This window comes from Lissotriton vulgaris, chromosome 2_1 (assembly GCF_964263255.1).
Source record: "Lissotriton vulgaris chromosome 2_1, aLisVul1.2, whole genome shotgun sequence".
Classification (NCBI taxonomy): domain Eukaryota; kingdom Metazoa; phylum Chordata; class Amphibia; order Caudata; family Salamandridae; genus Lissotriton; species Lissotriton vulgaris.
In genome coordinates this window covers 1,498,676,322-1,498,748,410 of record NC_141687.1, presented here as the reverse complement: position 1 = coordinate 1,498,748,410, position 72,089 = coordinate 1,498,676,322, and positions in this window count along the sequence as shown.

Here is a 72,089-nt window from a genome sequence, read left to right as displayed (position 1 = left end):
TTGTGACAGAAGCAGTCATTGGAGTGATTCAAATGGACACCTCTGAGCATGCTGGCACTTCACAAGGTAAGATTTTTATCTGTAATATATTTTACATTGTAAGTACATGAGGTTGCAGGATGCAATTACACATTTTATTACTACTCATGTTCAAACCCCTAAAGAATTGTACACTTTGCTTTGGCATATGGTGGTTTAAAAGGCATTTTCATGAAGGGAGCAGTGCATCATGGGATTTGTAGTTTTTCTAACATGATTAGTAAAATGTCTAAAATAATTCATTTTTTAATTTGAAAAATAACACATCACTAATGAGATAGTTCAAATACATGCATTTAGCATGTTTATTACCAAACAAATGTGCATTGTAGTGCTTTTGCTAACATGTCATTTCAATACATTTATATACTGAATGCACTTTATAATTTATAGATGTTGATACGGAAAAAGAAAAAAATGTTTTTTAAGACACCAACATGGATTTACAGAACACATTAGATCAAAACTCTGATACATCTTCACCAACTGTGCACACATTGCAAGGTAGAAAGAGAGTGAGTCAGCTTCAAAATTCAGACACTGAAGAAGAACATAATGTCCCAGAACTTGAACAGCAAAATGCAGGAATCACTGGCACTTCAAATAAACAGTCAAGTCGTCGCAGATAGCTCCAAAAGTTCTTCAGAAGAAGGCCAAGGTCTTCAAATCAAAGAAACTCCATAGAAGATAACGCCCATGCAAGTGATGTAGAATTAAAGTTATTGAAAGTGCAGCATCTGCAAGGGAAGGATATGAGGATTATGAAGGGCAAACTGAGTCATATCAGTGAAGACATCAGTGAAATGAGTAAAAGTTTGACTACATTAACAAAAGTGATTGAAGGTGCACATAAGGCGTCATGTGACAATTTTGACCGCATAGCAAATGCATTGGAGACTATTTGTCATGGCATGGAAGGAAAGAAGATTGCAAATTGCAATAGACACATGAGAACAATGATGAGCATGCACACATATGCCAGGGCTTTGAATAGAGTAACTACCAGCAATGCACGACTAATTAAACATACAATTTCCATTCAGAAGGACATTAGACAATGTTGTGGGGAGCTTTGTGAAGGTATGATGTCTATGAAAAGTGCTGCTATTGAGATGCAACCTATAGAAAACCTTAATAAATCTGTTGAAGGGGGTTTAAACATTGATTGTGATGGAAGCAGTGTCAAAATTAAAGCAAATGAAGTGTCTGAACGCCGTAGCGCAAGAGGCCAAGACATAAACACAGGAAAACCTATAATTTCAGAGAATGTGAAAACCAAAGCTTTAGGTTTGCGTGGAAGGCAGAAATTATTACCTGTAATAATTTGTTAGTATGTTCATGATTTCAAAAAATGCTTAAAAGTGGACCTTGACTGATTAAAGTTTGCTAAAAGTTTATGTTTTTTTTCAAATTACATGCAGTAATGTTTTTGAAGTACCAAGCTCTTCCTTTTATTTGAACAATAAATAAAAAAAAATAGAATAAAAATTACATTAATCTCACCTTTTTTTTAATAATGTTGAGTAATTTCTGCCCTTCTCCTCCCTTCCGCTGCGTCAGGTCCATGTAATCTTGCATGGGGTTGTTGAGGCTGGTTGTCATTATTTGGTAGCACATCCTCCATATCAAGTTCAAGGCCTCTCCTAGTAACTAGGTTGTGCAGGATAGCACATGTTGCAACTATTTTGCAGCAAACATCCGGATGAAATTGCAATGCTCCACCAGTCTTATGCAGTATGCGGAACCTAGACTTCATAACACCAAAAGTCCTCACTATGATACTGCAGGTTGAGATATGGGCATGGTTGTACTGCTGTTCTTTGTGGGTTGTTGGAGTCAGGAAAGGTGTGAGTATGTATGACCTCACACCATATGCACTATCTCCCATGTTTTAAGGTAAAAGTTGGAAATGAGTACCAGTTTAATGCCAAAGCACAATAGTAAAATACATTTCACATTGATTAATTACATTTACCTAGTAAATATCCATCACCAAATTCTCCAGAAAGCAGGCGAGCATGGATGGCACTATGTTTAAAAATGTACGAGTCATGGGCACTCCCTGGGTAACTGGCAACTAAGTCGGTGATGATTCCTTTTGCATTGCAGATTGCCTGAATATTTAAAGAATGGTAATTTTTCCTGTTTCTAAAAATATACTCATTTGCAGAAGTTGGATAAATGGGAACATGTGTTCCATCAACACATCTTATTACATGTGGGAAATATGCCATGTTGTAAAAGTCTAATTTTGTCTGAAGCAACTCCTGCTGAGTGGTAGGAAACATTATGTGATGGTTTATCCTATGGAGCATTGCATTGAGAAAGTCATTAAAAAATCTAGACAATGCACTCTGTGAACCCCACCCCCCACAACAGCAATGACACCTTGAAAGGAGCCAGAGGCTAGAAGATGAAGACAACATAACACCTGTACATGGGTGGGTATGGCTTGAGTCCTATGCAATATGGGGTCTAATTCTGCTATCAGCTGTAAAATTGAGTCTGCATTAAGCCTATACTTATCATATATGTCTGCCTGTGTCTACCCAAGCAAAGTGATGTGCAATCTAAATATTCTTTCATTGAGTATTCTTCTACTCCTTCCTGCTGCTCTCAAGCACCACCTACGGGCCAGCACAATGACTGCTGCCATCCTGGAAGACTTCCTGAGTGACTGTGGAACCCCTTCTATAGTTGCCCAATCATTTGCACATGTTTCGAAAGAAAAAATAAATATACCACCTGCTCACACTTCTTCTAGTTTTAGGAATTCTTAATTGCGATTTCTATGAAAATCGCAAAGAGCGAATTTTTATGCATTCCAGTTTTTGCAATTATTTTAAGGATTCTTTAAAATTGCGATTTTTTGAAAACTTGCAATGCCATTTGCACATTAATAAGGAATCGCAAAGCCAATTGCAATTCCTATTTTGGAAAAAAAATGATGCATTCCAAAATCAAAAATTGCATTCGCAAACGGGCAATTTTCGCGATTCGCATTGTTTGCGAATGCAATTTCTGATGATGCATGTGCCCCTAAATTCAAACTTTAGCAGCCCTCAGGGCAAGAGCAACTCACTAATACTTACTTGCCGCATTCAGCCGTAGGGGAGACAGCCACATTGTAGGAACGTATGAGAAACGAGGCGCCAAACCAGGGCTCAAAAGCCCCCACAAACCTTGTGATAAACCAACCCTCAATCAGGCACTATTTTAGGAACCTTGTGCCATCGGCAGCCCAGAAGAAAAACTCTAGTCCAAGGGCACTGCCCCAGGTTTCTCCTTTAACAAAATCAGTTGCAACCATGAACAAATTTTTTATCCAGGCCCTGATGCAGACGGCAGTTAACAAAGGTGAAATATATCCGCAGCCATTTTCCACGACAACTATGGAACAAAATAATTTGGACACGTCAGCAACTCCAGAAGGCAGTCGATCGCCTCAAGTCCCAGGACAGTCTCCCCCGGATCAACAGTTAGTTCAAACAGTACATGCTTCAACCCAAGTTCTCACTCTCAAAGATGTTAGTTCTTCAACTGTTCAGCCTGCACAGTCCCCAAGTCAGTCCTCCCCATTACCATCAAAACCCTCCATTGTATCCAACAACCAAAAAACAAAAGCTAGCGTAATGATTCCTCAAGTTGTGTCATTAGTCCCAACTTAAAAATCCAGAACTAAAAAAACAACCAGAAACGGCCACCCCAGGTGTTTACATGGGTAATCAAGAGGGGAAGGAGACAATTTTACTCTCACCCCTTTAGACCTCTCGTTTTTCTCTAACGATCAACAAAAACCACATGCCCATGAAGCCTCACCAGCTCTAGATCAAAACGATCTTTGGACTCAGTTACTTCAGACTCTTCAAACCTTGGCAGCCGCCTTAACTTACCACTCTGACAAAATGGACATGCAGCTGCACCTCTTGAATACGCTAGTGGTTTATACCGCTGGTATAGAACAGAAACTTGAGGCACTAAATCTGCTCATTACAAAAGCTCAATCCCAAGACAAATTGGTCCAATCAGTATGCTGCTGCTCCCTATCATCGATTTATTATCAACTCTTCCACAATTCCTTTCCTCCTTGATAACAGAAATTAAGAACATACCGCTGGTAGGGTCATCAGTCTCACTAACTCCATCCTGTAACATAGTCGAGGGACCAATTGCTGTGGAAGATCAGTCCCTATCCATTCCACCGCATTTTACAGAGTTAGAAGATAGCAAAGCAACCCCCACTATTTCAGTCGATGAACACCACAAACACAGGTTGTCCAAAAAGGAAAAAAAATACGGAAGAGTTGGAACAAATACACAATAGAAACCAAAACACAAAATCGGCCTATATCTCTTCAGACCAAGCACGAGAGCAGCAGCTGCCCTCAGGTGCAAACCTGAATCCGAATTTAGCACCACAAGTCCCAAACCCCCACAAAGATCGCTGACAACAAAATATCCATCAAGACGGTGGGTCTCAAGGACGTGTGTCACTTTTCGAGCACCCAACGCAAGTAGAATATGGACCTAGGACATCACCTATGCCTGCTCCTGCACCAGTAACATCACAATCGGGAACCGAAAACCCTTTGACACAGCTCTTAGACTCCACCCCCAATAGTTCACCATTAGTGGAGTATAACCCTCACGCCCTGCAATGCATTGTTATTCAGCCTGTCCATCAAAATCTTTTTAAAAGTTCAAGTAGCCATCCGCAAGTGTCTTCAAGCAGAAGATTCCTTGCTCAGTCATCAATCAATAACCAATATGAGCCGTCTTCATTATGCGCTGCCACACGCACAACCACACAGGTTTCCATTGAAAACTCAACAAAAATAAAGTCCCTAACGGATGATAAAGCTCTTAAGCAGCAAAATACCAATCCAGGTACCATACTACTGCTAACCCCAGAGTACGTCTCAAAAGGCCCCCACAACATTTTAAATCGCAGAAACATATTAAGACTCTTTAAATCTATTCCGGACTTGAGCACTCTGCAGTATAACGACATAATTGATATCCAGTTCATTCCATCATAGGAACCAATGCGGGCGAAATAACCCAACTAACACTGGCAACTCCAGCAATTCGAGAATTGGTTCAGTCAAATGCAGATCAATTTAAAAATTGGGGCATAATAATATCATCATTTAGTGCCCCTTGTTACCCACCAATTTTGGAGACCAATCAGTACCAGGTTTCTAGAGTAAGCCGAGTCCTCTTCTCAGTATTAAAAACAGCAAGGAGCTGTTCTCCAAAAGCAACCCCGAAGTATAAGCCAAGTCAGCAAAACTCGGCAACAGTAGATTGGTGTTGGCTCCCAGGGGCCCTAGTTAGAAGCCAGAACGATTAAAATACTTCCAATCCAGGCATATCAATATGTTCTTGGAACATTAACGGCCTAGGAGGAAAAATTCAATCAGCAGCTACTAGTGGCTTCTTAAAGGAGCACAATATCATTCTACTGCAGGAAACATGGGCAGTCAACAACATACCCATAGACGGCTAGCTCGAATTTGCGTTGTTTGCAACAAGACAGTCCAAGTTCGGCAGGCCAAGCGGTGGCCTAGTTATTTACTTGTCTGTCAACCAAACTATGTCTGCATACCAAGATGCTGAAATTCAAGGAAGATTGGCTCTGTGGAATTCTAATGGGAAGCAGACAGATCGAAAGCCAGCTGCTTCTTCTTAATGTTTACATATCCCTGCGTACCCCAGAGAAAAAGTCCAAATTGGAAAGCCTGACCAACATCGTATGTAATTTGCTTAGTGAGTACGGCAGCATACCAAGTATAATCTCAGGTGATTTTAACACCAACCTTTACTGTAATCTTTTTGAGGACCGAAAGACTACTCTGAAAATGGTTCCGTCACACCTAGTCACACAGTTAATTCCTATAGACACCAAACCATCTAAACTGGGGGAGTATGCAGTTACCCAGCTCGGTATCATTGCCTACACCGTACCGAATGGTCATTTTCCCATGGACACACCTCCAGCTTGGACACGATCCGAGGGCCAAACTTTCTCTTTTTTGGATTATTCTCTAGGGAGCATCGAAATCCTCCCACTGATTGAGAATCTTTACATCACACCGCAAGGCAAGAGCGATCGTTGGCCTCAAATAATAACACTTCTCGCGAAAATCCCACGCCACCAGGAGCTAGCCTATACCCACGTCGCCATCCACACAGAGAATTTAAAAAGATTGAAATGGTCTGCCGATAAGGCCCTCTCTCTGATGGAAAAATGCAGAGCACTGTTAACAACCAGACATTGATTCCACAGCTATTAGCAACTGGGCAAATTATACTAACCAATTGTTACACAGTGCCTCCAAAGAGGAAAACTGGGCAGCAGGTATTTCAACCAGACACTTCACCTGCAACAAAAAAACTAAAGCTTCACAGAAATCGAGCCCTTCAGCAATACAAGAAAGAGCCCAGACAACAAAACTAAATTTCTCAACTATAAGCAAGCTCAAGCAGCTTTCAAGTCTGCCGTACGCAGGAAAAAACAAGAGGCCTCTGATCAATTTTGGCTGAAGCTCTTCCGTGAAAGCAGGAAATCCAATTCCAAGCAATTCTGGTTCCTGGTGAATAGGAGCCAGCGAGGCGAAAACTGCCATGGCAGTACAAACATCGGTGCCGACGAATGGACCCACTTTTTATCCTACCACTTTAAGATCACTCATCATAAAGATAACTGCCCTACTTCACCAAGCATAAATAAAGCAATGACACTCTCACCCGAGGCCACAATTCAAACAGGGCAGCGCCCCAGCCCTTTACCCATTAGCACATTTGAAGAGCCTGTACACACAAGTAGGAGTAGCATCAACTCACTGACTGAAAAGATAATAGCGACACCTGAAGGAATAAAAAACACAGGATCTGACACTTAATAAAGAAAGCCAGGGATGATGGCGCACCCGGTCCAAACGGTCTCCCTCAGACAATGTTCACATCAGATGTTGAACTTTGGTTAGAGCATTTGACCCCCCTGTTTTTGGAATGTCGATTAAACAACAAAGTTCATGAGTCCTGGAGAAGTGCTATCATCCATCCCATTTACAAAAGTGAGAAGAGAAACAACCCCAGTTATTATCGAATGACAGCCCTCCTCGCTGTTGAGTTCAAATACTACGCCAGTACTCTATTGGAAGATCTCCTGACCTGGGCCAACGAAACAAAGTGCCTCCCATTCAACCAAACAGGTTTTGTGGTGAAATCTGGTATAAAAAACCAATCTACTAACATTATCGGTCTTAATAAAGAAAGCAATTGTGCAACAAACTCAGTTACACTGTTGCTTTGTGATTTCAAAGCGGCCTTCGACTGTGTGCCCCGGGCCCTATTGTGGCAAAAACTAAAGGGCTGGGGAGTTCCTCAATCCTTGCTACTAGCGATAGTTCAACTCCACTCCAAAACGTGGATAAGAACCAAGCTGGGTGAAGGTTACCATGTTTCCAGGAAGATCAAGATCAGCAGTGGAGTAAAATGGGAAACTTCCTTTACCACGCAACTTTTACCACGCAGTACCTTTACAACGCAGGTTTTTCAACACAAGTCATTACAACGACTTGTGCTGGGGGGCACTCTAGGATAGGTAATAGTTTAATTTACTATCCAACACCTTCCCTACTATCCACGGGGACTGGAGTTGGAATAGTAAATTAAACTATTCATTGTCCAGCACCCCCCAATGCAAGTTGTTGTAACAACTTGTGTTGAAAAACCTGCATTGTCAAGGCATGCGTGGTAAAAGCATGCATTGTAACAACGTACATCCGAGTAAAACAAGGTTGCCTGCTGGCTCGACTTCTTTTTAACTTGTTCATATCGGAGCTTGCACCAATCTTCAATAGCGTCAATTGTCATCCCCCTAAATTAAATGGAGTACGTTTCTACTACTTTTTATACGCTGACGACCTGGTGCTGCTCAGCCACACGAAGGTGGGCTTACAGAGGATTTTTGATGAACTGCTTTCCCTATAACAAAAATAACCTCTTAGAGTTGAACCTATCAAAAACAAAAACAATCACGTTTGGGAAACCTAAGAAGTTGCGTGGAGGGTGGTACTTTAATAATGTAGAAATGGATTCAACACCTCACTAGAAGTATCTGGAAATATTTTTAGACTCCGGAAGCTCATTTGCCAAGCAAAAAGAAGCACTAAGGACCAAAGCACTGGCTTTAGAGGCTGCAGCAACTAGATTGTCAAAAAAAACTATTAGGTCCCAGCTTTATTCCACTGTTAAAAGTGATGAAGGCAAAAACATCAAACTCTCTGACGTTACGGCCAAGAGATTATGAAGTGAAAGACAAACATTCTTGTAAATAAACTGACAACCAAAATCTTTAAACGAGCATTCCATCTGCCAAATTCAGCATCACCGGCAAAAGTCTGCCTCGAATTTGGCTTACTTGACCACCATGGCGTAGAGGCTGGGGCATTTATAAAGCTTTTCAACAGACTGTGTCAAGCCAGGGAAGACTCACTGGAGACAAGACTTTGGCAAGAAATTCAGAAAAGTCACGCCAGTCACAAATATCGGCTCCACTTGGATCAAAGTCTACAATTACTTGGTATTAAGGAATTTTGGGGAACAAACCCCCCCCCCAGTCGGCATTAAAGCTAGCTATCAAGAAGAGTGCGAGGTTGTGGTCCTTTCAGTCCGACAGGGCAATACTGTCAAAAGGAAAACACGCCTGGGTAGTAATCACTAACTTTAATCCAGGAGTTAAATCCCTTCATTTATCAAACACCTCAGCACTTTACTTGAAACGAAGGTTCCTGGTGCTGAGGCTGGCGGAATGGCCTTTTTTGAAAAATCTTCCTGAATGGCGCCGGAAATACAGTGCGAAAAAAACAAGGACCCCCTGGGTATCAATACAGACTTCTAGGGCAGGGTAATCACCTATGTGGATAAAAAATCCTAGGACATCAGCAAGGAAAAAGACCAATTTTTACATGACCAGTGGTGTGAAGAAGGAACGAAAAATGAACTGTATGTAAACATATATTTAATAAGTTCGAATAAAAATCATATAGAAACCACACTATATGATGGAATAAAAAATGCAATTCATAAAAAAGTAAACATACATATTACAAATCAATACATGTCTTATAAAGCATATACATTGCAAAAAACAAAACATTCATACAATAGTATAAAAAGTACTCAAATTTTTAATCAATAAAAACTCGACGCGCGTTTCGGCAGAAAACCGCCTTCTTCAGGAGTCTCTGCTGATATTCTGGAAATGCAAATACAGAAAACAAGAGACATATATCAGTTCATAACTCTTAGTCGGTGTAATAAGAAAAGGTAAAAACAACATTTGAACAGCCGGTACCTAAAAAGCATCAATCTATTGCCAACATCTATATGGCAGCCTTCGAAACTAAAGCCATCTACAACGAAATAGCACCATTTTTTGAGTCCATTTCCCATTGGTCCAGATATATTGATGACATCTTCTTTATCTGGACCAATGGGGAAAATTCACTTTGTGAATTTTTAGAATGGATCAACTTAGTAGATGGAAATCTTAAATTTACGGCCCAATATAACAATAGTCATGTTGAATTCTTAGATATAGTCATCAAACATCTGAATAATAAATTAGTAATTGACCTCTTTGTTAAATCTACTGCAAGGAATACCCTCCTTCACTTTAAAAGCTTTCACCCTCGATGTCAAAGAGAGAGTATACCCTTCTCCCAGTTCCTTCGGGTCAGAAGGAACTGTTCTAGTCTAGCTGACTTTGACACACAAGCAAATATTATGCGACAGAAATTCTTAAGCAGAGGCTACCCACATAGGTTAGTCAGGGACTCCTATAAGCGAGCAAGATTTTATGACAGAGACTCACTACTAAAATCCAAGGGACCTACAACAAACAAGCAATTAGTTTGCATCACGAAACACTCTACCATTGACAACAGGATTCGGCAGATTATAAATTCAAATTGGCACATTTTGAACTCTAACCCAACCAACTGCAAACTAGAAAAACCCATGTTTGCTCATAGGAGAAACAAAAACCTTAAAGACCTTATTGTACATTCTCGCTTTTCTGCCAATAAAGTCTGTTCAGAATTTGTTCAGAGATCACTAACTGATAACTTCCCAGTCAGAGGCACTGTTAGATGCTCATCCTGTAAATCCTGCAATAACATCATTACAGGTGAGTCCTTTGAACACAATGGTTGTCTAGCCAATGCCAGCGACATGTGGAACTGCAAAACGGCTAATTGCGTTTACTTCATCATGTGTCCATGCCAGTTGGGTTATGTGGGGGAAACCTCCAGACCTATACAGACCAGACTTACAGAACATCGGTCAGCCATCCGTACAAATAAGACCTTAGCACCTTTAGTCAAACATTTTACAGAAAAACACCATGGACCAGATGATTTTAAGTGGCGCATTCTGGAAAAGATCAGACTCCCAGATAGCAAAGGTGGCGACAAAGTCAGAAGAAAAAGGGAAGCCTTGGGAGAATGCCATAATTTAAATGTTCAAATCTCCACTGTAAGAGTTTACGTTCTTCCCTCAAGGACCGTTAGCTGGTATGATTTAATTAGGGTCGGTTAACATCAACACCGTCCTTACGTTTTCTATCTAATAATATTATATACTGCCTACTTGAGTTACTTATAACCAGTCAGATCTAAACTAACTCATTCATATATTGGCATTCCCTCCCCTCCTTTTCCCCTCCCTGTTTCCCTTTATCTTCTATATCTGACCTTGAGGTTAGTTTTCACGACTAGGTCTTATTCAGGACATGTGTATCAACATACCATGCTGAGAACCAATACCATGTCCCATTACCCTAGACATGTGCATTGGTATATATACCCCACTGTGGTCATTTGAATAGATTTATGTTATGTTATGTTAATTTCGATTTATATAGCGCCAAATCACCAACAGGTCTCTTAGCGCTTGCTTTGGGAACCCGTCCTGGCTTTCCCTGCGAGATAACCCCTACTGGGCATCCCCAAGGTATAGACCAGGCATCCCATCGCGGTGGGCCGTAGTGGAGATTAAGCAAGCTATTGCCCAGAGTTGCAGAGTGTGAACCCATGATTCAAATAGGCACCGAGGCGAGAATTATCGAGTCCGTGGACATTTTTGAGCTCAAGACCCTGCCGCGTCGGGAATTGAACCCTAGTCCCGGGTCTGACCTCTGCATCATGGTCTACCTCCTCTAACCAGTGAGCCACACTTCTCCACTTATCTCTATTCCATTATAGGTAGATATTGTATGTATATAGGCAGTTTTTAGCTACCTGTTCAATGTTGGTCTTCACACCATTCGGGCCACTATAGTTTCATTATTCACCATCGTAAATATCATTTTTTTAGCTGCCGGACGCAATATATTACCATCATATATTGCCCGTCGTCTTCATCTACAGACCCAATCTTTGAATGAGTGTTCTCACATTACGTGGTGTAGTTCTCCATCATCAACCTATAATATAATTACACAGTAGCTGCGAAGGGATTCCTGATAGATACTACTCGATTTAAGTTATCGTTTCTTAGTTTGCTTTATATAATAGCAAACCTTGTGAAAATAATCCATCAATATTCAATCTCCACGCGCCGTTTGTCAGAAATGAGCGCCATCTTGGATCAGGCGATTGTTATTTTGTAGATAGGTATGAGTCTGGCAACACTTTCTATTATTGCTGCACCGTAGCTCAGGTGTTTTGGCGCCGTTATCGGGGCTTTAAATATCGACCCTCGCACTGCACAGTCACTTTCCAGGCTGGCGGTTTCTAAGTGACACGGAGGTTAACCATTATTGGAGCAGCACCATCCTGCTGTCCTCAAGATTCCCTCATTTAAAAGGTAAATTCCAAGCGAAACGCTGTAGTTCGTGTATGTCATTGGACATACAACGCACTAACTGGGTCTTTTTATCTTTGCCAATATCGCTTCCCTGATCATTTATTTAGAACCCTTTTCTTCTGTTTTCCTTTGTCTCTTTGTAGTTTTGTTAAATCAGACATCGGAAGACGTTGTTTTGAATATATGTTACGGTGGTTTACCGATATTATCCTCATTAGCGTTTCCTTATTATACGTGTATACTCTAACCAGTTAAGATTCACCAGCAGTCTTAGCACTGATTGGAATCCCTTTTTTGTCTCTTTTTTCTCTTAACTGTAGTCACGATCCGTCTGGCCCTTTGCGGAGGTTGTTATTCCCTGCATGAATATATATACCTGTTGAAGAAGTTTGCAGGTAGTTTTCGCCTTATTTTCTGTAAAGTGACTCGCCATACATAGATACCTTTAGGCAATCCTGTTCTTTGTAACGGATCTATCCTAGCTATCTAAACATCAAGCAAGCTATATAGCCATGTATTAACGGTCCTGTTATGTGTCTTGTTTTTTTGTATACAGTAGCTTTGTCTACGCTGATCCATAAATATAAGTCTACATCCCCGGCCACCTCAGCCTTACAATTGTTAAAGATCATCGGTTAAGAAATCAAAACCATCTCAATACTTATCCAGGTATATATATTGACATTAAGCCGTTCTGATATTCATTGTGTAGTCATCTAGGAGTCAATTGTCTAAAACCACTAACATAGTCCAAATTTTAAACTAATGTCGAGGCCTTTTCTTGACTGTTCGACTACCAGTTATCAAGGGCCTCCTCTGGACTGTTTCACTGCCAGTTGCCTCACCAAGTTTATTACCGGTTTAAAGCAGAACTCTATCGCTTTTATAGGCTGTTATTCTATACTAAATAGCTTGTTGCAACTATATACCACTATCATGCTCCCTACATTCCTTTATCACCGAGTAGTTGGTAATATCTACCTTCAAGAATATTATAGGAAAACGCCAGACCCACCATCTATGTGGTGCCTTGTGTTCAAAGTGACCCTGTAGTTTTGTTTACTACTCTGTTCTCATAATCACTTTACTTCTGCATCTTTTTCATTTTATATGTATTTTTTTGATCAGGTATTAGCCTTTATCAAGTGGCTCTGACTATTCATATATATGAAGATATCATCAACCTCGATAAAATAGATCAATGTAAGTGCGTTATATATATCAATTGAAATAGCTATGTAGATTAAGAGATATATATTATTGCTTTGAATATCTTCATGTCATTAGGGTTTGTTTTGTATACCTCACAATGAGGAAGAAAAAACATGGTGCAATATATGTTCGATAAGGAATTATGAAACTCTTTATTAACTAAGTACTGTACAATATTGTTGAAGATATCTGTCTATCAGATGACTAGAAATGACCAAATTTAATGCTCTAACTTTGTAGGTGTTGAAGATTGATGCTTTTTAGGTACCGGCTGTTCAAATGTTGTTTTTACCTTTTCTTATTACACCGACTAAGAGTTATGAACTGATATATGTCTCTTGTTTTCTGTATATGTATTTCCAGAATATCAGCAGAGACTCCTGAAGAAGGCGGTTTTCTGCCGAAACGCGCGTCGAGTTTTTATTGATTAAAAATTTGAGTACTTTTTATACTATTGTATGAATGTTTTGTTTTTTGCAATGTATATGCTTTATAAGACATGTATTGATTTGTAATATGTATGTTTACTTTTTTATGAATTGCATTTTTTATTCCATCATATAGTGTGGTTTCTATATGATTTTTATTCGAACGTATTAAATATATGTTTACATACAGTTCATTTTTCGTTCCTTCTTCACACCACTGGTTATGTAAAAATTGGTCTTTTTCCTTGCTGATGTCCTAGGATTTTTTATCCACATAGGTGATTACCCTGCCCTAGGAGTCTGTATTGATACCCAGGGGGTCCTTGTTTTTTCGCATTTATTTACCCACAGCTTGACTGTGTAGGGCTGTTTCTCTTCTTGTATTAACACAACATAGATCAAATATTGTCAGTACTTACTGTTGTTTTCTGTCCATATCCGGTACCAGAAAACTCTTTAGCAAATACGTATGGCTCAATTACCGACGTTTGGCTTCTCAGATGAAGTGTTTGCCTCTCTTGTTGGAACTAGTGCAACCCCTACCAATGGCGGTCATACCAATATACCAAACAATGAAGATAGCCGTAAACTTATCGAACTTAAAAAGAAACTTACCCGCATGGAAGCCCATGGGGAATTTATGCTGGCTTATCTTAAAAATGGCATTATCCCAATGGGACTAAAAGTTCGGAATATACCTGGTCTCTTTATACACCATTGGCCATTTTTAGAAAAATGGAACCTTATTGCGAACAGATGCTCCAGGGATCTCATGATCCTTATCATTGAGACAGCCTAAGAGCTAGCTATCGAAATCAAGAATGAAATTGAGGCATTAAAAACTAAACTCAAAACCTCTAGTAATATAGAAGAAGCTATGAAGAAAATAGAAGAGGCGAACAAAGAGCTACAGTCATTCAGTACATATTTAAACAAACGTAAGAATGACAAACTAGCCAAAGACAAACGTTATTATACTCTGGAAGGGACCTATCCCTACTTGAGACAGGACTTTTACAAACAGAACCATTACGTTGACGATATTAGAACAACACCCCAAAGAGTAAATAATTTTACTGACTCTTCTGACTCAGAGAATGAAGGCCCCAGTAATTACTATGAGGCTGAAAGTAACCCTAATCAATATAATGGCCCTCGTCCCAAACAGCCTCTTTTGTCCAACAGGGGCCCAAGAAGAGGGAGACCCAGAGTCCACTTCCAAAACCAGACCAGAGGCAATTTCCAACAAGCTCACCACCAACAACAGCATCAACATCAATATCAACATCAGCACCAACAACATCAACCTCAGGAACCCCAATTCATTCGCGAGACACGGAATCGTCAGTATTGGGGACAAGGGATGTAATTCCGATTTTCAATCTATCCTCTAAAAATATCGATTTCCCAACTGAATCGTTACTATCTAAAGGCCTATCTTATGTCCCCCATTCCCAACTGAATGTCTTTGAGCTTCAAAAAGACATTATCTCTTTCTTCCGCCAAATTAGGTTAAGAAAATTCTTCTCTACACATGAAGATAATAATGAAATAGGCCAAGAAACCAGTCAACTTACCTTACCATCTACATTCAACCCTTCATTGGACCAGTTAGGCCCAGAAGTTGCCACTTTCGAATTAGTTGTTCTTCAACAACTTGAAAGGGCTCTTCGTTATATTCCCAAACCTATTTACAATCTCAGCAGGGAAGAATCAGATTCCCTTAAAAACTTTAGACAGGATAGCACTTTAATTGTCAAGAGCTGTGATAAAGGGGGTGGCATTGTTTTGATAGATGCAGACAAATATGAACAAAAGATGAAGATCATGCTCTCTAACACAGCCACTTACTTACCAGTAAGAACTAACCCGATAACTTCTATCTCTAAAAAAATCCGTAATCTAACCACCACAGCCCTTACCAATGGTGATATTAGCCAAAAGCAATTTGATTTTTTGAATCATCATCAATATGGCCGGGATGCCTATCACCCCCTCCCAACACAATCCCCAAGGATGGGAAGACGGACACAGTTCTGAATTTTTGGAAGGCGGGAGGGAGTTACCCTCCCGGCCGTATTTATTAAAATATGAAACAAAATGAAAACATTAAAATAACAGTTTCATATCATGTACAATTTTCATTGATACATTTCACTGCAGTCACGTTTATTGGCTAACCTTAACAAATCTCTAATACAAAGGTTCTCCTAGCCGAGTCTAAACATCCTGCAAATGCATACTTTCTAAAAAATTGTACATCCTAACATTACGGGCCAACGGCAAGGTCGTAAACGGTGTCAGATCCCTACTACCAGAACAACTCCCCCCTCACGGTGTGAGGGGCGGTCGCACAGAGGACTGTACCTCTGTGCCAACTTCAAATTTCCCTTGTCTTAGCGGGGGCCCCTTATTTAACTCATCGCCATCTTAGTGGTCGTCCAGGGACTCGTGTGAGGTGTCTAGAAGGTAGCGTGGACCCCCCTCCCACCCCACACTGTTCACCACATCCGCCGTCGGGGATATCCTGGCCCCGGGAAATTCCTAGGAGGGGCATCGAGCCGCCTCCTCCCCTGGGAGGGGCCTTGACCGCCTTCCCTTCGGCGACCCCATACTTAGTGGGTGCCGCCTTCCCTTGTGAGGGGCCAATGGCCGCCTCCCCCCGGGCGCTCCAATCCATAATGGGTGGCGCCCCCTCTAGGGATCTTGAAATTACTGCTCACCGATCATGACCTTACCACCCGACCAAAATAAATACGACGTTTTTGAACCTAAGAAGAGAGCGATCAAGCGGTTAACTGGACACATGCTACACATTCAATTAGACTGTGCTACTCCGCTCAACTGGATGAGAAAAATTGTTATGAAGCGACTCACTTTATTGCAGTTCAAACATTTGCCATCTTTATTACACGCTAAATGACCTTGGAAAAAGATACTATCAACGCAAAAAAACACTTCATTGCATTACTAACGTTGCCATAAGGGGCTGGTGGGTGGGTCAAAATTGCTCCTTGTTCCGTCTAGGGCTCACGTGCAACGAGAGGGTGCAGCTTCCAAGCACAGGAACAAGAGGATGCTTCTCTGGATTGTTGCTCCTTTTATTCCTCTTCGGGAGGGCGTGTACCCTCCTCTGGTACGCCTACGGGGCGTGACCAACGGTGTAGGTGTCTAGGACAACCCCTCTTTGGGCGGGAAAAGGCACGCCCCGGCTACGCCGCTTCGGGCATACCAGCCGAGACACGCCCCCGCCCAAAATGGTTTCCCTGGGGGATCCGGGCACCCTGCCATACGTTCGGGGGGACCGAGTGGTCGCCCCTTTCCATATGGCCGGGATGCCTATCACCCCCTCCCAACACAATCCCCAAGGATGGGAAGACGGACGCAGTTCTGAATTTTTGGAAGGCGGGAGGAGTTACCCTCCCGGCCGTATTTATTAAAATATGAAACAAAATGAAAACATTAAAATAACAGTTTCATATCATGTACAATTTTCATTGATACATTTCACTGCAGTCGCGTTTATTGGCTAACCTTAACAAATCTCTAATACAAAGGTTCTCCTAGCCGAGTCTAAACATCCTGCAAATGCATACTTTCTAAAAAATTGTACATCCTAACATTACGGGCCAACGGCAAGGTCGTAAACGGTGTCAGATCCCTACTACCAGAACAACTCCCCCCTCACGGTGTGAGGGGCGGTCGCACAGAGGACTGTACCTCTGTGCTAACTTCCAATTTCCCTTGTCTTAGCGGGGGCCCCTTATTTAACTCAACGCCATCTTAGTGGTCGTCCGAGGACTCGTGTGAGGTGTCTAGAAGGTAGCGTGGACCCCCCTCCCACCCCACACTGTTCACCACATCCGCCGTCGCGGATATCCTGGCCCCGGGAAATTCCTAGGAGGGGCATCGAGCCGCCTCCTCCCCTGGGAGGGGCCTTGATCGCCTTCCCTTCGGCGACCCCATACTTAGTGGGTGCCGCCTCCCCTTGTGATGGGCCAATGGCCGCCTCCCCCCGGGCGCTCCCATCCATAATGGGTGGCGCCCCCTCTAGGGATCTTGAAATTACTGCTCACCGATCATGACCGGATAGTTGACCGGCTATCCGGACCCCCCACACTCCTACTAAAGGTCATGACTATACAAACCCTGTAACCATGCTATGAAGTCTCCTATGAGTAAGACATTCCCCTCCCGGGACAAATGAACCCCGTCTTCGAGATACATGTTATCCCCCCGGATACATCCATGCGGAATACAGTGCAACTGTCCTGAACGAAACAATCTACCCAGCTTGTTATTAACTTTCTTTACTGAATGATTCAAAGCTGACACAGAGAGGGCCCCCCGCCACACCTTCCTTGGAATCATGTGTGACCATGCTATCGTGCACCCTGGAATCCTCCTTGCCAACCAGCTAACAGTGGATAGAACCCGCTCGAGGAGTACTCGCCGACCGAGCGCCACCAAGTCATTGCCGCCCAGATGCACTATGATTATAGACGGCGGTGACATTGTCCGCCCTAACAGTTCCTCGACAAAATACTGAAATGGTCAATACAGAGCCCGCCCCTTCCATGGAAGGTCACCCTGTACCCGTATTCCCCAGCTGCGTGAATCGAGTGGCCCACGACCCACACCACTCTTTCCTCAGCCGGTGATCTTTGACCGCTGGTCCCCAGGTGTCGGGTCGACTGCACAATCCGCCCCGCCTCGCAAGCTCGCGAAACTGTAAACCAAACAAAGACAAGAAGCGTGAGTGCATGACATTAGCTTCACAACATGTGCAACCGCACATACCTTTTATAACAGTTCGAGGACCATCGTCCCAATTGTTTCACCATTTCCACACTTTGACCCCTGGCTGTAGCTTCTGTAGCAGCCCCTATCCTGAAGGAATGGGTCCCAAAATCGCTCGGGTCCAAGCCCGCTGCCGCGATTGCCAAAGTTAACACCCGCTGAAACTGAAACCTTGTCAGTGGGGTGGCATCGGTGTGTCTCAGCAAGCTTCCCCCCCATGCTACCGCCCTTTGCGGCAGGTATTCCTCAACGCACTGCACCCGGGCACATGGGGGACCCTCGCATGCGCTGGACCACAATACTGTCCCCCATCGCACCCTGGTCGGTTTTAGACCTGGCTATTGTGATTACCATTGAATCACCCTTGATCTGAACGTGTTCCCGACATAGACCTCCCCCCATATCCTTCTTATTTCTTGCCACCAGCTCGCTCACCCGCATAGCCCCATGGAATGCTAATGCGAAAGCGGCCCGGAACAGCACTACTTCGGACTGGGAGGAACATGTCGCGGGGAGCACTGACATCAACAGGGACAATCTTTCTAACCCAATCGGGCGCCTCTCGTCTACTCTATGACCCTCGAGGCGTTGCCACCCTCGTAGTGCCTTCTTAACCAAAAAGGACGATGTAGGGTCCTTGATGCCGTAAGCCTGCGCCATGAATGCAATGGCGGCCCGGTGTCTATTGGCCGTCGCTGCTGATCGGCCTGCCTTGTGGAGTGCTACTAAAAACCTCAGTACATACTCCGTCCTGTCCCCACTTATCCCCTCCTGTTGGACCCAAAAATGCACAATAGGAACGAAACGCTCCTTCGTACGCCTTCCATGTCCTGTGGGCTAAGCTGGCTCCCACGAGGTCCTGTAATCCGGGGCACCGAGTGACCAGAGAGCTTCGGGAAATGGTGCCGCCACTAGATCCGCAGAAGGTAGATAACCCCTGAAGGCCTGCATGTGGGAACGAGAGAGTGCATCAGCCGCCTGGTTCAGTACACCCGGCACATGCCTTGCCCTAAACTGCACGTTCAGTCTCATGCACAGTAGTACAATTTCTTTTAACAGTCTCAGAATCAACTTGCAGCGCGCTGCCTGGTTATTTATGCATTCAACCACGGTCATGTTATCGGACCAAAACACCACAGAGCGATCACGGAACTTGTCCGGCCATGCCTTCAGGGTCACCAACATGGGGAATAATTCAAGAAACTCAATGTTACCTGTTAGCCCACTGGTGTGCCACCACGCCGGCCATGTTTGCGCTGACCATCGATTACCAAAGATGGCGCCAAATCCCACGCTCCCTGCCGAGTCGGTCCACAAACCCAGCTCGTCCGAGGATGCTGGTGGTTTGCTCCATACCACTCGACCGTTGAAATCCGCCAGAAATGCCAACCATATGCGCATATCCTGGCGAACCTCTACAGACAGTCTTGTGCGGTGGTGTCCTTCTTTGAGACCGACCATGGCTTGTGCAATAGAGCGGGAAAAGGGGCGGGCCATTGGCATCACTCTGAGGGCAAAGTTAAGCTGGCCCACCGCTTTCTGCAACTGATGGAGAGTTACCTTCTCCCTGCTAATGCACAATTCTAGCGAGGCCCTAAATTTCACAACTTTGTCCCTGGGCAAACGGAAGCATCCCTCCACTGAATCGAGCTCGATTCCAAGAAACTCGAGTGAAGTAGATGGCCCCACAGTTTTCCCTGGTGCCAATGGCACGCCGAATCGTTTCATGAGGTTGCAGAATTCCTGTAAAGCCTGTGCACATTCCGTGTCCCCAGCTGGCCCCAAGAACAAAAAATCATCTAGGTAGTGCATAACCTGCGTATAGCCTGTAGCTCTGGTGAACGCCCATTGGAGAAAACAGCTGAATTTCTCAAAATAAGCACAAGAGATGGAGCAGCCCATTGGCATACATCTGTCCATGTAATAGCGTCCTTGAAACACAAAACCTAACAGACGCTGATCTTGAGGGTGTACCGGGAGCAACCGGAATGCTGACTCAATATCTGATTTAGCCATCAGCGCTCCGGGCCCCAGGCGATTCAACATGGCGACGGCCTCATCAAAGGATGCGTACCGCACCGAACAGACTCCAGGATCAATCGCATCGTTTACCGAAAGACCCCTAGGAGCCGACAAGTTATGAATTAACCGAAACTCACCTGGGTCCTTCTTGGGGACTACTCCCAACGGTGAGCAAATGAAATTAGGAACAGGCGGGTGCCTATATGGGCCGGCGACCCGGCCCCGGGCAACTTCCTTCGCAATCTTGTTTTCTACCACCATCGGGTGCTGCTGAACGGACAGTTGATTTCTACACAGTGAGTCCCCCCGAAAATCCCCCGCCGGGATGTGGAAGCCATACGAAAAGCCATCTCGTAACACCCCAGCGGAGACATGATCAGGGTATTCGTTTAGCCAGGGGATCATTGCCATGATATCTACGGGGGTAGGTAGTGGTACCCCTTGGCCGATATTAGACCTGTTTGGTACCTCCTCTACCCCCGGTATCCCCATTCTTGGCTCTGCACGAACTCTCCGAGTGTGAAGAATGTCCGCAACCTGCACACTCATGCCTGAACTTACATGTCCCATGTGGCCTCATGCACTTGCCTCTGTTAAAATTCCAGCAAACCCCTTTTCTACCCCCATTCCCGCCACTCCTGGGTTGGTGATCACCTGCGGGGTTTGCTCGAAAGGGCGCCGCCGATTGATGGCGGGAAGGCGCCAACCCATACTCGCCAAGCGCGGACGACTTCGTCGTGCCCGGCAAGAGCTGCTTCTGCCAAGAGACGGAGTCGAGACAGTCCCACGTCAGAGACGAATCGTGCTCCTTGGCCTAACGAAACTTACTATCATAACCCCTCCATAGATCGCCCTCATATGTTTCATAGAAATCCATTATACGTGTCTGATAACAGGCTAATTCAGTCATAATCTCTGGCTTACGTTCACCCATAATAGCAGTAAACATCCCAAAGGCCTTGGCCCAATTTGAGATCGTCTCATCCACCCTGAAGCCCGCCATTTTTGCGCGCCACACACTCGGATGCAACAAATCCTTCTGAGCCTTAACATACTCAATCTCGTGATGATCAGTCAGAAGCGAAAACATATTCACATATTTATCAGCCCAAATCATCTCTTTCGTGGCCAGAGGAATATGCTGAACTACTTTCTCCCTCCTCGAGGGCAAAGACCCCCCATTTGCCATTGGCAATGGCTGCTTACCAGACTCCATAGCCGGTCCTGCTGATTTTCCACCGCCAGCCGCTGGTTCTTCCGAGGGAATCTGTGAGGGGACAAGAGGGACATTCGCCTTTGCGGCATCTCGCAATTGCCGCAACTGCTTCATTAGCAACCTAGCCTCTTTGGCCGTGTCTCCGGGCGCCGCTGCACCCTCGGTATTCTTTCCTAGCCATGCGGCGAACTGGGCGGCCAACTCAGGAGGCATTTCCTCCTCGCTGGTGGGCGTAACTACTACCGGAATCGGCTGGCCCGCATCCGGGATCGGTACAGGTACCGGGGCCTCGACTGGACTAACCGGGCTCACCGAGGGTGACTCGGGAACTGGGGACTCCCCCCCTGCTGCCCTATTCCTGGCCCTTTTACCTCTCCCTGCGGGGACTACTCCCGGCAATGCTGGTCCGATGACCTTCTTTGGTCTGCCCGTATTATTCATTGCCGCCATTTGCTTTTTCATGTCCGCCATGTCTTTCATCAGCATGCGGAGCATCTGTTCCGTCCCTGCCTTCTTTCCGACCTTCCTGCCAGGTATCGTTGTCAGAGACTCGACCCTCGCTGTTTAGCTGCTCGACGAGGTCCTGGATCCGGTGGTCCGCCAATGCTGGGAGGGAAGGCACCTGGAAGAGAAACACAAAAATTACAAGTTCTCAAAATTGCTCCTTGTTCCGTCTAGGGCTCACGTGCAACGAGAGGGTGCAGCTTCCAAGCACAGGAACAAGAGGATGCTTCTCTGGATTGTTGCTCCTTTTATTCCTCTTCGGGAGGGCGTGTACCCTCCTCTGGTACGCCTACGGGGCGTGACCAACGGTGTAGGTGTCTAGGACAACCCCTCCTTGGGCGGGAAAAGGCGCGCCCCGGCTACGCCGCTTCGGGCATACCAGCCGAGACACGCCCCCGCCCAAAATGGTTTCCCGGGGGGATCCGGGCACCCTGCCATACGTTCGGGGGGACCGAGTGGTCGCCCCTTTCCATTCAAAACAGCATGTATTTACGGCATGCCTAAAATTCATAAGAGTATAATTGATCCACCTTATAGACCCATTGTATCCACGATAGGAACTAATACAGAGCCTCTTTCCAAGTTTATTGACTCATTTTTGCGCCCCCACATACCAAAGATCACCTCATACATTAAAGATACAGGCTCCATGATATCTGGAGTTGAAAATCTACCTTTTGATCCCAATACGGACCTTTTAGTTACTATGGACATCGAAGCGCTATACAGCAACATCCCCCAAAAAGAAGCCATACTTGCCACAAGTTGGTTCATTGATACTTTCGACATTAATTGTCCAAAAGAATTCATACTGGACCTCCTACATATTGTTCTTACTGAAAATATTGTAGAATTTGGCAACACCCTGTATCGCCAAACTAAAGGTGTTAGTATGGGGGCTTCGGTTGCCCCGTCTATTGCCAACATCTGTATGGCAGCCTTCGAAACTAAAGCCATCTACAACGAAATAGCACCATTTTTTGAGTCCATTTCCCATTGGTCCAGATATATTGATGACATCTTCTTTATCTGGACCAATGGGAAAAATTCACTTTGTGAATTTTTAGAATGGATCAACTTAGTAGATGGAAATCTTAGATTTACGGCCCAATATAACAATAGTCATGTTGAATTCTTAGATATAGTCATCAAACATCTGAATAATAAATTAGTAGTTGACCTCTTTGTTAAATCTACTGCGAGGAATACCCTCCTTCACTTTAAAAGCTTTCACCCTCGATGTCAAAGAGAGAGTATACCCTTCTCCCAGTTCCTTCGAGTCAGAAGGAACTGTTCTAGTCTAGCTGACTTTGACACACAAGCAAATATTATGCGACAGAAATTCTTAAGCAGAGGCTACCCACATAGTTTAGTCAGGGACTCCTATAAGCGAGCAAGATTTTATGACAGAGACTCACTACTAAAATCCAAGGGACCTACAACAAACAAGCAATTAGTTTGCATCACGAAACACTCTACCATTGACAACAGGATTCGACAGATTATAAATTCAAATTAGCACATTTTGAACTCTAACCCCACCAACTGCAAACTAGAAAAACCCATGTTTGCTCATAGGAGAAACAAAAACCTTAAAGACCTTATTGTACATTCTCGCTTTTCTGCCAATAAAGTCTGTTCAGAATTTGTTCAGAGATCACTAACTGATAACTTCCCAGTCAGAGGCACTGTTAGATGCTCATCCTGTAAATCCTGCAATAACATCATTACAGGTGAGTCCTTTGAACACAATGGTTGTCTAGCCAATGCCAGCGACATGTGGAACTGCAAAACGGCTAATTGCGTTTACTTCATCATGTGTCCATGCCAGTTGGGTTATGTGGGGGAAACCTCCAGACCTATACAGACCAGACTTACAGAACACCGGTCAGCCATCCGTACAAATAAGACCTTAGCACCTTTAGTCAAACATTTTACAGAAAAACACCACGGACCAGATGATTTTAAGTGGCGCATTCTGGAAAAGATCAGACTCCCAGATAGCAAAGGTGGCGACAAAGTCAGAAGAAAAAGGGAAGTCTTCTGGATTTTTGCCCTAGGTACCTTCAAGAAAGGGCTCAATGCTGAAATACCTTGGGAGAATGCCATAATTTAAATGTTCAACTCTTCACTGTAAGAGTTTACGTTCTTCCCTCAAGGACCGTTAGCTGGTATGATTTAATTAGGGTCGGTTAACATCAACACCGTCCTTACGTTTTCTATCTAATAATATTATATACTGCCTACTTGAGTTACTTATAACCAGTTAGATCTAAACTAACTCATTCATATATTGGCATTCCCTCCCCTCCTTTTCCCCTCCCTGTTTCCCTTTATCTTCTATATCTGGCCTTGAGGTTAGTTTTCACGACTAGGTCTTATTCAGGACATGTGTATCAACATACCATGCTGAGAACCGATACCATGTCCCATTACCCTAGACATGTGCATTGGTATATATACCCCACTGTGGTAATTTGAATAGATTTATCTCTATTCCATTATAGGTAGATATTGTATGTATATAGGCAGTTTTTAGCTACCTGTTCAATGTTGGTCTTCACACCATTCGGGCCACTTTAGTTTCATTATTCACCATCGTAAATATCATTTTTTTAGCTGCCGGACGCAATATATCACCATCATATATTGCCCGTCGTCTTCATCTACAGACGCCATCTTTGAATGAGTGTTCACACATTACGTGGTGTAGTTCTCCATGATCAACCTATAATATAATTACACAGTAGCTGCAAAGGGATTCCTGATAGCTACTACTCGATTTAAGTTATCGTTTCTTAGTTTGCTTTATATAATAGCAAACCTTGTGAAAATAATCCATCATTATTCAATCTCCACGCGCCGTTTGTCAGAAATGAGCGCCATCTTGGATCAGGCGATTGTTATTTTGTAGATAGGTATGAGTCTGGCAACACTTTCTATTATTGCTGCACCGTAGGTCAGGTGTTTTGGCGCCGTTATCGGGGCTTTAAATATCGACCCTCGCACTGCACAGTCACTTTCCAGGCTGGCGGTTTCTACGTGACACGGAGGTTAACCATTATTGGAGCAGCACCATCCTGCTGTCCTCAAGATTCCCTCATTTAAAAGGTAAATTCCAAGCGAAACGCTGTAGTTCGTGTATGTCATTGGACATACAACGCACTAACTAGGTCTTTTTATCTTTGCCAATATCACTTCCCTGATCATTTATTTAGAACCCTTTTCTTCTGTTTTCCTTTGTCTCTTTGTAGTTTTGTTAAATCAGACATCGGAAGACGTTGTTTTGAACCCGACCTCTATTGATAGAACACGAAATCAGAAATACATTCTATGTATTCTTTTTGAATACACAAGGTATGTGTTTTTATATAATATATGTTACGGTGGTTTACCGATATTATCCTCATTAGCGTTTCCTTATTATACGTGTATACTCTAACCAGTTAAGATTCACCAGCAGTCTTAGCACTGATTGGAATCCCTTTTTTGTGTCTTTTTTCTCTTAACTGTAGTCACGATCCGTCTGGCCCTTTGCGGAGGTTTTTATTCCCTGCATGAATATATATACCTGTTGAAGAAGTTTGCAGGTATTTTTCGCCTTATTTTCTGTAAAGTGACTCGCCATACATAGATACCTTTAGGCAATCCTGTTCTTTGTAACGGATCTATCCTAGCTATCTAAACATCAAGCAAGCTATATAGCCATGTATTAACGGTCCTGTTATGTGTCTTGTTTTTTTGTATACAGTAGCTTTGTCTACGCTGATCCATAAATATAAGTCTACATCCCCGGCCACCTCAGCCTTACAATTGTTAAAGATCATCGGTTAAGAAATCAAAACCATCTCAATACTTATCCAGGTATATATATTGACATTAAGCCGTTCTGATATTCATTGTGTAGTCATCTAGGAGTCAATTGTCTAAAACCACTAACATAGTCCAAATTTTAAACTAATGTCGAGGCCTTTTCTTGACTGTTCGACTACCAGTTATCAAGGGCCTCCCCTGGACTGTTTCACTGCCAGTTGCCTCACCAAGTTTATTACCGGTTTAAAGCAGAACTCTATCGCTTTTATAGGCTGTTATTCTATACTAAATAGCTCGTTGCAACTATATACCACTATCATGCTCCCTACATTCCTTTATCACCGAGTAGTTGGTAATATCTACCTTCAAGAATATTATAGGAAAACTCCAGACCCACCATCTATGTGGTGCCTTGTGTTCAAAGTGACCCTGTAGTTTTGTTTACTACTCTGTTCTCATAATCACTTTACTTCTGCATCTTTTTCATTTTATATGTATTTTTTTGATCAGGTATTAGCCTTTATCAAGTGGCTCTGACTATTCATATATATGAAGATATCATCAACCTCGATAAAATAGATCAATATAAGTGCGTTATATATATCAATTGAAATAGCTATGTAGATTAAGAGATATATATTATTGCTTTGAATATCTTCATGTCATTAAGGTTTGTTTTGTATACCTCACAATGAGGAACAAAAAACATGGTGCAATATATGTTCGATCAGGAATTATGAAACTCTTTATTAACTAAGTACTGTACAATATTGTTGAAGATATCTGTCTATCAGATGACTAGAAATGACCAAATTTAATGCTCTAACTTTGTAGGTGTTGAAGATTGATGCTTTTTAGGTACCGGCTGTTCAAATGTTGTTTTTACCTTTTCTTATTACACCGACTAAGAGTTATGAACTGATATATGTCTCTTGTTTTCTGTATATGTATTTCCAGAATATCAGCAGAGACTCCAGAAGAAGGCGGTTTTCTGCCGAAACGCGCGTCGAGTTTTTATTGATTAAAAATTTGAGTACTTTTTATACTATTGTATGAATGTTTTGTTTTTTGCAATGTATATGCTTTATAAGACATGTATTGATTTGTAATATGTATGTTTACTTTTTTATGAATTGCATTTTTTATTCCATCATATAGTGTGGTTTCTATATGATTTTTATTCGAACTTATTAAATATATGTTTACATACAGTTCATTTTTCGTTCCTTCTTCACACCACTGGTTATGTAAAAATTGGTCTTTTTCCTTGCTGATGTCCTAGGATTTTTTATCCACATAGCCGGAAATACAGTGACACCCAATGCAGGTTGGGCGGCTACCACACCGAGGGGTTGGACCATATAGTTTGCCTATGCCCAACAATGCTCACTTTCAGACATTTATTATTGCGAGAAGAATGGATACAACTTGGAATCCGATCTTGCCGCTAAGCCATAATAGCAGCCTTTAACCTGGACAACACAAAGCTGAATATCGGGTTAACAAAATTTGTTATTATAGCATTGGGAAACATCTTCATTGGCCATATCAACGGCTTGCCGGTCATAAAAAAATTGCTGATTCGAATTTGGTCTGCAAGACTTTTAACAGCAGCTAATAAGCCAAGTAGAGTTTTAATAAAACAATTAATCATTGTTTTTAACAATTTTAACAAGTGTATCCATTTTAGAAAATGATATTAGTGCTTTTATATTGTAAGGGTTTTTAATTTACCAACAATAAAGTTTTCACGTCTTTATTCTTCTGTGTGTTACCTCTAACTCAACATTCTAAACCTGCATTCCCTTCACTATGCGCCAATGCTTACCTCACAGTTCTACATAGTCCATCAGGAGCCACAAGGGTTCTGTCATTACAAACTCACATGGCACTGCAGCTTTGTGGGACATTTTCTACCCTCATAGCCCAATTTGGCATGATTTTTTTTACCAGCTTCTTCAAAACTGCGCTAGCCATTCATGGATTTTGTGAAATTCCTTTGCCTGGAAAAAATGGTCCGGATCAACATCAAATCCCCTTACAAAGCCTTTTGAAAGTTCACGTCCATTGTTCATTGGAGACAGTGGGAAAAGGGCTTTTCTTAATGCTTTTATATCTACAAAAACCATACAACTTAGGGTCAGTAAAAAGCAAACCATTTCAAGTGTCAGAAAGAGATGCAACTATTAACAATATAACAAAAATAAACAGGAAGAAACTGAAATAAACAGAATAAGGGAATGTGGTGTGATTTTCTAATGGTGCGCTCCTTTGTACCCTAGCACCTTTCCCCAACCGAAATAACCCCCTCCTCAACCACACACGCAAGCATACACCAGTCACAAGACAACTACAAACTAAATTACATCTCATGGAGCATAGCATGCTCGGATCTGCTGGGAAATCATTTTGCTCAGTATTCCTCATAACACCTCGAAACAGCATGAAACTTCTACAGAGTGAAATTTCGACTGAGTCCTTTCATCTAAATGTTAGTTCTGCAAGGTCGGCAGCATTTTCACTCGTGAACCCTCCAGATGTGAGCAGGGATATGGGGAGAAGTAAATTTTTTCTCAAGCCTTTTGGGAGAATGATGCTTTTCCAAATGTTAAAGGTGCTTTTTTCAAAATAGTTTTTACCAGACGGTGTCTAATGCTTCATAGATTTCCTGCAATATTACAGTAAACAAATTACAGTTTGCTACAAGAAATGAGTCTGTTTACATAGGTTATGCACGTAGTCTTAGTGAAAATACTACCATCTGCTACTACACTGCTCCGCAGTACGAATTGAAAGTCAACAAACAATCAAGTGGCTGAGAGAAACCAAAGGCATAATGCAGGGAAATCTTTTAAAAATGTTTGTTTATTGTACTGTGAGCCCGCACCGAGCGGGTTCTGTTCCCATCACTCCGTGGGGGAAAATGAAACTTCCCTCTGGGAGCTGTAATATTGCTCAGATTCGAGGACCATGTGCGCGCTGCTTGCATAAATAATATACGCGACACAAATGCTTAGTTTCATGGCGCAATCCCAACTACCACCGCTGGGCCCCGCCTCTTTATTTTATATGGGCGCATTGCGTCATGCACCAACGTCTAGGCGTACGCTGCGTGCAGATGTTAACTGGATCGTCACCCTGCACTGTGAACATTACGTTTTTCTTCACCTTAATTAAACACAACTCAATAAAAATCAAAACAAACGGTTACTAGTTCTGGATGAGACTCACTTCGGCTACATGACACAGCTCTCGGTAGCAGCCTCTCACATGACTGTGGGTCCTCACACAAAGAATCCTGCCAGACGGGAGGAGGGGGCAGGATTGCACCGCAGATGATACTAGGAACGCTCTTCTCTGGATGGAACCAGAGACGGGACTCCTTCTCCCGTGGCACAGCTACCCAGAGAGCCTGATGGTGAGCTGGATGGTTCTCCTTCAGGGCTTCTTTGTGAGGATGGGGACTCTTGGTCTGGCACGCTCGGGACAGCCACCGGGATCCTCCTCGGACTGGTGTCACCATACTCTGACTTGTTCTTGCATCCCCACTACTTCAGATCGGGTGGGTAGGGGTCCTGGCATGCACTCTCTTGAAGAAGGAGACATTCCGGGTAAATTCTTCTGTGCCTTTCCGGGCAGAGATCATCGTGCCTCTACGGCGAGTTACCGTCCACGCAAATTGCTGAAACGGTAGACGGAATTTGCTCCCCGGGTGTCTTTCTCTGACATAAACCCTGTCTCCTTCACGGATGCTTGATGCTTTCGCTTTTTTGTTGATACTGGATAGGACGTTGGTGTTGGTCCTTTTTGCTAGGACTCGAGCTCTGTCAATGGGGGAAGGGACCCATGTCGGGTGATGGGGAATGGTGTCTCGTATTACTCGGCCGATGCTTGTAGGCGTCGGTGCTCTCTCTGTCGTGAGATGGGGCGTCAGTCGATATTCCCTCAGGAAGCTGTAAATGCCTCGTTCTAGGGGCGCTTCCTCGGCATGAGCAATGCGGGTGACTTTGTTGAGGGTGCGCATGAACCACTCAACTTCCCCGTTTGCTCGAGGCCTGCGGGGTGTTACTTTCTGATGGCGGATGCCCCAGGATGTGAGATAGTCAGCAAACTCCTGTCCTCGGAATGGCAGCTCGTTATCTGTCTTGACCACTTCAAAGATCCCATATGTGGCGATAATTTTTTCACCTTTGGTGATCACTTCCCTGCGTTTTGACTGCCTACGATTTCTATTTCAGGGTATTTTGTGTAATCATCTAGGACTACCAGAGCGTAGCATCCATATGGCAAGTGCCCAAAGTCTATGATGACGCACTCTCAAGGTCGTTGTGGATTTGCTTCTACACCTTCGCACCGGCTGGCCTGGGACTTGGCACCACTGGCAAGTTTTGACGGTCTGCTTGACCATTGTGTCCATTCCTGGGAACCACACCTTTGCTCTCAGCCTACTTTTTGTTTTTACCATGCTTTGGTGCCCTCGATGTGCTAGATTCACTGCTGGCTGTATCAGGCTTGATGGAATGACTAGTCAAGTCAAAATTCTTTATTCGACTGACAGAAATGCAGTCATAAAAGCACAAGAAATACAATGATATACAATTCATTCATAAAAAATTTTTCATAAAAAAGTTTTTCAGCAGACGCGTCTAAAGAGGGCAATTCACGAGAGGATACTATAGACCAGTATAAAAGTACTTAATCATGACATGGTTACATAAATAATACAGTTCAACTTAGGATCATCCTTCCATGCTTAATCTAAACTTCAAGGCTGTTTTTAAAAACTTGCAAGTAAAAAAAGTGCTTTCGTCATGTAACATTTGGAGATATAAAAGTGCAGGCTTGATTTGCACGAAGTTCAACTTTTTAAGCAAGGGTTTTAAAAACATATTTCGTGGACTCGAATAATAAGAACACAGGAATAAAAAGTGAGCCAAGTCTTGCGAAGACTTGTTGTCGCAGCCGCAAGCTGGCAACACTTTACCTCTATGGGCTCCACTCGGTACAGCTAAGAGCAAATGGTAGAGACCAAATCGGAATCTGCTCAACAGAAAGCGCTCATGTCTGGATATGTTCCATGATAAGTATGGTTCAGAGAGCACGCAAGTCTTGGTTAATGTGTGGCTCCTTACGCTGGTCTTTTTTAGCTCAAATTCTTCCCTGTCAAGCTGTCGTTTTAAGATGAAAGTGTCTTTTACAAAATTAACATCTTTCTTGGTGGTATACTGGGGTGTTAGGTAAAGGTCCAATCTGCCCAGTTCTTTACAACAGTTTCTTATGTATTTCAGCCAGGGTATTTTGAGTTGCCCTTCCCAAGTGAGGGCTTCAGCGAGGATGTTATGTGTCAGTGGTATAGAAACATTACGCCAACAGTTTAACCAGCAGAGCAGAGGATTTGCAGCTATTTTATCTCCCAGGTACGGTGTGCCTAATTCCTCATGTACAGAGAAATTAGCAGTGCTTTTTGGTAAACACAGGACCTGTTTCAAGAAGTTATTTTCAAGGGTCGCCAGGGCATCTACTGGTAAGAAGCCCCACAGATCACTACCGTAGCATGCAACCGCAACGCTTTTTGCCTGGTATAGCTTCATTACAGCGGACACTGGCATATTACCCAGTTTGCGTGCAAAGTCCATTATTCCAGTGTTTGTCCTTAATATTTCGTCTTTCTTTTTGATTATGGCAGGGCCCCAAGAAAGTTTGTGATCAAACAATACTCCTAAATAAGAAAATGTTTTTGTTGGCGGTATGTTTTCCCCATTGACTGAGAAGGGGTATCGTTTTTTGGGAGTTGAGCCGACCGTCATAACAAAAGATTTGGAGTTATTGATGTTCAGGCCACGTGCGGACATAAATTGGAAAAAGGAATCCAGTAACTTTTGGAGTTCGAGTGCTGTTCTAGATAGAAGAACGGCGTCGTCCGCGTATAGCAGAACCGGCACGCCTGTTTTCCCGATACGTGGATAGTCCGTGTCAGTTTTTAGCAGATACTCTTCGAGTCCATTTATATATAGATTAAAAAGAAAAGTTGCTAAAATACAGCCCTGCCTGACTCCCCGGTTGATTTTAAAATCTCTTGTTACTTTTAAGTCTTTTGTGTAGCGGACATTTGCACGAGTGTCTTTGTGTAGGTCAGCCAGAAAGTTGATCAAATTGTTTTCAACGCCCATGTTTTGCAGGACTTCCCATAGTTTACTCCTGTCGACACAATCAAAGGCCGAAGAAAGGTCCATGAAGGCCATGTATAAGGTTCCATCTCTTGCTTGAGTGTATTTGCCACTTATTAAATATAAATTCAGACACTGAGTAGCTTTTGCATGACCTGGTCTGAATCCATACTGGGCAGGGGTCATTATATTATTTTGTTTGGCCCACGCATTCAGCCGGTTTAGAAGGACCCCACCCACTACCTTTGCAACAGAGTTTATCAGGGAGATTGGTCTGTAACAAGCCGCTTTTGTTCTGTCGCCCTTTTTATATACAGGGATGATGGTGGATGCTCCCCAGGACTTAGGAGCCCCCACTTCAGCCCCAGCATTAATGAAAGTGGTGAGGATTGGTGCCCATACAGTGATGTTAGATTTAAATAGGTCTGGTGGAAGACCATCAGGACCCGGGGCTTTATTACTAGAAAGACCATGTATCCCTAGTTCGATTTCTTTAGTTGAAAAATGTAGAGGACTGCTTTCAGGAAGATACGGTGGTTTCAAAGACTGTGGAGCGTCACTCTTAAAGATGGATCCAAAGTGGGTGATCCAGTCATTCTCCGGTATGACTGTACCGAGGCTTTCAGCATTTGGGTCGTTAAAAAGTGGTTTGTTGATTATATTCCAAAACTTTGAGCTGTTGCCCAAAGTAGATGGGTCGAGCAAAGATTCCCACGTCTTAATTTTGATAGATTTTTTGCGTGATGCAAGGGCGTTTTTATAATCTGCTCGAAGGGCCTTGATAAGTACAGAGTCTCTCAGCTTCTTTTTGAGGGCAGCTTTTAGTTTACGATTTGCTGAAGAACAGGTGTGATCAAACCAACGGGGTGTTGGGTGGTTGTTCCCTTGGTGGATACAGTCAGTAGTTGGTCAATCCTTTTGGACACCACTGCAAAGGCAGATAGAATAGATTCCGGGGGAGCAGAATTTGTGGCACAGAGCTTAAGTTCAGGTTCACAGTGTATGGCAACGGTCTCATATAGTTTATCACTGTCTACCAGGTTCCATTTCAAGCGGCGGTTATTGTTGACCGGCTTAAGTACCCCTGGATCCTTGATGTTTTTTCGGAGTACAAAAGAGCTGCATTGTAGCTCGAGTTGCAGGGGGTTGTGATCACTGTAAATACTGACAAGTATATCAAAATTTATAACCTGTTGGGCCACGGCAGCAGAAAGTAGGATATGATCTATGAAAGACCCAGACTCAGAGCCTTTGTAAGTTGGATTTTTGAAGGTAAAAGAGTCGTCTTTCATGGATAATGCCATGATCAAGTTCGTGGAATCCATTAAGGTATTCAGTTTTGTTCCGCGTTGGCAGTGTGTAAAGTGAGGACCTGTTTTAAGTCCGCAGCCCAAAGATCCCAGAGAAGTAGAAAGAGGGTTGCCGCAGATGTGCGTATTAAAATCACCGAGAAGTATTTTGTCCTGGGGCAATTTTGTCCGATTTTCATTTAGATATTTTTGAAGAATGTCAATATTACAATCACTTGGAGTAGAGACAGAATTGTAAAAGTTGACAAGGGTTATACCTTTCTTCCCCATTCTGAGGGTCAAGATCTGGATGTTCCTGCTGTCCAGCTGCACACGGTTTATCTGCAATTTAAGAGACAGACTGATAAATATTGCCAGGCCCCCTTTTGCCCTGCCACTGGGCGAAGGGGATGCGTGAACAAAGAAACTTTGAAATCCCTCGATAAAGATGTTGTCATCTGTTAGCCAGGTTTCCTGAAAACAGAAAATAGTGTACTTATTGACAAAATCTACCCATATCGGGTCGTTGGTTTTAGAAGCCTATCCTGCAATGTTCCATGTCAGTATTTTGATTACGTTGGAATTCTTGTGCTCTAGATTTAATTCAGGAGTTATGTTAGAGAGAGGGCACAATTCTAGGTTGGCCCTTGTCTCAAGGGTCGTCCTGTGGATTACAGGGGATGGTGAAAGTTGAGGGACTATGGAGATAGAAGGACTACCGTTGAGAAATAAAAGGAGGACCCCACACAAGTTGATTGGGGACTGGGGGGGATAGTATCTCTTAAACAGACTTGGGCGTCCCCTCAACAAAGAAACCACACAGGTTGAGTATTTTACCCAAGAACTAGCATGCCGTTATTTCGGCGGGAAAGGTAAAGTTACAAGGTTCAAGATAATAATCTCTAAAAGCAAACTTCAACCGGGGAGGTGAAGTCTATGGATCAACAATGTTATATTTCGGCAGTGACCAAGTTTTCAGTGAATTGTGTATATAGGAGAGTATTTCTTAGAAACATTTTAAACATAAATATTTTAAATTCAAACATAAGCATTAGTTTTTACCAAAATGAATTACATAGAAAACACAGTTTATAATGGTTCAAAGAGATATTAAAAAGATATTTTCCACACCAAGAATTTCGTTAAACCTCTGTTATGCATTTATTACATATTCACAATACAATATACAAATTTTTAAAAAAACATCATTATACATTTCATAAAAAGATTTTTAAAAAAACAAGAACAAGACTTGTGATTCTTGTTTTTTAAAAATCTTTTTATGAAATGTATAATGATGTTTTTTGAATTTAAAATATTTATGTTTAAAATGTTTCTAAGAAATACTCTCCTATATACACAATTCACAGAAAACTTGGTCACTGCCGAAATGTGTGGTTTCTTTGTTGAGGGGACGCCCAAGTCTGTTTAAGAGATAGAAGGACTACCTACTTCATCTGCTGATGGGGCAGGAACTTGTTCCGCTAGGCGGCTAACTGAGTAACTTGGTCTCATCATGGGAGTGGTATTGGATAAACAGATCACTGAGGGATTAAATGTTTTTTGAAAAAGGGTCTTACTTTCTGCACAACTGTTTATCCTATCAGGGGATGAAACGGAACACAGGTCAGGTGGCAGTCAGTCAACCTCTTCCAATTGATCATGGTTATAGAGAGCATCATATCTATTGGCCGTAGGGAACCCATAGTCGTTATACTGTAGGGTAGGATGGTTAAAGGCTCGATAAAAACCGTGCCCTTGTCTTTCAGCTGTTTCTATTGGTTGATGATTGTACACTTTACTTCCCCGTGGGTAGGTGTATACGTATGGATCTAGTCCCGTTGGTATACCTAGACGGGCTGGGGCAGGGGCCAGCCAAGATTGAAAATTTGGCTGTGTCATATAAGGACCTTCTTGGGTATAATTATATTTGGTTATATTCCTATGAGTGTCTGAACGGACTGGATAAAAATAGCCTAAACCCATAGTACGGATCAGGCTGTTAGTCCCAGAGCTCCTCCATTCTGCGATGAATTTTGCCGGTCCTAGGTATTTAAAGGTGACCACGATGCAGTCACCCTCTGTGGATTTAAATCGAGTGCCCACCCACTCTACTCTTTTAACGTGTTGGATGGTACCTGTTTTATTAGGAGGGAGGGGCCTGTGTGTAGATAGCCATTGCATTACTTTGTTCTTCAGTTCCTCCCGCGTTTCCTCTCTGTTGTCATCAACTTTTGGTACCCCAATCATGACTATTGTGTAGGGGTTGGCCTGTGGAGGTAGATTGATATGTGATAATGGACGTGTTATAGTGGGTCTGGGGGGCTGTGTTCCTATCCCTTTTGTCTGAGTGTTCTCATTTGGGGAAGCCATGCGTCTTATATTCTCCGGGGCGCCTATATTTGTGTTAGGTAGATGTCCCTCCGTTGCCCACTCGTCGTCATCATCGTCATCATCGTCGTCCTCATCTATTAGGTTATTTGGTGTGTTGTCATCAACGTCATCATCGTCGTCCTCATCTATTAGGTTATTTGGTGTGTTGACTATGGGTGTCGTTGTAATCACAGCGGTGGTGGGAACTGTTTGAGAATTTAACATTAGATCAGTTTTAGGTAGGCTCAAATGCTGTGATTTCTTTTGAATTCCTGAGTTCTTTAAAGAGTCACCTACTTTTTTTAGTGTTTTTGGGTTTTTTACATTAAGAGTTGTTGAGGATGGAACAAAGGTAGTAGGCGTATTGGTTGTTTTGAGCAATCTAAGAATACTAGAAGATATGTCATTTTGAGCTCTCTCAAATTTACTCAGTGCCCTTTCTATATTATCAATCTGGTGGATAATGGGTCCATTCTGCGATGAATTTTGCCGGTCCTAGGTATTTAAAGGTGACCACGATGCAGTCACCCTCTGTGGATTTAAATCGAGTGCCCACCCACTCTACTCTTTTAACGTGTTGGATGGTACCTGTTATATTAGGAGGGAGGGGCCTGTGTGTAGATAGCCATTGCATTACTTTGTTCTTCAGTTCCTCCCGCGTTTCCTCTCTGTTGTCATCAACTTTTGGTACCCCAATCATGACTATTGTGTAGGGGTTGGCCTTTGGAGGTAGATTGATATGTGATAATGGACGTGTTATAGTGGGTCTGGGGGGCTGTGTTCCTATCCCTTTTGTCTGAGTGTTCTCATTTGGGGAAGCCATGCGTCTTATATTCTCCGGGGCGCCTATATTTGTGTTAGGTAGATGTCCCTCCGTTGCCAACTCGTCGTCATCATCGTCGTCCTCATCTATTAGGTTATTTGGTGTGTTGTCATCATCGTCATCATCGTCGTCCTCACCTATTAGGTTATTTGGTGTGTTGACTATGGGTGTCGTTGTAATCACAGCGGTGGTGGGAACTGTTTGAGAATTTAACATTAGATCAGTTTTAGGTAGGCTCAAATGCTGTGATTTCTTTTGAATTCCTGAGTTCTTTAAAGAGTCACCTACTTTTTTTAGTGTTTTGGGGTTTTTTACATTAAGAGTTGTTGAGGATGGAACAAAGGTAGTAGGCGTATTGGTTGTTTTGAGCAATCTAAGAATACTAGAAGATATGTCATTTTGAGCTCTCTCAAATTTACTCATTGCCCTTTCTATATTATCAATCTGGTGGATAATGGGTCCATTCTGCGATGAATTTTGCCGGTCCTAGGTATTTAAAGGTGACCACGATGCAGTCACCCTCTGTGGATTTAAATCGAGTGCCCACCCACTCTACTCTTTTAACGTGTTGGATGGTACCTGTTATATTAGGAGGGAGGGGCCTGTGTGTAGATAGCCATTGCATTACTTTGTTCTTCAGTTCCTCCCGCGTTTCCTCTCTGTTGTCATCAACTTTTGGTACCCCAATCATGACTATTGTGTAGGGGTTGGCCTGTGGAGGTAGATTGATATGTGATAATGGACGTGTTATAGTGGGTCTGGGGGGCTGTGTTCCTATCCCTTTTGTCTGAGTGTTCTCATTTGGGGAAGCCATGCGTCTTATATTCTCCGGGGCGCCTATATTTGTGTTAGGTAGATGTCCCTCCGTTGCCCACTCGTCGTCATCATCGTCGTCCTCATCTATTAGGGTATTTGGTGTGTTGTCATCATCGTCATCATCGTCGTCCTCACCTATTAGGTTATTTGGTGTGTTGACTATGGGTGTCGTTGTAATCACAGCAGTGGTGGGAACTGTTTGAGAATTTAACATTAGATCAGTTTTAGGTAGGCTCAAATGCTGTGATTTCTTTTGAATTCCTGAGTTCTTTAAAGAGTCACCTACTTTTTTTTAGTGTTTTTGGGTTATTTACATTAAGAGTTGTTGAGGATGGAACAAAGGTAGTAGGCGTATTGGTTGTTTTGAGCAATCTAAGAATACTAGAAGATATGTCATTTTGAGCTCTCTCAAATTTACTCAGTGCCCTTTCTATATTATCATTCTGGTGGATAATGGGTAGTAGGAGTGATTGTATTAAGTTTTCAATCTCTCTCATAGATGGTAAGTTTATACTACTCTTCTTGTCAATGTGTCCTGTTTCCTCATTTACCAAAGAACTACCTGAATTGGTCTTAGTGTTTCCGTGTACTTCATAGTCTCGTGGGGAGGTTGAAGTAGACCCCCCACGTGTTGGTTCAGTAGGTTTCTCCAAACTTTTCTTCTGCCACATGTCTTTAAGATATCGTTTGGGTTTGCCTGGGAGGAGATGGATTTTCCTCATGGGGAGTTTGATTCTGGGCTTTTTCCATTTGCCCTTTAAAGAATTCTGTTGTTTAAGTGATTTTGTTTCTGTTAAAGCAGTAACCAGTGAGGCACTCTCCATGGTGTGAGCTTCTGGTACAATAGGGGTATCCTTTGCCTGCTGGTCGTTTTTTGCGCTGTTAGTTAGAATCACAAGACTGTTATCCAGGGTGTTCGCTAGGAGCTCCATGGATGAAGAGTTTGGGCTCACAGCAGGCTGGGTTAGAGGTGCAAAGTGGTATGCTGCGGCGTTTAGATCAAGGAATCCTGTATTCGTGGACCTCTCAAGAGGCCTCCGCTGCCGTCAGTTGACAGCTCTTCTTTGACTCTTATCAAGACTCCAAAGTGTCTTTTGCTTGGATTGTTTGTCTGGCCATGCTGGTCTGGTTGGGTCGCCAGTCATTTGCTCGAACTGCCACAATGGCCATCTGCAGACATTCATAATTTCTGGTGGCTTCAACCAAAGTTTCAATCGTCATTGGCATTGGCCGGGACCGTTCAGCCACAAAACGGGCATATTGTTTGGTGTCTGCGGCTTCTTCCTCTTCTGCTTTTGTCGCTGCCCTCGGGTGTCTCGAGAGATAGTTTGCGTGGTTGGACGAACCAGGCTTGTAGTCTACCCAGTAATCATATCCTTTCAATTGGAGTATCCATTTTTCTATCCTCGGGGCAGGGGGTTTGAGGCTGACCCTTGAAAGAGGGGGATTAGAGGCTTGTGGTCTGTGGAAACTGTAAATGGGTGGCCATATACGTAGATATGAAAGTGCCGACAGGCCCAGTGGATGGTTATAGCCTCCCTTTGGATCTGCAAACAGCGCTGCTCGGTTTCCGTCAGGGAATGGCTTGCATAGGCTACCGGGGCCCATTCTTCCTTGCTTTGCTGTTGAGGGAGTACAGTACCTAGGCCATAGGGGCTGGCATCAACGGTGATGTTGGTAGGCCGGACTGGGTCGAAGTACGACAGCATGGTGTCTGCCGAGAGGGCTGCTTTGGTGTCCTTGAAGGTTCATTCTTGGTCAGAGCCCCACTGCCAAGAGGTGGCAGTTTTCATCAGTTCTCGGAGTGGCTTTGTGACATTGGTCAGATTCGGGGACCATGTGCGCACCGCGGGCATAAATAATATACGCGAGACAAGTGCTCAGTTTCACGGTGCGGTCCCAACTACTGCCGCTGAGCCCGTCTCTTTATTTTATACGGTCGCATTGCGTCATGCCCCAGTGTCTAAGCGTACACTGCGTGCAGAGGTGAACTGGACCGTCACCCCACAATGCGAACATTACAGGAGCCTGTATTTCAACGCAGGGTAAAAATCGTTCTGTGCCCTTTGTGGATCAGCCTTCCGATGCAAGTCTTTTAAAAAAAGGAAAAACCCTTTCTTCAATGGGGTCTTTTAAATCTTACTGTGAGTTAATTGTGATTTCAGAGCAAAGGTGACTGCTTAATATTCGTGGGCTGTTTGTATTTTCCCTGTAAATCCAGCAAAGATTTGAAGCTCCAATATCCACGTATGTGGTTCACAATGGGTTATAACCACACTTTGAAAGTACTCTGGCTAGTTTCAGAGGTCAATGGAAGGTAGACACGAGTGGCTGGTAGTGAATGCTTTCAGGTGAGTATCGGTCACTGAGTCTCTTAAACCAAACAGTATGGTGTCTCAATTTCTTCTTTTATGTTTTTAAGTGGAGATCCCACATAACGCACCAAGTAAAACGTGTCTTATAGCAATCAATAGAAAGTTCTGGCACATGAACGGAAATGCACGCTGATAGAGACTCCTCCGATTGGGAATTATATGTGGATTGGCCATGAGTCTCGAAAAGTTCAACACCATAAATTGCATATTTAGCCAAATAAATCACGATTAGGTTTTAGCAAAAGGAAGACATATCTAGCACTGCTATTGTAAATATTCAACATTATTTATTGTGCATTACCCAAGTATATACCTCCCTTAGCTTTTGCTATTGTGTACTGAAAAACCCCGCAAAAAATAATCTTGCAAAGGAAAAGCTCACATATATTTTCCAACTTGGATGGTTTCGACTAGAGAGAAAATAATTTCACAATGGTCTCGTAATGAACAGAAAACCTTATTAGGAGAAAAGGTGAAAATTAATCAGGAGACATTTGAATCTTTACAAAGACTGGGCATTTACAACTGCACCAGACTTTACCCACAAAAAACACCTTAAATCAGTTTATCAGTGAATTCTCTAACCATTCACTACCTGTGTCCTTCAGTTTACCAGTTCAATTCCCAGGAAGACCAGGTCAAGCTTCCATCCTGCAAATGTTGACACATTAGTGATCATTAAATCAGATACTACTAAAATCGATTATTTACAGCTCTTTGTAATTGCACATGCGAGATATGCAGCTTTTCACCAAATAAGTTATTAACATTCTTTGTGAAAAAGAATCAGCCAAAGAGCTGATATCATTGTCAAGCAGCTGGTGCCTTTGCTAAAGTGTGAATAACTTTTGTTTATTCTCAGTGAAGAGCTAACGGTCTGCACACAATAGGAAGTGTGGTAATTGCTGTAGCACAAGGTTGAGTGTTCACTGAAGTGATAAGTGTGTAACCATGTTCCCTTTAATAAATGGCTCCAGTACAAATAGAAAGCAAAGCAACCCCCATTTTCAAGCCATCGAAATGTCGAAAATTAATACAGCCTGTACTGTGTTTTTCTCAGATTTCGTGCCAAGTGCTCTATTTTTAAACAGAATAGATTGTTCTGCAGGCAGTGTGATTGCTCTGAACAAGCATTTTGTTTCCTTTGTTCACACATTGAAAGTCCCCCCTGGGACAAAGAAGAGAACATTCTCATTTTTAGCATAGCTGTACACCCTTTGCAGATGGGGCTGAAGTAAATTAAAGATAAAGTCAGGGTAGGTGCTCAGTACAGAAGAAAATATAATGTATTTCATATAGAGTGCTGAAGGCTGACTATCAGCAACTGTGAAATGATTACACAGGTCATTGGATGCGGTATTTAGAATTCTTTTTTTTAATAGTTTATATTTTTTTTAATACTTTTTGTGAGAAAAATCTCAGAAAGCAGCTTCCATTCACCCTCCCTTTCTTGGTGGATTCGTAACTGCACCGAATATTAGGTTTATGAACTGGAGACCAGCCAAGACGCCGGACTATGAGGTCACCATTGGCTATTTTAAGGAACTATGTTCAACATTACATATGCTCTGCTGAAAGCATAACCTGCAAGGACAAAGTTCCCCAAGTTCAAACAACAGTCAAACATTATTTTGCAAAAAGCGTCGCCTTAAATATTCCATTGTGGTGTCAGCTCTCCTCTGAGATGTTTCATTCTGTGAAAAATTGGACAAGAAGCGGGTCCGAAAGTTCAGCCCTGAAAAAGAGCATCTATGGGATTCACAGTACAGAGGAGCCGAGTTGCGATGGTCCACCCGCTGCCACCTGAGGCCAAAATCTGCTGTGCAAGCTTTACGTTTGATAAACAAGCAAAAGTTTGAAAAGCATTAGGAAAAGTTGTGAAACAGCAGATTTTCCAATTTCGAAGAGGCCAAAGCCTATTTTAGTGGACTAATATACTAATAGACTGAAACATAGAGCTATTTGCACACTGTAGTGCGGTTAGCACTCTAGCGGATGCACGCACGCACTCATGCATCCGCAGGCCAGGCGTGGCCTGCGGGGTCCAATAAAAGGAGGACGCGCGCTCGGGCACGTCACTTCCGACTAAGACGAGTGTGTGGTTTACTGGCTGGCGCTGCGCGCTAACACCCCTGCGCACGAGGCCTTGCCGGCCTGGCTAGGCCCGCACACACCCGCACAACATTGGCGACGAGGCGGTAACGCAATGCCACGCGTGCCGCAGCTGAACAACCCCCAGAAAGAAGAAGGGTGCCACACCTCGCGCGGTTGAGGTGCGACGACGACTCCTCCGAGGGGAAGGCCATCCCTTACCCTGACCCGTTGGGGCTCCGCGTGTGGACTGGCTGCTGCCTGGTGCCGCCCCTGCTGCTGGTGCCCACCTGAGAGCCGCTCCCTGAGGCCCTGTGGCACGTGCATCCGGCCTTCGGGTCGATCGACGCCTCTGCCGAGGCACTCCCTGCGACGAGCCTGGGCCCGCGAGGGAGCTGAGATAACTCAGATTATCACTTCAACCATCCCCGTGCACCACCACCATGGGGGACGACGACGCAGCGGCCCCGGTCATCAACATCCTGTTTCAGCATGCTGCCGCTGGGGTGTTGCCGCCGTTCAGTGAAGCGAGCGACCCCTCCACTGCCTCACCTCGCTGGAAAATTTGGTTAGAAAGACTCGAGAACTACTTCGTAGTCACAAGAGAAACGGATGATGCAGTAAAAAGATCACTGCTCCTTCACTATGCGGTGGATGAAGTCTTCTGGCTCTTCAAACACCTGCCCAACACGGCAGGAGTGACCACGTACGCTGCCGCAGTCACCGCCCTGAACAATCACTTAGACCCTCAACTGAATGTGGACTTTGAGGTCTTCAAGCTAGGGCAAGCCCGGCAACGTGAGGGTGAGTCCATGGACCAATTCCACACCCGGGTCCGGGCGCTGGCCAGCTCCACAGACGAAGACCAGCCAAAAGCCATACGACGCCAGCTAATACAGGGGTGCCGAGACAAAACTTTGAGGGGCCACATCCTGAGGAAGCCTGGAATTTCACTAGAGGACATCCTCATTCTGGCCAGAGCTCATGAACTCTCAGACGCCAGGGCAACAGCCATGGAGCAGGCCTTATATAAAGCTCCCGCCAAACCGGAAGCAGTCAAGGTTGAGCGGGCTGACGCGGTGCGCCCACGAGCACGTGGCCAAGGAAAAAAAGGATTCCGGAGAGAGGCGCCACAGAGCCAATGCGGGTATTGTGGACATGAACCGCATGCAGCCAAAGATTGCCCCGCCCAAGGTCAAACGTGCGGGAACTGCGGAATCCCCAATCATTCTGCATCAGTCTGCCGCAGAAAGAACCAACCCCGGAATACCAAGAAGTCATGGGCACCCACCAAAGCGGTCCGCCAACTGTCCATAGCAGACCCACCCCCGGACAGAACAGACAAATTCCTGCCAACAACCTATGACGAATCAGATTCGGAGGACGAGGAGGCATACGTAATCTCTTTTGCCAGGGAACTCAAGATCAGGTGCCGACCGCAACCAACGTGTGTGGTCCAAGTAGGGGAGAACGAGGTGAAAGCCGTCATTGACACTGGTGCCACGTCAATGTCATGGGGCTGCAAGAATTTAACAAACTACGCCCTCGCCCGGAGGTCCTACGCTCCAAGACCAGAATCTTTGCATACGGAGCAGACACTCCACTCCCTCTAAAAGGGAAAATCGTAATACCCATACGAGCCGACGAGGCCGAAGTAACCGCCACGATACACATTATTGATCGAGAAGCCGACACGCTATTGAGCAGCCACACGGCGGAGGACTTAAAGCTGATTGCTTTTGCCAACCGCATCCGGAACCACCAGGTAGAGGAGCTCCTGGAGCGCTTCCCCGAACTATTCAAGGGTCTGGGGTGCATCAAATGTGACCCTATAAAGCTCCATATCGACAAATCTGTCACGCCCACAGCCCTACGCCATCGGCGGATACCATTCCACCTGCGGCCGCTGGTGGAAAAGGAACTCGAAAAACTAGAAAATATGGGGGTCATTGAAAAAGTAACGGGGCCCACCCCCTGGGTCTCTCCCATGGTTATTGTCGAAAAACCCAAGCAAATGGGCGAGATCTGGCTATGTATCGACATGAGGTTGCCGAACACCGCAATCAAGAGGGAGAGGCACCTAACGCCCACGATGGACGACATAATAGCCGATGTGAATGGATCGAGGTGGTTCTCGAAGATCGACCTCAATGCGGGCTATCCCCAACTGCCCCTTGCCGAAGAAAGCCGCTTCATTACTACCTTCAGTACCCACCTCGTCCTCCGGCGGTACAAACGCCTCAACTTCGGAATATCCTCGGCAGCGGAGGTATTCCAGAATACCATCAGGGAGTTACTGTCAGGGCTGCCGGGGGTCATCAACGTAAGCGACGATATCCTCATCCATTCCGCCACTGCATCTGAGCACTACAAACAGCTGCGCGATGTACTGAAGAGACTAAGCACATATGGAGCAACCCTCCACAAGGAAAAGTGCCAGTTTTTCCAATCCTCGATCGAGTTCTTCGGCTACGTGTTCAATCAGGAAGGGGTCCGAATCGATCCACGGAAGTCAAAATCCATCAAAGACGCCCCGGCACCGAAATCTCCAACGGAGGTGAGAAGCTTCCTCGGAATGGCTACGTACTGTGGCTGTTTCATTCCAGGACTAGCCACCCGCAGTGAACCCCTCCGAGCATTAACGAAGACAGACGCCGCGTGGACCTGGGGCCCAAAGGAGCACGACGCGTTCCAGAGCATAAAAGACGCACTCTTGGAGAACGCAAAGCTCTCATACTTCGACCCAACCAAGCGGACTGAGGTCATCGTGGACGCGAGCCCAGTAGGACTAGGGGCGGTCCTGACACAAGAACACGAACCGGGGAAATGGACGGCCCTAGCATTTGCTAGCAAGGCGCTAACTCCAACCGAGACAAGATATGCACAAATAGAGTGCGAGGCCCTAGCCATCAAATGGGCCTGCAGCCATTTTCACCTCTATCTACATGGACAGCCATTTGTAATGGTCACGGATCATCAGCCTTTAGTGCCGCTCTTCAAGGGCACCGCTCCCCATCCGCCACCACGCATTGAGAGGTGGGTGATCCAGCTGCAAACATACGACATGGAAGTGGTCTACAGACCGGGAGCCAAAAACCCCGCCGATTACTTGTCACGCCACCCACTACCCCGAGAGCCAGTAACTGCCGATGAAGACTGCGAGGGATATGTCCAATGGGTGGCACTCACATCTTGCCCCCAGTGCATGACCATAGGAGAGATTAAGGAGGCGGCAGTGGACGACAACCCATACATGCGGTCACTGCAGGCAGTGCAAAAGGGATCCTGGGCTGACTACCTACATCCCCCCAACACTTGGGCGGCATCAGACAAGGCAGCCCTCACAAAATTTTGGCACATTCGTCATGAGCTCAGTGCCACGGAAGAAGGCATACTACTTAGAGGGTCGCGCCTCGTGATACCAAGCCGCCTCAGACACCGGGCTACCCAACTCGCCCACGGGGGCCACCAGGGTGCCACCAAAATGAAGGCGCGCATGCGCGAGAAGGTGTGGTTCCCTGAACTAGAAAATATTGTGGACGAATATGTCAAGAACTGCATGTCCTGTCAACTGACCAGCGATCCTGAGAGGCCGGTCCCCATAATAACAGAAGAGGCATGCACGACCCCGTGCTCGAAAGTTAGTGTGGACTTTGGAAGTTTTCCCGGAGAAGGACACACTCTGGTGGTCATTGATTCATACTCCAAGTACCCCATCGTGGAAAGGATGCCGTCCACGGCATTCACACATGTGGGGCCAGCGTTAGAAAAAATATTTTCCCTGTTTGGACTGCCTGGCGAAATCAAAACCGATAACGGACCACCCTTCCAGGGAACGGACTTTGCAACATTCTTGAAAACCAGAGGCATCACCCATCGGCGCATCACTCCCCAATGGCCACAAGCCAATGGGGAGGCGGAGAGGTTCATGCGAACCCTCAACAAAATGTTCAGAATCGCGGTGGTTGAGGAGGCCAACCCGGAGCAGAGGTTGCATGAATTTCTGAGAGAATATCGCGGGACGCCCCACTGCACCACCCAGAAAAGCCCGTGGTCCCTGATGTTTCAAGGTCAACGCAGAGACCTCCTCCCCATGTCCTCGAGACCAACAGCGGAAAGAGATGACATGAAGGAAGTTCAGGAATGTCGGCGCAGGAACAACATGCGAACGAGCCACCGACGCAGAGCGACACCAAGACAACTACACCAAGGAGATCGGGTCGTCATCAGGACCCGACGCCCAGGGGGAAAGTTCCAAACATTCTATGAACCAGGACTGTGGACTGTCACCAACACTAAGGGAACCATGGTGACCGCCAGCAAGGGTGGAGAAGAAGTTTCGAGAAACTCGTCCTGGTTCAAGGTAATTCCCCCCAGTTCAAGCACAGACGCTGAGGCCACAGATGGAGCCAATGAGCCGCCCCGAGCAGCGACATTAGAAGAGGCGGGCAGCCCGCCAACAGACATCAGAGGCCCGGTGCCAGAACAAGAAACATCGACCACATCCACTCCCGTCCGGAACCAGTCACGAAATGGGGATCGAGGGCCAGGTTGCACCCCCCGATATAGTCTGCGGCCCAATCCCCGCCCAAACCAAAGACTCAACGACTACGCCTGTCAGCTGAGACCCTGAAGCCGTCATCTAAGGGACACGCAAGTACAGAGCACTCGTTTTGACCCCTTATGAACAATGTTGTTTTGAATTTTCTCGAACTTGTGCATAGTTGGATAGAGATGTAGTGCGGTTAGCACTCTAGCGGACGCACGCACGCACTCATGCATCCGCAGGCCAGGCGTGGCCTGCGGGGTCCAATAAAAGGAGGACGCGCGCTCGGGCACGTCACTTCCGACTAAGACGAGTGTGTGGTTTACTGGCTGGCGCTGCGCGCTAACACCCCTGCGCACGAGGCCTTGCCGTCCTGGCTAGGCCCGCACACACCCGCACAACACACACCACTCTTCGATTTAGGTGGGGACATTCTATTATATTATTCTTGACACTTCTTTAGTGTATGGCTATAGAATGGGCTTCCCAGCATGTATAAAAATGTCAGTCGCAGACTCCTGTTTCTTAATAGGGGGAAACATTAATTGAAAAGAAAAGTCTTCAACTGTTTCTGAAGCTAAGTTTCACCTTATGCTTTTTTACAGCTACTGGGCGAGCATTCCAGAGTTTAGGAGCTGAGTAGGCTAGCAACTGTCGCCTCTCCTCCTCGCTTTCTTGATCTTAGGAACTGTGAATAGCCCTGATCATAATGCTCTGCTATAAATAATATCCAATCCAAAATAAATCCAATACCTTGGGAAACATCTCAATGCTTATTATTAGAATTTAGATTTCGCGAAACTTACACTTGCAAATGGGCTTCATCGCTATAGAAATGCTGTCTTTATTTTGCAACAACGTCGTCATTCATAAATGTAGGTTACAGATAGAGGCTGCAGTATTTCATGGGGACCTACTTGCTAAAGTAGGATATCCACAAACTTGTACGCTTTTTGATATTCACACACCACTTGCAGGGAGTGGTATTGCAATTACATATCTCCTCATGTTGAAGGGGGGGCTAATAGCATCACAAACTTGGAAATGGATGGGGAACACTAACATAGTTGCTAGGAGCATGGGTTCCTCAATAGAAAAACATTTCCTCTGTATAAACCACAAAATGTGTTACCACGCATTGATTTCACAATTTTTAATGTAGCAGTCTGCGCTTGGAGCAAAGAAATTAATTTTGTACTTTGGAAGGTATACTCATGCAGTTTTTTAATTGTTCATCAAAATAGGACATTTGGTTCAATAATAGGAATGATCCTACTGGAACAAAATTCCATCTATTCTGCTTGGGTTTTGTGAATCAAGTCATAAATAGCCTCAGATGTGTGCTAATATTGTTCCCTCCCCAACAGAAACTGTAACAGAGCAGTCATTCTGATGAATGAGTTTCCATCCCTATAAACTTAGGAAAATCCCATTGTGTCCAATATTCTAACCTAGAGAACCTTTTTCAGGATCATTTGATTTTCCTTTCCTACAAACCTAACTAATCACAGGTTTACTTTCCACCCTGTGGTAAGGCCTCCTACCTCGTACCCCATCTACGTAGTCATTTGTTTGTCTAGCAAATCCAAACAGTGACCCCGTATGACTTGCCTTACACTCAATAATGAACACATATTAGTGATATTTACAGGTGTTACTAAATACCCCTTTTCTTTCTTGACCACAGCTAATCACATTAGTCCACCCTCAGGCAAAAATATAGATCACAGTTTGCGAGTGTGGACTAATACCCTACCACTGCCCAAGTCAATGAGTGGTACTCAAGTGCATGGATGTTCCCATACCATAACACCTTCACGATCCACCAACCAACTGGAGGTGAGTGAGAAAAGCCCACATAAGCTAACTGCATTCACCATCGAGTATTTACCCCAAGGAAACACGTGCTGACGCTTCAGATACTGTTTATGGTACATGGTTGCAAGTATCAATGGATCAAAAATACTTGCAAATATAATGTGCCAAACACGAGATGCAAATGAATATTTCAGTATGACCATTGAAGTGAAACCCAGTTCTTGCTATCGCAATTATATGATTGAGTCCTTCTCAAAAAATCCAGTTGTCTATCAGAATATTAGAAGCAAAAATAGCATAACAGAAATGTTGTGTCTGAAATAGAAAAATATTATTGTAGTGAGTGTAGATTTTCTATTATTAAATTCAAAGAGAAATGCTTTTTGAAAACAATACGTAGAACACATAATTTCAGGCAGATAATATTTTAGGAATTATATTGTAGTACCATTCGAAACCCCACAGGGTTTACCAACATTAACTGTTAGTCAACCATAACAAAATGCATTAGGCACCAAAAAAAAAAACATAAGTACAACTGCATTTTCGAAATTTAGGGCAACAACTACTGGTAGATCAGGTAAGTAGAATAAATTAGGTATTTGTGATGTATGAGATAAAATACTGTTTTGTGTTAATTATAGGGATATTCAATTCAATTCAATTTTTATTATGTTTTGGAACTCCGTGGAGGTCCACATAAAAAAATATACACAATACAAAAATCCATTCAATACCACAAAGACAGTTTACAACAATTTACCGCAATACAGAATAATTCATTGATACATACTTCATAAGCAAGCCATCAATAAATAGCCAAAAAAACATTAAAAAAAGTTAAAAATGTTAAAACAGAATCTTTCATTGGGGGGTTATGTAAGGCAAGCATAAAAGAATTGGCATTTAAGATACCCATTTGCAAGCATATTCGCCTTAACCACTTACGGCGAAATGGGCGCTGCACTGGACATATAAAAAGTGCATGCATTCGATCTTGAGTGGACAAGTGACAAAGGTCGCAGATTGCAGGGACTCCGTACCATCTAGACAAAAGATTATTTAGGGGTAACAAGTCCTGCCTCAAGAGAAACCAAAATCTCCGGACGCCATGAGGCAAATTCCAGGCGACATAGGGTTGCACAAATTTCCTTGCAAATGAGTCGGTGAGGGGATTAACACCTTTCTTAACAAGGATAGAGGCACTGTCCAACCTGAAGCTAAGGTCCCAGGAGGCCTGTTTCAAGAGAGACTTTAACTGAGCTGCAGATAAGGAAAAGAGGGTACTTTCCTCCAACTGCAGAAGCGAAACAGCCTTTCTAAAAGTTTTAACAATTAGGGAGTATTCTCTTAAACTTCCCAATAATTCCGCCTTCATAAGGTTTCTCATAGTCCCCGCTTCTCCTCTGGCTAAGCTTTCGACCCAACGCACTACAGCTGCCAGGCCCTGCACCCAACTGCTGCGCAGGCCAAACTCAAGTCTACAAGCGGCCACTGTGCAAGCGGAATTAATGGAGGTTGCACCTCTTAATAATTTTCCTTCTACCACATTTAAAAAATCCCAATGCCTTAGGTCGACCAGTTCCAATCCGTACAGGAGGGTAGACAGGATTTTTGCCCTGAAAACCTCCAATAAAAAAGAGAAGTGTCTTTTCCCCATTGCCGAGTACAATGCATTTAAGCTTCTCCCTTGGGATAAGGCTTTCCGGGCATTATTATCGATATGGTGCTTACCACTGAAAGTGTCTGAGATTAATTTTCCTAAAAAGACAAAACTCTTTACCACCTCAAGTTTGTCACCTCCCACAGACCAGACAAAGCTCTTATACTTATGTTTTTTCCTGCCTGAAATACACATAATTTTACTCTTTGCTACATTTATTATTTGAAAATGAGTTTCTGCATACAAATGTAAAGCATGGAGGCGTTTGGCGAGTCCTTTAGGCATAAGGTCCATTATTAAAATATCATCCGCATATAACAGGCACGAAATAGGCTTTCCACCCAATACTGGGGCTATACCATCACAAGATGAGAGTGAGGCAGGTAAATCTGCAATATACAGAGAGAAAAGCAGTGGAGCAAGGAGGCAACCCTGCTTAAGACTGTTAATTGAAAGAATGATCTTAGATAATCCCCTTTCTCCGCCTTGAAGAACTTGACACCATGTGCCTGTATGCAGAGCCTGGACCATATCTAACAATTGAGGGGGCATACCCAGAGCAGATAGCTTTCTCCACAGCAAAGGGCGATCAACCTTATCGAATGCTGTGGAGAAGTCTATAAATGCCACATACACTCTTCCGCCACGTACCCTTATGTATTTATCAGCAATAATCTGAAGGGCGGAGAGGTTGTCCAGGGTTCTATGCCCCTTGCGGAAGCCTGTTTGTTCTAGTGGCAAAATGTGATTTAGAACCACCCAATCATTAATTAAAGACAACAAGCATTTAGAGAAAACTTTCCCAATAGCGTCTAAGAGGGCTATTTGTCGATAATTATTGGGCAGGTTTCTATCACCCTTTTTGAACAAGGGCACCAGAATGCTCCCCTTCCAAGATGATGGGATAATTTTTTGAATGAAGCAAATTCTAAATAATGGGAAAAGGATTTTACTCCAAGATACTGGATCTTGTTTCAGGACTGATATCAGGAGTTCATCCGGTCCCATAGCTCCTGAGGGACGCATATCCTTAATAGCCAATTCTATAGATGATTCGGAAGGGGACTCTATTGAGAAATTGCTATCTTCACCAATTCCCCTAAGTTCCACCCGCAGGTCATTCCTAGCATATACATTTGTGATGTAATCTATCCAGGTTTGTTCCGAGATAGGGATTGGGAGGGGACTCACTCTTGTACCACAACCCTCCCCAATGAGAGACCAAAACTGTCTAGATTTTCCTTGGACAGCGGCCACCCGCAAACCTATCCATAGGGAATCCTCCTTTCCTTTTTTGATTTTTGTCTTAACCCTACTTCTCCTTCTTTTGAGGAGAGCTATTTTCTGATATCTCTCTGCTGATCTACATAGATATTGCTCCCTCACCAACATATTTATTTCCTTATTGAGGGTAATAACTGCTTTAGGGAGGGAGATCTTTCTTATAGTTAAATTCGATTTTTTTACTGCAGAGATAATCTCCTTCATAAAAGCCTCAAAAGAGATTAGTTCCAACCCCTGCCAATTATCTAAATTAATTAAAGTTTTTTCAAGGATAGGCTCCGTTCATGGCTTTAAAGTCCCAAAAGCATCTGCCTGTTTTCTTTTGAAAGGAGACCACATCACCATTAAGCGACCAAGGGTCAGATTTAGGAGGATCTACTGAAAGTGTTATCGAAATCACATTATGGTCACTGAAAGTTGACTCTACAACTACCAAGTCCCTTAAAAGAGAGAAGATACAGTGATCAACGGTTACATAGTCCAAAATTGATTTACTTTAGGAGGAGCTATGTGTATAATTTGCGGGGACATCAGACGGGAGCCTATCATTAGCTATTAACCCCTCCGTAATATACAATTCTTCCAACAGTAGTTTACCCCGTTTATTTGTTTTAATATTTCCTGGAAAAAGGGCTTGGGGAATCAACAAAGCCTCCTCTTTGGCTTTATTTCTAAATAGCTCTAGGCTAAAGTTAGAAACTATACAATTAAAATCTCCCACTAACAGAAAGTGGGGGGAAGGAACTGTCTCCTTGATTTGTTTGATAAAGACAAAAACTTGTTTTAATAAAATATTAAAACAATCGTCTGGCGATATATAGGCATTTATTATCACAAAGGGGTTCTTTTTTCCCATGTTATCTAGACTAAAAAGAGTCACTGCCTGGAAAAGATTGCTGGGGTCTACGTAGTGGGAGAAATTCCACTTTATTCTATTGGTCAGAAGGCACGCAATTCCTCCTTTTGCATGTCCTCTGCTGGCAGGGGAGGCTGCCGCTTCCAACACAAAGTAATCTCTCCCTACATTCAATTTGTCAACACACCAGGTTTCCTGGATGCAAATTACACTGGCATTCAAGGAAAAGAGGTACTGTAATTTTTCAGGATTGTTGTTAATGCCAGCAGCATTCCAGGAAAGAACAGTGAAGGAGCTGCTAAAGGTGGGAAAACAATTTTGGGTTGTCTGTCACCTTGGTCGACAAGGCACCAGGTAACCAGTTTCATTGCTGATTATTCTCAAATACACCTCTATTTATTGTCAGTGGTGCGGGGATAACATGTGTCACTAGCCGTTTCGTTTTTAAGACATGAATCTTTAAGTCTTTGAAAGGCTGAGAAGAGCCGGCTTGACCCAGGACCCGTTGATAGCCATTCTCATAGTGGTTATTACCACATGTGGCCAGAAAGGGCACCACATCAATCCCCTGACTCTGGAAAATTTCTGCTTGATTTAGTATAAGATTCACTATCAGCTTGGAGTGGAACCTTACCCTGATAAATGACATGGCCCCAGTTCCTAATATCGTTACTAAGTCGATATCATTTGATTGAAGTAGCTTCAGACACTCTATGTCCTTAAAGCATTTCAACAATAATGTTCTATTCAATACTAAATCAAGATCAAATAATGGGAGAAAATCTAGAATCACTGAATCTGTACAGATTTCAACAGAGTTATTAGAGGAATTTTGAGCAGGAACTACCCCTTCTGCCAATGTATTGAAAGAAGGGGCAGTGGGGTTAAGAACGGTTGATACCACAGGAGCAGATTTTCTTATTTCCACTACAGGAAAGTGAACCAAGGGCCTTTCTTCTTCTACATCCAATTCTCCTGAAGTTGGATTAGAAAAAGTTGGTGGTAATTTCATTGATTTTAACAGGAGAAACCAGGGTATTGAATAACAAAATATTTGAATCATGCCTCAGAATCCCATTATCGATCTCAACCTTAGCAGGGGGAGAGTTATGACAATCTTGGGAGTCCTCGAAAATTATTTGTCTCTGCCTCCTCTTTTTAAATCTACGGAGAGGCTTCCTCTTTTTTCCTTTAATCTTTTTTAGTTTTCCCACTTTCACCTCATCCTCCATCCCCTTGAATTCTGGCCCAAAAATGGGAAATAGTACTTTTTCGGCGTTGGCATCTGGTGATTCAACACTTTTTTCATCCATTACAATGCCTAGTTCAGAATCCTTAATACAGTTATAAGCAGACGTTTTATTAACTGGGCAAAATTCCTTCATGACAGGAGCAACTGGCATATTCTGAGACGGCAAACAAGATGAATTCGCCGGTATTTTTTCAGGAAGTGGAACAATACAAGGATCCGTACAGGAATTTTTTCCGGGGGTTTCAATAATAAAACCTTTAAAATTTGTGTAACAGATTCCAATACACAATCTGTACTGCCCACAAATTTACCCAATAGCATTAAAATAGAAGATAACAAATGTTCCAAGGAAATCAGAGATTCTGATATAGGTTTCTCAGATGAATTTGAGCTAGGAACATTAATAGCATCAATCCCCGTTATATTTAGCATCGGGCTCTTTGACATGTTAGTCTGAAATGATATATCTTGGGATTTGAGGGAGGGAGTACTACTGTAGAGATGTAACCCAGAAGGGGTAGCGCCAATTGGGGTCTTTATAACCTCTTGTAATTTCATGGACCCATCTACCAAGTAGCGTCCACACAACTCTAAGTCAATATCCAAAGGCTGCGAATCCCCATTGATAACCTCCCATAACTCAGGATGACCTATCGAGACATTGGGATTATAATTTTCGGACATTAATGGGGCATTAATTTGATGCAAATTATCCAGGTTGGGAGCTGAACACTTATCATTCTCAGAGAATATTGGAGGAGATGATAAAACTCCCAAACTAGAATGTAAGCTTACATTTTAATTATTTCCCAATTCCGTCTCCTTCTTCACCTGATCAGGCACTGAGTCATGCAAGGGAGTTGAACAAGCACCCTTAATAAAAACAGTCTTTTCCGGGACAGCCCCCTTTACTGGGTCCTTATCCACCGTTTTCTCCCACAACTGAAATATCTGTCTTTGGCCCTTCAACTGGAGATTGGAGGCATCTTTGTTTCGCAGGGGGTTGGATCTTGTCTTAGCGCATGACCTTCCCCCCAACAATCTCCCAGAACGAAGCTTTTTAGCCGTCATATTTCAGAATATGCCTCAGAGGGGGTAAAACAATACACAATGCCAGTAAATAATTTTAAATATACTCAACATTAAAAAAGACAAAGCAAATAAAGCTTATCAAACAAATTACAAATGTTGAGGAAATTGGCAGAGTCTATAAGGGCTTGAATGGATTCTAAATAGTAACAATAAGAAGAATAGTAAATGTTAATAATTGGGCCCAGCCCAGCCTACTTCGGCCACTGAGGGCCACAGAGGGCCCGCCCTTTGTCCGGGATTAGTCGGGATATCGTCCCGCTCGCGTTCCGCTACGCGGAAAAACAACCCTCGATTAAAATAGCTTAGGGAGAGGCGGGAAGAGGACCAGCTGCGGCCCATTCTCACCGCAAAGCAGGCTGGCCCTCGCAGTCCCGGTAGAAGCAGTGGGTGGGGTTTCAGCGGTCAGCGGCTCCTCAGTTCCCCGCAGCAGAGTCCAGGCTTCCACAAAGATTAAGGGGCGAGCGGCACCCGCAGAGCGGGTGGCGCGAGATGTAGCGTAGTGGCCCAAAAGGCTGCAAGGACCCACCAAACAGCAGCCGTCGGTACAACAAAGACACGCAGCAGCTAGTCCTCCAGCACAAGCTTGGGTAAGTAGCAATCCACAACAGAGCGGCTCCCCGAGGACTAAATGCAGGGAGAGGCGGGAAGAGGACCAGCTGCGGCCGATTCTCACCGCAAAGCAGGCTGGTCCTCGCAGTCCCGGTAGAAGCAGTGGGTGGGGTTTCAGCGGTCAGCGGCTCCTCAGTTCCCCGCAGCAGAGTCCAGGCTTCCACAAAGATTAAGGGGCGAGCAGCACCCGCAGAGCGGGTGGCGCGAGATGTAGCATAGTGGCCCAAAAGGCTGCAAGGACCCACCAAACAGCAGCCGTCGGTACACCAAAGACACGCAGCAGCTAGTCTCCCAGCACAAGCTTGGGTAAGTAGCAATCCACAACAGAGCGGCTCCCAGAGGACTAAATGCAGGGAGAGGCGGGAAGAGGACCAGCTGCGGCCGATTCTCACCGCAAAGCAGGCTGGTCCTCGCAGTCCCGGTAGAAGCAGTGCGTGGAGTTTCAGCGGTCAGCGGCTCCTCAGTTCCCCACAGCAGAGTCCAGGCTTCCACAAAGATTAAGGGGCGAGCTGCACCCGCCGAGCGGGTGGCGCGAGATGTAGCGTAGTGGCCCAAAAGGCTGCAAGGACCCACCAAACAGCAGCCGTCGGTACACCAAAGACTCGCAGCAGCTAGTCCTCCAGCACAAGCTTGGGTAAGTAGCAATCCCATGACAAATAATTCCATGACAATATTGAATAATGAAGTCAAAGGCCAAATTAATTTATAGGGATGTGGAATTTCGTACATGACTTGCAATATCTTTTTACTTTATGGCAGAGAGTGTTTTCTTCCTTAAAATACATGGTTACACTATTTCCTGATCCAATAAAGTTTAACACTACAAGTGCGTCTGACAGCCATTGGCTAACACTGGGGACGGCTGAAAAGGATCCTCCAAGACAAGCACCAGAGGATTCATTTTTTCTTTTAAATGATGTGGTGGGAAAGATGTGGAATTGCTACCGCATCAGTTCCCATTCCCCTTCCTACCCATCTGTGAGGTCACCACACCGCAAGGATTTCGAACGTCACAGTTTCCCTACCAGAGCAGACGTGAGGAGCAGGTAGGCTCCCTCTTCCAAACATATGGGGAGAAATGGCGAAAAAGCCCTCCCCAAGTTTCAGGGAGGCCTCATTTGAAAGGAGAGAGTCTCTCCTTTCAAACGAGTCCTCTCTGAAACAGTTTCCTGGCTCCTGAACATGAATGCTCAGTGATCCATAGCCAAGAAATCCACTAGGCACCAGGAAGGGTTTATAGAGCTGGCCTCCACCCAGAGAAACACATTATTTTTTTACTTGTGTTTTTTCACCTGGGGAGCGTGATTGCAAATTTAAAAAAGAACAAAAAATGAAATTGACAGGGACAATTATATTTAGGTTCAGAATTCACTTGTACAAAACCATAGAAATTAAGCAGTTACAGTTACCTAAGCTAACTACAACTTTCACCCCCACAATGCACTGTTTATGACCTCACATAATACATCACTAATGACATGGTCAGTGATATTACTGGTGACATCACTGATGACATCTCAAATTACATCACTGATAGCATCATCCAGAGAACCACTCACACACACCCTCACACCCCTGGTCAGCCTCTCATACACCCACTTACACATCCTCCCAATGTCACACCCACTGACTCGCTCATACAACCACTCACAAACCAATCACTTAACCATAAAGTACTATACAACCAGTCACATACCGATACTGCCATCCATACAACCACACACTCGCCTATACAGCTACTCACACACCCATGTATTCACCTATACAGCCACTCATACACCCACTCACCCACTCACTCACATACCCGTACAACCACTGAAATATCCATTACCCCATCCATGCAAGCACTCACACATCAGCTCACTCACCCAGACAGCCATTCTCACAGACACTCAGGGCCCAATTTACAGAACTAACTTAAGACAAAATCCTAAACTTACTACCATGTTGGTATTCACAGAAGGCACTTACTCATTTCTGTATTCATAGATGTTAGGAGTCCTAACTTTAGGATTCCTAAATGCCTTCTGTGAATACCGAAAGCCTTAAAGTTAGAATTTTTCTCAGATTAGGAGTAGTAAAGTTAGGACTCCTAACTTTAGGACTCCTAAATGCCTTCTGTGAATACTGAAAGTCTTAAAGTTAGGATTTTTCTCAGTTTAGGAGTAGTGAAGTAAGCCCCCCCAACTTTAGGACTCCTTAATGCCTTCTGTGAATACTGAAAGTCTTAAAGTTAGGATTTTTCTTAGTTTAGGAGTCCTAAAGTTAGGAGTCCTAACTTCTGTGAATATCGAAATGAGTATGTGCCTTCTGTGAATACCAAAATGAGTAAGTGCCTTCTGTGAATACCAAAAGGGTAGCAAGTGTATGATTTTGTCTTAAGTTAGTTCTGTGAATCAGGCCCCATATCTTTGATTCAGTCACTCACACACCAACTCACTTAACCAAACACCCACACTAAATCCCACTCACTCACCCATATAGCCACTAACACACTCAGTCTCCCTCTCAGACAGCCGTTCAGACACCCCCTTAGTCACCATACAGTCACTCATGCACCTGCTCACCTGCACATATAGCCACTCACACAGCCACCCGCTCATCCATACAGTCATTGATACACCCAGTCAGTGTGTAAATGGTGTATAAGTGATAACTACACATACACATGATGCAGTCCTTCAAGTTGTTGAGGAACACCCTGTTCCCTTATTCCTATTAAATGAACTCCATAATTTCTTTATATACTGTCCATATCATTGTGGTACATGGAGCCCCTGTTGTTGTCCCTGAGGAATGCAGAAACAGGTTTATTAACACACTTACTGGATTTGTCTATCTGTTGACATAATTAGTTTGATCACTTTCACTTCTGCCTATGGCAAATGTTGTAGAGCACCAAGGCAGTGTGTGGGATAGTGCCATTAATTTACAATAGGTATCCTTTATTAGGATTTCCAGTCCAGCCCCAGTAAGTGTGCCTAGGTCATTGCCAACACAGTGCACAATCATGAGGTCTGGATGTTGGCAATCCACAATGCTTTCAACCAAAGACAGCAATTGATTCCACGTTAATGCTTTCTCGCCAAACAAAACAATGTCTAACTTAGGTAAACCCACGTTCCATTGAATGGCACTTGTTCTAGCACTCTCTCCGGCCCAAAATACAAAACTATGGCTTACAATCCACACACTAACCATTTTGGAGGCAAACTAGAATAGCACACAGAAGAAGGCTGAAGTTAAATGAGATAGTTTTGAAATGAAAGGCTGTTAAAATTGAGAACAGCCCCTAAATTAAAAAGAACATATTGATTGGATGCTGTTAATATGCAGGTAGCTAAAAGTAGGTCATGAGTTTGTAAAAAAAGTCATTACTTAAGTGGATAAACAAACGTTATGTTGTTTGGGATACGCTTATAATTCTAAGCAGGCAACCACACCTGCTACAATTCATTTTGAATGTAGTGTGGTGCTCACAGAAAGGGTTCTGAACATTTGACTTAGTGCCAGCAGTTAGTGTTCCAAACATGGTTACCATGGACGTGGACTCAAAAGTGCAGGGTGGAAGGGAACACAAGAGAGGAGATTCTAAATCTTAGAAGCAGACTGGTATGGAAGTATTGCTCATTAGTGAGTGTTTAAGTTGTAATTTAGTATTATCTACAAAGTAAAGTATAAATGCCATGCTTTAGCAGCAGATTGTTAAGCGGGTTAAAGGGCGCCAGTGTAGGTTCGCGAATCTGCCGCAATATTACATGGGGCAGTCTGAGCACTGTGGTTGATTAGCGAATCTGCTCAAAGCCACTACCAAACTGGGCTTCTCAATATATGTCTTTCAAAGGCTTAACAACAGTGACCATTTAGAAGTGGTATAACAAAAATAACATATGAAAGGAAGGTTAAGATTTGCTTACAACATTACTATCACTGAAAGCCGAGCGGCAAGGGTTGCCAATAATGGTTCCTATGTATTGAGAGTGGTGTACCATTCCTGTACTACAGACTTCAGATTATCACTAACAAAAGATTCCAAATGATACTGAGAAAGAAATTGGAAAATAGCAAATACATTTCCCAGATATGTCAATTGGGGGTACTTTTAAAAAGAATATGTATATAAAACTGTATGAGTGCCTGTTAGACCTGGCACCATTGGTGTGGGTCTCCCTTCCATTTGTTGCTGTTGCCACCTGTATTTTTGCTATGTTTTTGCTGCTCTAGATGCTTTGGGCCCTTTTCCCAAGCACTTTCGCACTGCTATTCAGGGCCAGTGCCCTGAATAGGGGCCCTGTAAATCAAATGCTGATGGTGGGCTTGAGGCACTGGTTGTGCCACCCACAGAAGCAGCTTGTAAAATATGGCACAGGTCTGCCATTGCAGAGCCTATGTGTAGTCTGGGACTGCCATGTCAACTTGACAAGTGCACACACTTGCCAGTTTCTAATCCTTCCCATTTCTACATGTTAGTCACCCCTAAGGTAGGCCCAATGTACCCCCATGGGCAGGGTCCATTATATGTAAAAGGTAGGACATGCCCAGATGTGTGTGGCATGTCCTGATAGTGCATTACAGCCAATTTTGTTTTTCACTACTGCAAAGTTACCTGCTCCCATAGGCCAGAATGGGCAGTTTGATATTCCTAACTGACCCAAGGTACAAGGTAGAAATTCAAGTTTAGTATTCCTGAACACAGAATGTTAAAATACATATTTTACTGAGGATGATGTTTACATTCTCTGTTTGAAAATACCACTTTTAGAAAGTAGGTATTTTCTTGCCTAACCATCCAGTATGTCTTCTAGGTTTCTGCATTTAATATCTGGTTTGTGAGTGACAGGGGGCTGGAGAGGGCCTTGGCTCCAGCAATTTGATGGTTCAGGGCTGGGTTGAATAGGATCTGCATTGAATAGAGAGAAGAGGGGAGGAGAATTCCTTTCACTGCCCTGAGCCCTCACAGAATAGAGAGTAGGGGGAGGAGATTTCCTTTCAGCTACCTGGTCCAGATCTGCTCTCAAACAATGCTGTCTTCACCTCCTGCCAGGAAGCTGCACCCAGAAGGACAGAACTGGTTTTGACTAGGTACAGACACTCTCTGCCTTCAGAGAACAAACGATTTTGAAGTATAAATATTAGGGGCCCAGAACCCAGAACTTTAGATCAATACTGGGAATCAAGACAAACCTTTGCCAAGGAGAAGAACGAAGGAAGCTGAATGATAAGACTGCCCCTGCAATATTGACTGTTTGGGGTTGACCTGCAGTGGTTACTTTATTGCCAAGGAAAGGAGAAAAGGAACTTTGTTTGTAATTTAATCATCTTTAGGAAGATCTCCATGGGCTTGAAGTTGAGCTAGCCTCCTGTTCTGAAGTCTCAGGGCCACAAAGACTTCATCACCAGCTCCCCCTAAATTCCCTGGCTGGGAATTCTACCTGCAGTGAGGTGCCTGCTGTTGTTTGGGCCCTCTGAGAGACTGCGTGTTGCTGGGAGCTGGAAGCGTGGCGCAACGAGGAGAAGCGTGTCACCATTGCAAGAGTTGCTGTTGCATCGCCGAAGAAGCGTACCACCGCTCTTCGCCGTCACTTCGTAGATGAAGTGTGTCGCATCACCAAAGAAGCGTGCCGCTACCGCAGAGGTTGACCTCATGCGAGAAATGCTGTCCAGTTCTACACCAAGATGGGTAGCTTGGTGACACTAACCCTCAAGTAACAGGGAGTTAAATCACCCTACAGGGAATTGACAGACTTACTCACCCTAAACATGATAGGTTAGAATGCACTAAGTAGGAGTGCATTATATTACAGTACTTGTATGCCAGCATATATTCTCTGTCATCAGGAAAATGGTTGAACTGGTCATCTTTTTTACCATTCTCATACTTCTAATCACATTGTTCTGTTTCCTTTTATTGATTATTGCAGCGCAAGTAGTTTACACAAGAATTACAATGCTTCAATAAATATTGAAATGCTTTATTGTCTATGTCTTGTGCATCTCTCTAGCGATGCAGAAATAAGTAAGCAAAAGGGTTCTAGATCTGTCATCATGATTTCCTTGGGGAGCCAAGGTTGTTATGTTCTAAGGTTGTACATCGATTTGTTAACCTGTAAGATTAGGGGTAGGGATGGTGCACTGTGAGCTAGTAGGACTTCGGCCAACATCTCCGGGCGGTGTGCGTGGAATCAGTCTTGTACAGTTCTGATGGCTATGTTGTCCAACAAATACATAGTTGTATATGGGAAAGTATAATCCTTGTGGCAAAATACACATTTAGAGACATATAGAGTTACTAAGAGAGCCAGTCATATATCAGCATAGTTGGTTGCATATCTGAAGACACACCCATGGATGGACTGATAGATTCACTCTCAAGTGCTGATGCAACCAAGTCACCCATCTAGACAAGTAGCTGTGCCTTAACAGGGATATTGCATAGGTAGAAGGCAGATAGTAAAGGTAGTACAGATACACATACCATCAATTCAAATTCAATTACCCAAACTCATTGGCACTGCTGCTGCCCTAATACTGAATTACTGCCTCACTCGACTAAGCAAATGACTCCAAGCCATACAAAACACAGCAGGCAGCCTCCTCCTTCAACATCCCAACAATCACACACCTGGCACATGAAACAGCTTCATTGACAGTCACCATTCACAGCTCTTTGAATCTCCTGAAACAGACATTCAAGGTCTTACACAGCATTGGTACAGCATACCTCAATACCGTCTCAGATTTCAGAAACCTCCCAGACACCTTTGCTCAGCATAGTCAGAATATAGGGTATAGACATCTCCTATTTGGCTGCAAAAGGGTGGAATGACCTACCTCTACACAACTTGCAGTACCTAAAATTTCAGCAATCCACACAAAGCTGAACGCCTGGCTCTTCAACTAGGCAACTCCAACGAACAGCCCTGAGTGCTCCTGCATCAACCACAGGATTTCATCTCAGGTGATAGTGCATTTTACAAAGAAATCATAACATTACAAAGAACTCTGCATCTGATGCTACACGTATGGGTACATCTTTTGTCATGCTTGCCATGTTCATCCTCTGTCAGTACCCAGTATATGTTCACTTTACTGTATGGCATCTTCATTACATTACATTACAGTCAGAACACGGTAAATAACAGAGGACGTGATACATAATACTTTCACACTGACTACTCTGTGTAAAAAACAACTTTTTATAGAAGTTCATGATGTTCTCTTTAGGGACCTTACACAGTATTCTACAAAATATTTGCCTTAGTTTCAAAGGTAGATATGCTCACTCATTTTGATGACTGAAGCCTCTGAGAGATACTCGTACACCCCCAATTTGCATCCACAATTGGAATTTGTTGTATTTACTACTGTGAGTGTGCTAGACGCATTTAAGACATGTATTCCTGAGCCTCATGTGGCTGTCATGGGTGCTACTACTAAAGGTTTACTAGGCATACGTTCTGTAATATTCAGAATGGAGGTGGTTACTTGACAGGTGGTAAAAATGAAAACTTTTTTTTCATGTGTGAAGGTTGTGGATGCATCAAAAGCCAACATGTCTGGACATAAATGGGGATTCCATCCTGTGGAGAATGAATGTGATAGGCCCTTGCATTGCAACGGTAGTTTGGTGTGAGTTTACCTATCTGTCGGATTGGCCCCATAGACTGAAAAGTCTTGTGTGGTGAATTAATGGCATGTGGATGAATCATAAAGCGGTTGGTGCCTTGATGCAGCTTTATGGCTCACCTTCAGTAGCAGATACTTTGTTAAGTATTTTTAATTTGAAGCTAGCATTTCCTTGAATGCTAAAACCAAACAGTGTAAGTGGTGGATTAACTGTAAAAAATGAGAACCAGATTTACATCTCCCAATAGCAACAGAGTATCCTTGGCTGAAAATGTCTTGAAGCACACCTAGTGTATTTCACATTACAGTTGAAGTATCCTCTTTTTTCAAATTTTTTCAAATTTAGTGTGCAGCACCCGGAACGGTGCGCTGTTCCTTTCGTACCGGGGCATAATGTACTAAAAGATAGTGGCCCTCTTCGGTAGCAGGCCACAGCCGGTTGCACAGCTGTATGCACATTGGTATTGCCAGATTAATACACATCCACCATAGTAATCCAATTTTTATCATGTTTATTTCCGTATTTTTAACAAGTTTTATTTATTTTGTTGAAACCATCACATCAAAAGATATGAAATTCGTGGCATTTTGTTTTTTTTAATTCCATGTGTTGCCCATCCAGGCCTTTACATGAATATATGATGAATTTCCAAACCTCCACCAGATTCGGTACATTTCCTTAACTCAATGCATTTCGGGTTATAAAAACCTTCCTTAGGAGCATCTAAAAATTGTAAAGATGTATATATTACAATCACATGACATGTACACCCCACGAAAAACTTAAAATAATGTTTACTTAAATTATCTGTCTCCATGTCAAACCAATAACTATACGTGCCAATTAATCGCACATCCATCAACCCCCAACGTTACTCCCACTTTCAACTAAAAAGTGCAGTGCATTACATATGACCCCCTGTCTTACTCACTAAATTCTCCCCTTCATCATAATGCTAAAAACCATGTGCTTTTAACCCACACACCCTCGATCAACCACACTGATGTTACCCGTCCCCCCTCTCAGGTCACAGGTGTAAACCATCACGTGTTCCCCCAGCACCCTGGCAAGAGGAGAATAACACGCTTCACGTCAAAAGAGGTGCACTGCATTCAGATCATTGAGAGGTTATTGACATGGACTCTTCATTGCACGTTTTGATTACAATATATTTGCACGTGATACACAGGGGTTTCTGTGGGTCTGAAGCACATTGTGAGCACTGCCAACACTGGTAGGTAGTTGAGGAGGCATGATTGGCGGGTTGTGGGAGAACACGTGATGGTTTATACCTGTGACCTGAGAGGAGGGGCGGGTAACATCAGTTTAAAATTTGAGAGGAACAGCACGGTGGGACTTAACAAACTACGAGCACGAAGGAGGAGGTTTATGCGCAGTGAATCTTTACATCAGGTATGCGAAGGGGGTTGGGAAAGGTCTTTAAACCGGATGCGAGGAAAGAATGGAGTAGAATGGGTGGTTTGCTGAGCCGGATACCGGAGGTGTTTAGGTTCATAAGGGATTGTTTTCATTGGGGTGGTTGATCGAGAGTGTGTGGGTTAAAAGCACATGGTTTTTAGCATTATGATGAAGGGGAGTATTCTGAGAGTAAGACAAGAGGCCATATGTAATGCACTGCTTTGTTTAGTTGAAAGTGGGAGTTACGTTGGGGAGTGATTGATGGGTGATTAATAGGCAAGTTTAGTTATTGGTTTTTAAGTTTTTTGTGGAGTTTACATGACATGTGATTGTAATATATTAACATCTTTACAATTTATAGATACTCTTGAGGAAGGTTTTTATAAACTGAAATGCATTGAGTAAAGGAAATGTACCGAATCTGGTGGAGGTTTGGAAATTCGTCATATATTCATGTATAGGCCTGGATGGGCAACACATGGAATTTAAAAAAACAAAAATGCCACAAATTTCATATCTCTTGACGTGATGGTTTCAACAAAATGGATAAAACTTGTTAAAAATACAGAAAAAAACATGATAAAAATTGGATTACTATGGTGGATGTTTTTTATCTGGCAATACCAATGTGCATACAGCTGTGCAACCCGCTGTGACCTGCTACCAAAGCAGGTCACTACCTTTTTAGAACCGAGTATCCTTACCATGAAGATAATGGTCTGGCTGCCCGTTATATATGTGGTTAGAGCATTGGTTTAACCGTGGAGAAGACTAGTCCATCTCTGGCATGGTTGCACACCTCCCATGTCGAGACTGAGGAGGGGTCATCTGCTGCTGATCTATATGCCAACCCGCCTAATTTTGATGTGCAGACATACATGTCAGTTGCCACTGCCCATCCCACCTAGACAACCATGATGGTAAGGGGCAGTGCTAACTATCTAAAGCTCCCCATGCAACGAGAGACACCTCCCATGGTGAGAGGGGCATTTTTTGTTCAAAAAGAAAATCAGGCTTTGGGATTTTGATTTTAGAAATTAAAAAACAAATTGATGGACGGCTCCATCATGCTGATGATGTAGTGCAGCAAACGTATGAAGGCACACACAGGCATTTCTATTTTGGAGGGCCCTGTCAATGTTTTTGAGTTGATCTCCAGCTTGCCGGTCATTTCTAAATTTGGTGGCTGGAGTAGTGCCAGCATGGCAGATGTTAATGTAAATTGATACTTGTATAGCGCACTACTCACCCGCAAGGGTCTCAAGGCGCTTGTATGAATACCGCTGTGGACCCCATCCTGGCTTTCCCTGTGAGGCGTCCACTCCTGGGCACCCCCAAGGTGGAGGCCAGGCATCCTTAGCGTTGTGGGGTCCATTGTGGAGATTAAGCAAGCTATTGCCCAGAGTTGCAGAGTGGGACTCCATGATTGGAATAGGCACCCAGGCGAGAATTATCAGGTCCGTGGAATTTTTGAGCCTAAGACCCGCCGAGGCGGGGAATTGAATCCTGATCCCGGGCTAGACCTTTGCATCAGGGTCTGCCGCTCTAATCATTGAGCCACACTTCTCCACATTGAACCTCACTTCTCCACTTCACTTCTCCACTTTGCCAGGGCGACAAAGCATAGTTTTTCAGCCAAAATGTAAATATGATCCTTACTAAGAACTCCTCATTAATTTATTATTTTTGTAATGTGTTGAGCTGTGGAGTTTGGGCCCTAGCAGAGCTGGGAACTAGGCTGACAAGCAAATTTTACCCAGGGGAAACACACATTTTCCTCACATTTTTGTGATGGAGAGACCTTAAATCTGCAGGGCGCTACAGGTTTCCTACCACACTGAGTTACCACGAGTTTCCTGATAAGAAGGGTACTCTGCTTGTGTGGGTGGACCAAGTGAAAATATCACAAAAGTCCCAAAATTACTATGTTGAGAGATAGGCAATTTGGTAGGTGCTATTTTGCGGCCATACTGTGGTGCCATTCGTGCATACCTGCAAACGGCAGACATTTTTTACAACTAGACAACTAGGGACGTCCAGGGTGGTGTGCATCGCAGGGACCCCAAGAGGTGTTCCTACCCACAATGCTCTGCAAATCTCAAACTCAGGGATTTTCCAAACCTCTAACTCAGGACTTCCATTTCTGTGATGGAAACTTTCTGAATCTACAGGCATCAACGAAATTCCTACAACTCTCCATTACCCTACTTGTGCCAATCAAAACGCATCCCCACTTGTGTGGCTGGCCCCAAGTGCCCATTACGAGAACAGCACTAACCAAGGCCCTTGTGAGCCCTTGCTAAGGGACTACTGACCTTGGTCTGATCCATTTGTGTTGCAGACACTAGGCCTTGCCACACAAGTGAGGTACCTTTTTATCAAGTGACTTGGGTAAATACCAAGTGGAAGGAAATTTGTCATTTCCCACAGATTCCAGACCTTTCCAACACAGAAATGTGAAGAAATTCTTTTTTTTGGGTCAAAGTTTGAGGTTTGCAAGCGATTCTGGATAAAACAACCTGGTGAGTGCCCACCCACCATGGATACCCCCAAGTGTTTTGTTTCCAAAATATACAGGTTTGCTATATTTTCCCAGGTACCAGATGGGCTAGGGTCCAAAATCTACAGCTGTCCACACTGGAAAAAAGTGGTCAGTTTTGAGTGGAAAAATGTGATGCGTCCATGTTGCATTTTGGGCTGTGTTGTCGCATGCACTACCCCATCCTATACAAATGATGTACAATTTTTACCGGGACACATGGGGGAAGGACAGGTGGAGGGAAGTTTGTGGCTCCTCACACATACTAGAACTTTCCATCACAAAGATGTGAGGAAAAAGGGTTATTTTAGTCAAAGTTTTAGGTTTACAAGGCATTCTGGATTTTTTTTTAAAACTGATGAGAGCCATGCTAGTCACCCCACCCTGGATACACCTAGGAGTTTAGTTTTAAAAAATGCCCAGGTTTCCTAGATATCCATAGGTGTCAGCTGAAATAGTTTCCAAAATTTACTGCTACCCACATTGGAAAAAGGGTCGGTTTTGAGAGGAAAAATTTGATCCGTCAATGTTACATTTTGGCACATTTCCTGTTGCTGGAACTAGGTCTACCAACACAAGTGAGGTACCATTTTTAAGGGAGACTTGGGGGAATGCTAAGTGGAAGGACGTTTTTGGCTACCCATAAATTCCAGAATGTTCCAATACAGAAATGTGATATAAATGTGATTTTAGTCAAAGTTTGAGATTTGCAGGGGATTCTGGGTAAATAAAAACAGGTGAGAGTCACGCAAGTCACCCCACACTGGCTACCCTAGATATCTAGTTTTCAAAAATATACAGGTTTGCCAGATGCTGGCTGAACTAGAGTCCGAAATATACAACTATATCCATTGGTAAAAAGGGTGATGCATTCATGTTGTGTTTTTGAACATTTCCTGTTACAGACATTTAGCCTAGTTACGCAAGTGAGGTACCATTTTGTTTAGGAGACTTGGGGGAATCCCATGGTGGAAGAGGTTTGTGACTCCCCACAGATTACGGAACTTTCCATTGCAAAGATGTGAGGAACATGTGTTTTTTTGTCAAAGTTTCAGAGGGTTGCATGGGAATCTGGGTAAAAAAAAACTGGTGAAAGCCACGCAAGTCACTCCACTCTGGCTACCCCTAGGTGTCTAGTTTTAAACAAATTCACAGGTTTGCTAATTTTCTGTTAGAAAGTCACCCTTCCGGCCTTTTCACCCCTCATTTTTTGTGCTGACTTGTACTGATGGTAACTCACTCTGTGCCCTGAGCCCTAATAGTCAGGCCCAGGGCCAGTGTGAATTTAAACACACACAAGCATTGAGGTACCCAAATAATTGGCATTACCTACCCTATAAGTCCCTATTAGATATCAGGGCAAATGGATGAAAACTACCTATAAGTCCGTAGTATATAATAGGGCGTGGCAGTTTAGAGGTCAACAGCTATTTATGAACTTGGCATGTGTGCACTACTGAGAGCCTGAGGTCATTTTTAAAGCATACCTGAGTTGCAGAACTGCTTTTAAAAAACTAAACTCACTGCAAACTCAACTTTGGTGGCAGAGGCTGTTCAAAAGCGCTAATTTACATTATTTTTACATATCAGGTACTCCCAAGGTCTTCCATAGGTGTTCCAGGGTTGGGGGGTCAGGTAACCATTAGCAAAGTCCCCATAAAAGATGTTTTATAAACATTGGATTAGGGAAACCTGACGATTTTATTTTTTCCCCAACGTAGAACATGTCCTGCAAAGTTGGCTTTGGTGCTCTGGGCACTGTGAAGTAGTAATCTACATTATTTTTACATATTAGTCAACCACCATGTGTCCCAGGGGTGGGAAGTTCTGTAATTATGAGCAGGGCACTTATTAAAAATATTTTATAAACCCTGGCTAGGGAAATCTGCTTTATTATTTCTTTTTCTATGGTATATACTTGGCCCTTAGGCTAACATAATGGTACCGATGAATACAACAGATTCTTCTTGTTGAATTTATCATAACTTGTACAGAAAATAAGTTATAACACTTTCTAGTCTGTAAGCCAACATCCTTCATGCTGTCTTCCCTGATTGGTCAGTGCTAACAGGCTTAGCAAGGCTTCCTTGATTAGGTGATAAGTGGCTATCCAGGGGAGAGGCTATCTCCTGGAGAAAGCTCTGCAGCTACATAGAAATGCCAGTGCAGGGGAGAGGAGTCGTAAAGCATGAGGCTTCAAAGGAGGACAGAACACACATGGAATGCCAGTTCTAATTACCCACAGTCCCCTGTGCCCCAGCCAGAGATCGGTTTTATGGAGGCATTTGCTGATGTTAGGGGGGAGAGAGATATGGAAATGAGCCAAACTGAGAGTTGGTTTAGTTAGCTCCTACTGCTCTCCTGAAATTTCAGCTATCATTGATTTTGGAAGAATAGTGCTTTCAGGGATAAGAAGATGCCACACTTTGGAGGAAGTGGTCATGCACCTGGGTGGTGCCCTGCATCTCATTGGTCATGGGTGTCCTCTTCTTGATGCCCAGAAGCTGAGAATACATATGTGAGAGGTGCATAGACTCTCAGTTCTACTGCCTGAAACTACAAAAAGAAGGATGACTGTCCTTCTGGAATCCTGATCTGCACACAAAGGACTGCCTGGTGACGATTGTGCCTGCTGCACTATCTGGTACTACAGCTCTGAGGACTTTACCTTTTTTAAAGAAGGAGTAAGGAGTGGACTTCCTGCAGGTATAGGTTAACAGACCCCCCCAAAGTGCGCTTAAGGGGTTGACAAAGAGCATTGTAGGAGTTGTAGTCCAGGCCTGCCAAGGATCATCTAGGAGATGACAGACCCTTGGATTTGTGTTTTGAATCCTTGGAACCTACAAGCAGACCTTCTGGAAGGAAAAGCTTGGGAAAGTTTGGGGAACTGTTGAAAAAAAGTTCCATAAGGTGACTGACCGAACCTTGAGGGCCAAGCTGGCCACCTTCAACTGTGACCCGGATTGGATTCCAGGTTCGTACGGCTGAAGATCTCTGGAGGTACGACTACCAGGATATGACCATGAGCTCCCTGAATGCTAAGCCGGTGAACCATTACCAAATCCAGCCTTGTGAAGAGCAGCAAGAGCCCTCAGAAGAAAAACCTCCAGAAAAATGTCTAATTGTGATTAGAGGCTAATCAGGGATCTCCCAGACCCGGTGGAGAAGGGTAGATCTGAGGGCACACAGAACGCGCTGCAACCCTTGCTCATACACAGGAGCAGAGCCGGACACTGTTGTAGCCTGGGGACCATAAAGAGTGGGTAGATCCACGCAGGTTAAAAGAAGACTTGGGGTAAAAGTGTAATCCCTGATTAGCCTTAACTTTGTTTACATTATTCTTTGTAGATAGCATCTTTTTCTAGGTCCTGAAGAATCGCAGGGTTAATATACCAGTAGCGAGAAACATCTTGACCCACACACTTAACAAGATCATATAGACACGCCCATTATCCGCCCATTATCCGTGACAAATGCCTTGTTATACTGATTTTAATTAGGACAGGAGACCCCCAGAATAAAATGTGGTCGTTTTAGGTACTCCCAGCCCTATTTTACTTCACATCAAAGCATCTACACTACAACTGACACACACCCGCACTTCACCATACTGCAATTGCATAGAAGATCTCCGACAAAGAGCCCCTTTTTAGGGAGCCCTTTGGGGATTGCACAGCCGCCCCAACGAGGAGCAGCCCAGATAATGAAGCATGACACCTGAAAGGGTGTGTGAGGGCATTATGATCCAACACATGGATCTCCACTAGAACCCTTTCCAGGGAACAGTGAGATCCAGCCACTAGGTGTCTCCAACCAGTCATAGTTTTTAGAGAGGAACAGCATATTAATTCCTTTTTGTCATGCTCTTCTTGAAGCATCCTTTATGCTGGACCTACCCACTCCTCTGTGAGCGGGAAATGCGCTTCTAGTCCCCTATCTCTTGTTTTGATCCCACTCTAGGTACCACAAGGTGTCTAGTCAAAAAAAAGTCCCATGTTTGCTAGGTTTCCCTTAGTGCCGGCTGAGTTAGGGTCCAAAATCTACAGCTAACCACATTGGTAATAAAATGGTCAGTTTTAATTGGAAAAATGTGATGAGTCCATGGAGTGTTTTGGGTGATTTCCTGTCACGGCTACTATGCCTACCCACACCAGTTAGGTACCATTTTATTGGGAGACTTGGGCAAATGTCAAGTTAAATACATGTTTGTGGCTCCCTGACGCTTCCAGATCTTTCCATCACAGAAATTTAGGCAAAATGTGTTACTTTAGTCAAAGTTTGAGGTTCGCAATTGAATCTGCCTAACACAACCTTGTAACATCATACTAGTCACCCCACCCTGGATAGCACTATGTGTCTAGTTTTTAAAAAGGAAGAGGTTTACTAGGTTTTCCTACGTGCTGCCTGACATCTACATCTACCCACATTGAAAAAAAGTCTTACTTTTTAGTCGAAAAATGTGAAGCGTCCTTTTTGCATTTTTGCCAGGTTCCTGTTAAAAGGCACTAGGCCTACCCATACAAGTGAGATTCCATTTTTATTGAGAGACTTGGGGGAATGCTTGGTGGAAGGAAGTTTGTGATTACCCATAAATTCCAGACTTTTGAATCAGAAAAATGTGAGGAACATGTGTTTTTTAGTCAAAGTTTGAGATTAGCAAGGGAGTCTGGATAAAAAAGTATGCTGAGAGCAACACTAGTCACCACTAATCTGGCTACCCCTAGTAGATTTTTTTTTTAAATTACAGGTTTGCTAGGTTTCTTTAAGTGCCGGATGAGTCTAAAATCTACAACTAACAACATTGGAAAAAAGGGTTAGTTTTCAGTGGAAAAAGGTGATGTATCCATGTTGTCTTTTGGGCAATTTTCTACTGCAGCAATAGACCTACCTACACATGTAAGAAGCCATTTTATTGGGAAATCTGGGAAATGCAAGGTGGAGGGAAGTTTTTGGTTCCCTGTAGATTCCAGAACTTTTCATCACAGACATTTGAGGAAAGTGTGTTTTTTTTATTCAAAGTTTGAGGTTTGCAAGTATTTCAGGGAAAGAAACCTAAAGGGAGCCTTACATGTCACCCTGAATACCACCAGGTGCCTAGTTCCAAAAATTTACAGGTTTTTTAGGATTCCCTAAGTGCCTGCTGAGCTGGGGTAAAAAATCTAAAACTACCAACATTGGATAGAAAGTGTTAGTTTTAAGTGACAAAATGTGCTAAGTCCATGTTGCAATTTGGGCTATTTCCATTTGCTGGCACTAGGCATACCCACACATATGAGAATCAATTATTATTGCAAATCTTGGGGGACTGCCAGGTGGAAGGAAGTTTGTGGCTGCCCCGGAATCACAGAATTTTTAATCACAGAAATTTGAGGATAATTTGTTTTTTTTTGTCAAAGTTTGAGAATTACAAGGGATTATGGGTAAAAAAATGTAGTGAGAGCCAGCCAGGTCACTCCACCTTAGATACCTCTAGGTGTCTAGTTCCCTGTTGCGGGCACTAGGACAACCCATACAAGTGAAGTACCATTTTTACCAGGAG